Source organism: Podarcis tiliguerta, assembly GCF_965153285.1.
Source record: "Podarcis tiliguerta genome assembly, chromosome: 13".
In the NCBI taxonomy this organism is placed as follows: domain Eukaryota; kingdom Metazoa; phylum Chordata; class Lepidosauria; order Squamata; family Lacertidae; genus Podarcis; species Podarcis tiliguerta.
The window spans coordinates 43,845,264-43,917,352 of NC_139546.1; the positions used below are offsets into that span (position 1 = coordinate 43,845,264).

General features: G+C 41.6%; 2 protein-coding genes across 2 annotated transcripts; both read right to left on the reverse strand.

The window, feature by feature from the left end:
• Window positions 1-16,467: 16,467 nt before the first annotated feature.
• On the reverse strand, window positions 16,468-18,107 carry LOC310663108 (vomeronasal type-2 receptor 26-like). Its single transcript, XM_083410736.1, has 2 exons — window positions 17,986-18,107; window positions 16,468-17,412 (listed from the first exon to the last, which is right to left on the reverse strand). The coding sequence occupies exons 1-2, from the start codon at window positions 18,002-18,004 to the stop codon at window positions 16,511-16,513; spliced, it is 921 nt and encodes a 306-aa protein (XP_083266862.1). The 5' UTR covers window positions 18,005-18,107; the 3' UTR covers window positions 16,468-16,510.
• An 18,708-nt stretch (window positions 18,108-36,815) lies between these two features.
• Window positions 36,816-37,560, reverse strand: LOC310662266 (vomeronasal type-2 receptor 26-like; the record flags this gene model as incomplete). Its single annotated transcript, XM_083409045.1, has 1 exon — window positions 36,816-37,560. A coding segment is annotated over one exon (744 nt), but the record flags the coding sequence as incomplete, so codon positions are not given.
• Between the last annotated feature and the right edge of the window lie 34,529 nt (window positions 37,561-72,089).

Here is a 72,089-nt window from a genome sequence, read left to right on the forward strand (position 1 = left end):
ACTTGGTTCCATAATTTATGGCTGGTTCAAATGAACCATATGAAATCTGGAAAAAGCAAAAGCCAAATGTTTCCAAGTGGAAACGAGAACTCATGATATTCCAATTTATTTAAACACACCCCACACATATATAGAATATATGTTCAATCTATATCCCAAGTTTACCAAGTTTAGGGACAGCACCAAACCCAACTTACATAGAAAACAGGGATAATTTTGCTCAATGGTTCCTGGAGATATTTATTGTTGTTATTATGGCATCATCACAGCTTCATTCTTGTACATATTGATTGTCTCCAATTAGAGAGGAACATTTATCAAGGCTAAGTGGATCATTGAACAAAAGTCCAAGGTGGAGGTTGAGCAATAGAAATTGTTGATCATGCTCTTTTGCTTTGTAACCTTTATAGTGTTTGTAGAGAGAGGTTGCTTCTGCATCTGCTAAGAACTCTCTCAGAAAGATATCTTGGGAAATCCTGAAGATCTCTATTAGACTGCATATGTTATTATTCGCTGAGCACAATAAACCACATCATATAAAATATCAGTAAGATACAGACACACCATGCTAAACATTCCAGGAAAGATTAAAAGAACAAAAATGAAATCCAACAATGAAGTAGAACGGCACAATGCTGACACCACTATATAATGCTCTGAAATGACGGGTGAGAAGTGACAGAACAATAGCAAGAAAGCAGCCTTTTCAATTAGCCTCTGAAAGTGAACAATGTGGATTAACATCATACTTTGGGAAAGGACTATCTTGATTTTTAAGGGGAGGAACATTTTTAGTTAATGTGTTCTGAGTATGGTAATTTTTGCTTATGAACCAATGTCAATGTCATATATTGAGTAGCTCACAGGAAGCCAGTGCAGTGCCTGCAAGACTGATGTATATTAACCAGTCTAGGTGCCTCATATATATACCTGGCAGCTATACAGAAATCTCCTATTTTATCTATTAAACACAAATTGATCTTCTTATAAACATTGTTGGATATGGTTATTATGGCTCTTTTATTTTGTCCATTTCCCCACTCCATATTTATGAATCAGTAGATTCCTACTGCAAGGAAAGCATGAAAACTCTGTTTTCCAAAACCCATATTCTACCTGTGGAATCTTGAAAAGACCTAAGATGTTTGCCATGCACCTGGAGGTATCAGAGCTAAGTCCCCCAATGACTCCTATTACATTTTTCTGGATGCCACACCTGTAGTTGGGAACAAAGTGACGTGATTTAAAGATCAGGTCCAGAGTGTTCCTGTAGGTCATCTTTGAATCATAATAGCTATCATAGATGTGGAAGCCGAGAGAGACATTGGGCAACATCCTGGGATTCTCGTTGATCTCATCAACAGCAAACACCAAGGCCAGGATTTGCTGGTAGAACTTTGTCACTACCCTGCAATTGGAGTGACAGTGGGAAAATTAAACATAATCTAGATATGAGAGTTTCACCTCCTGCCTAAAACGAGAGGACAAAGCCAGAATAGTTTGTTTATTTATTTAGGCAATAAAATAATACTGTGTCATTTAAAAAGCTGTTGCACTTTTCTTCGATATCTTCAGCAACCCACGTTTGTTTCCACCAGCTTGAAAATTTGGGTATCGCCCAAGCCAAGGTGTTCCCACATCTGAAAATTTTAATGTCATAACACATTGTCACGACTCATTATTCCACCTGGTGTCGTCTGCAGTTGGGGGGTCTCTACCTGGGCACACAAAAGCTGTTGCATTTTTCTTCAATATCTTCAGCAACCCATGTTTCTTTTCACCACCTTGAAAATTTGAGTATCATCAACAAAGTTGAGTACAACACTTTTGGCTATATGTTTCTCCTGTGTTTTTATGCCATCTCTTTTCTCTTTCTCCTGCTCTCTTTTCTGTCTCTCTTTACAGAACTGGATTTTTTAAAAAGCTTAATGTTCATAGCCTATGTGCACAGAGATTTCTAATAAAATCTCTCCACGTTCAAAAAATATAAAGTGGAAGAGATTCCCCTCCCCCCAATCAATAAAAGTTATTTTCAGTCAGAAACAACTTATAAGCAATAGATAAAATAATATTAATTACCGGTTACTTACAGTGGGGTATTAGTGAAGACCTGGGAAGGGTGTTTCTTAAAGGATAATTTGGGCACTATGTAAAAGATATGAGATGCCATTGCACCAATGACCAGGTCACCTGGCTCATACCACTCGTGTGGAACATGAACAGGATTATTTGTTGTGCATTTAGCGCTTTGTCCTTGGGACACTATATTGGGGAGCAGGAGAAGCAGCAGGAGCAACATCCTGATTGCAAATACACTTGTGTGCATGGACTCCCCTGCTTCTCCCGACAGTATTATTCCTCTTCTCCACCTGATATGAACAAGACAAATTGGGTGGCAGCTGACTCTGTCAATTTAGCACTGTAAGGGACACGTATCCACCTTATCGTCAACTTGAACACTGTCACAACAGAATGCCTGGATGCCAAACAAAATGCAGTGATTTGATATGAAAGAGGGAAACTAATAAGTGATAAGTAACAAAGCCCAGCCTTGTTGTCTATGGAGCACAGAGGAGGTTATAATCATTTCAGGCTTGCTTGTTGATTCTTTTTTTCCACTGTGACATCTGGAGGACCAGCCAGGTGGATTGATTATTGTAATTTTAAAAATGATAGGGGAGAGAATCACCTGTGCAGTATTTTTGGATTCTATGGCTTATCAGCAGTAGGGGAACTGCTAAAATATTACTATTATTATTTTTTAAAATATGTTTTTCATTGATTTCCCAATATTGTTCCAATACCAGCCTCATTATAACAACACCAATTTTATTTAATTAATGCAATTATGAATGCCAATTATTCAAATGTCAAATTATATGATTTAATTAAACTGGCCCCATTGCATGCTAGATCTGATGGCTTTATTCTTTTACATTATTTCTGTGTTCTACTGTGATAATAATTTTCATTACATTCCTTGCAAATAAAATAATCCCTTATATAACAGCTACAGTCTTGAGTTTCTATTTGTGTTGGTATATATTAGGTAATTTATAAAGTTTTAAGTGAGGAACTCTAACTGTATCCCTTATTCTTTCCTGCATGTGACAATTTCCCCCCATGATGTTTTCCTTTCCATATATGGTGCTATATCCTTCATTCCTACAGCTGTTGATGGTTCCCATCATGCCCTGGGAGAAGTGGTTATCCCATTGTTTCCAAAAGTCACTGCAACATTTTGTCCTGTGATTCGGCTTCCAGTAAAAAAGCAGTGTTCACCATTTTTTCCAGCCTAGGAAGAATGATCTGAACCCCGACTGCAGATAGTTAATCCAAAAACCTCTATTGCCGCAGCTGGTAGACAGGAAGCCAGATCTGCCAATGTAATTATATTTGTCACATCACAAAATCATAGATGAACCTAAAAGGTCATCTTGTTCACTTCTTGCTATGGCAGAATATCTAGAGTTGAGCTGGCTCCATCCTTTCCCTGCTCCCTAATCTGGGAGATCCTTCATTGTCCCACTTATGTAACACTGATCAGACATGGTTTGCCATCACTCTAATTGAATTGTGGCAGCAATTCTGGAGAGCATTCAAGCCTTATTAAGATGTGGGGACCCTGGATAATAGACCTTAGAAACAACACATCTGTATTCTCTGAAGCCATTTGGGATGCTTGAGATATTCTCTGCCACAACTCTTTCAGTCTGGTTAGAAGTGTAGTTCAGAAGACTAAAACTCTTGTCCTATTAGAGATAGTAATATCCAATGTGTAGAGAGAGATAAAGATCGTAGAGCCTTCAGCTATTTCACAATGTATGTTCCTTCTGGTACCCTGTGCTGTCTTCAACATGAACTTGCAGATTACTTGAAATAATTGTTGAGACTTTTTATTAATAATCAAGCACTCATACATGTACAGCATCCATGAACTGAATGTAACCCTTTCTAAATTGAAAGTCTGACAGTTTTGCTATTAAGAATATATTTGATTCAAAGGTACAGTAATAAATGACAGGGATGTATAGAGTGTTAAGGGAGGGGTAGGAACTATAGTGGGGAACAAGTCATGCTCCTTCTGGTGTAGTTTGTCTACCTCTGATCCCCACCCTGCACTCAGCTCTCCCCTGTGGCTCCTAGAAGCTGTCAGCATGCAACAGCAGCCACACCCCAGGAAACAGATTAACTGGCAGCCTACACCAGGTGAGGGTAGCCAATGGATATCAAACCTTTAGTGAGTTAGGGAATTTCTCAGCATGCAAACACAGGATATAGCAGATTGAGTGGATGAGAACAAAAGAGGTCCAATGCTCAACAAGGTGGCTACTGAAAGGGCTGCAGAAGGAAATGAGGGGCAGATGGGTCTCGTAAACATAGGAAGGGAGCCCACCTAGGAGAAGGAAACTTTGAACTTAAACCAAAACTGCTTTACAGCTGTACTCATTCATGAAAAAGGCTTTGGGAGTAGAACCTGAGGAAAAATATGTACCCATTGCCTTTGGGAAACTTTAGCAGACAAAAAAGTTAAGAAGCAAACTCTACAAAGATCCAGAGTAGGGACCCGGAAATTTATACCTTCTAGCAAGTCCATGTAGCCTCAGATCCAACAGAACCACAAATTTTTCTGTCATTTATAACTTCCTTTGTGTTAGTTGCTCTCTGTTGTTCAGGTCAGGCCTCACCACAATAATGTAGCATTTAGGGGGGAAAATGCAACCCAGCAACCCAGCACCAGAAGCAAAGATGGAGAAGATCTCCACAGCTACCATGTATTTTCCTCTGGTGCTCAGGTAGGTTGGAATGAAGGAGAGCCAAACACTGCAGAAGACCAGCATGCTGAAGGTGATGAACTTGGCTTCGTTGAAAGTGTCAGGCAACTTCCTGGCTAGGAAGGCCACCGTGAAGCTGATAATGGCCAGGAAGCCCATGTAGCCCAAAACACAATAGAACATGGAGACTGACCCTTCATTACATAGAAATATGATTTCTTCCGTCATTGAGTGCATGTCCACATCTGGGAATGGGGGAGAGGTTGCCAGCCAGAAGACACAGATACCTACTTGGACAATGGAGCAGGAAAAGACAATGGAATAAGCCAGTTCTTTGCCTACCCATTTCCTCATATTGGATCCTGGTTTGGTAGCCATGAATGCCAAAACCACCAATATGGTTTTGGCTAAGATGCTGGAGAGGGCCACAGAGAAGACAATGCCAAAAGCAGTTTGCCGGAGAAGGCAAGTCAGCATATTAGGTTTTCCGAGAAACAACAAAGAAGAGAGGAAACACAAGAGGAGGGAGATAAGGAGACCATAGGTGAGGCTTCGGTTGTTGGCTTTGACTATGGCTGTATCACGATGCTTAATGAAGATGCCAAGCACCAAAATTGTGATCAGAGAGAATAGAAGCACAGAGGAAGTTGAAACAATGGCCAAGGTTTCATCAAAGGCTAGGAAATTTGGAGTCTTGGGAATGCATTGATCCTGGCCACTGTTTGAATATTGATCTGCTGGGCAACTGATACATGTTTCCATGTCTGAAAACAAACAAACAATGTGTGACAATTTCAAGTAACCATAACTAATCTTAAGAATTTTCTCATCATTAGTCCATCTAGCATAGCGTTTTCTATCTGAAAATGTTTCTGAACTTCCAGCCGAAATGCCTTCCCTCTTGATGCATCAACAGTAAATCTAATGTATGAAATCTGAATTTTTTACATGAAGGACATCTGTTTTTATTGCCCTCCTTACTTTTTCTTAGAAACACATATACTGCACAGCAAAAGGCGAAATACATTACAGCTGAAACCTTTGAAGCCCGGAAAGGTGAGTTTGATTTAATTTTCACCCTCTCATGAAACAACCTAAGTCTTAGAGGAGAAACCATCACTTCTATTCCACCCTAATTTTGTAGATGGTGAAGGTAAAATACATAGTTTTAAAATTTTTTCAAAATATTTTAAAGATAAAAATATTTTGATGTTGTCTATAAACAATGAGATCAGCACATCAATTTAATTTAAACCTTCCCCCCTTCAGCAGTTTAATAACCATGGAATTGCATTGTTTGGTATTGTCTTAAGATTATATTGTCCACCTTTCTCATTTGAGATCATTCCTTCTGGACATGGATCACAATCATAGCAGCAAAACTTCTTCCCCTCCTTCTTTTTCTTCCCGTATCCAGAATGGCAGATGTCATTACATATAGAAGGGGGTGGCACCTATCCAAAGAGGTAGGAAGAGATAAATGTTTTAGGGGATTCATCTAATCTCCAAGATCAGGTGATTTAACAGTAAATAGAAGGACTAATAGTGTGAAATATATCATCTATATGTGCACAGGTGTCACATACGGTGTGGTAAAGAGCTGCTCCTCTAAGCATTATACAAACTCAACAAGACTTCAATATTCATACCTAGACCATCCACCCTTTCAGCTGCACCAGAATTCAGTCTAATCTCATCTCACAACCTAACTGCATTTCTCTAAGGCTTATATTGTTGTGACTCAAGGAGATGGCAACTAAACGTACCCCATTACAGTGGTTCTGTTCCTACCTGCAGGGTCACTCTGAGAAACTAGTACAGTGGTGCCCCGCAAGACGAATGCCTCGCAAGACGGAAAACCCGCAAGACGAAAGCGTTTTCCGTCTGCAGAGGCGCTTTGCAAGACGAATTTCCCTATGGGCTTGCTTCGCAAGACGAAAAATGACGAAAAAAATTGAATTTTTTTTTTTGCTCCAAAACCCCTTATTCTGAATCGCTAAGCTGCTAAAAGCATTTTAGCAGCAAAACCGCTAATCTCCCAAGTGTTAAAAAGCCGTTTTTAGCCCTTTTTTAGCCAATAGCGCTAATAGCGCTACTCCGTCAATGGGCTTTTTTTCGCAAGACGAAAAAACAGCAAGACGAAAAGACTCCTGGAACAGATTCTTTTCGTCTTGCGAGGCACCACTGTACTAGGGAACCACTCCATGGCTTTTGGGCTTTGGTGTCCCATTAGGACACTATTTATACTATTTATTTATTTTTATACTATTTAAACAACTATTTGACTTTTAGAAGACATTTGAAGGCAGCCCTGTTTAGGGAAGTTTTTAATGTTTGATGTTTTATCAATTTATTATTATCATTATTAACATTTTGTTGGGAGCCGCCCAGAGTGGCTTGGGAAACCCAGCCTGATGGGCGGGCTACTACTACTACTACTACTAATTTATCATATGTATGAAACTCTTCAAAATAATATTCTAGGATCTGGCACATGGTGTCATCTGTATGCTGATGAATTGTAGCTCCATCTCTCCATTCCATTGGATAGCGAGGAGGTGGTGAAGTTGCTGGACAGGTGTCTGGAGACAGTAATGGATTGTATGGGGGCTGACTCTTTATCAGAAAGAAATGCTTTGGGTGGGTATTTCCTATGCCTGACCTCTTCTGGGAGTGGTTGCACTGTCTCTGAAGCCAGAAGTTCTTAAGTCTGGGAACACTCCTTGATTCTAACTCACTACTAGAGTCTTAAGTGGCTTCTGTGGCTAGAAGGGCTTGCACCCACCTTAGACCTATTCACCAGCTACAACTGCTCCTAGATGTAAAAAGGTAAAGGTAAAGATACCCCTGGCTGTACGGGCCAGTCGTGTCCGACTCTAGGGTTGTGCGCCCATCCCACTTAAGAGGCCGGGCGCCAGCGCTGTCCGGAGACACTTTCGAGTCACGTGGCCAGTGTGACAAAGCTGCATCTGGCGAGCCAGCGCAGCACACGGAAACGCTGTTTACCTTCCCGCCAGTAAGCGGTCCCTATTTATCTACTTGCACCCGGGGTTGCTTTCGAACTGCTATGTTGGCAGGCGCTGAGACTGAGCAACGGGAGTGCACCCCGCTGTGGGGATTCGAACCACTGACCTTTCGATCAGCAAGTCCTAGGCACTGAGGCTTTTACCCACAGTGCCACCCGCGTCCCCGCTCCTAGATGTACGGACCCTGAAATTAGCATCATACAAACTCAATCAGATTATAATGTTCATTCTCATTCCAAACAATGATATAGCTGGCTTAGTCTTCAGTCTAATGCCACTAACTGGAGATTTGCCTCAAGGAATCCACAAACAAGAATGTTGGCCAATGTTGGACTCTCTGATAGCCATTCTTCCTTCTTAGTGTGAGATGTCTTTTCTGCCTCTTGATTTTTTTGGTATTTTGGCTCATTCTTTAATTTACTGTTAGAACTCTCAGTATTTCTTACAGGACAACATTTTCTCCTAGATGGTTTATAGGCATAAAATAAAAATAAAGGGAATTTCAGTCTGACATGTAGTATCTTATCATGTACACAGTCGAACAGGCAGGGCCTCTGAAGCTGAAGGTGTAAACATAGAGTCACTCTTTCAAACGGAGTATCTCTCTATTAAAGGAGTATTCATTTTAAGCCAATATTTTCAGTAGTGAATACCAAAGTTATAATGTGTTAAGTTCTTTTGTTACATCCCATATTTTGGATAACCCCAAATTATGGAATTTCAGGGACTGTGCATTTATTTTCCATACCTTGGTGAAGCGTCTGTGCCATTTGATTCTATCTTCATTAATGGTGAGCGCTGTGCCTGGAGGGGCCTGAGGATCCAGCCTTCCCACTTTGACTCTGATGTATGATCTATTTGGGAAAGTGACCATGTTTGTAATATCAAAGCCAGCTGCTAACTCTCCATATTCATTTAATGTAATTTCATCGCCAGCACTGTTGTTGAATGAGATTCTCTGCAGGAATGAATGGAGCTAAGTGGAAGGAAAATCAAAAAGTCTATAAAGCATTCTAATAGTTTGATTAAGATTGTTGGATAGCATCCCTAGATGGAATCAAATCCTTTCCCTCTAGGAGTTACACACTTCAGTTCACAATGGAGAGCAATATTTCAGTTGCACATACAGGAGGAGTGGGAAATCATGAATCAGTCTCAATTCAACAGTCAAGAGGTTTCCATAAAGATATGTGAAGGACAGTTAAGCCTATAGATCTGTTTGCTTGGGATCAACCTTTGTCAAACCCCAAGAAATGGAAGGAATTTGAGAAGTCAAGCAAGAGATGAGATGGGAGCTCATGTTCTCAAAACATAGAAACATAATGTGAGAACGTCTGAGTGGACCTTTCATTAGTTTATAGAGTGGACTTGAGCATTGGGGTTAGGGACTGGCTGGATGCAGTGGATTGGTTACAGGCACCACCTGGGGACCCCCAAGGAACCCCCAGGGAAAGAAGGTTTAGAGCCAGGGGATTGGTGGTGGGATGACAAGGAGTGGTCAGTGGCAGAAGAGGGAGCAGAATAGGAGGAGGTGTCAGAAACTGAAAAAGCAACCGGGTTGAGGGAGCAGGAAGAGGCAGGCAGCAATCCAGGCTCAAAGGCAGAAGAGGAGGATGGAGAGGACAGTCTAGGGTCAGTGATCAAACAGTTGCCAGCATGTTCTGGGGAGCAAGTGGTGAGGCCTGGCTTGGCTTGAGGGCCCAGAAACCCCTGGCGGTGGGCAGACAGGGAAGGATGAGGAGTTGGGGAGGATGTGCCCAAGCAGCGGCAGCTCCCTGATTGACTGCTCTTCTGTTTTCTCCTGGACAGGATGAGGATCCTCACAGAAGCCAATGCCTGGGGTTGGGGTCCTGGTTGTGATCCCTCAGAATTATGCGTTCCTGGCCCCCAACCTTACACCACTGGGTATGGACAGGTAAGAGAGACAGGGACAATTGCGGAGGGATTTGGAGAGAAAACAGAGGGGTTTGCAGTGTGAGGAGGTGGTTGTCACAGCTTCATTGACGTATAATTGTTGGTACATTTTTGCTTTATTTCTTTACTGATCATTAAATGCCAACTCACATAATAAAGCAATGCAGTGAATACAATGAGGTAGTAGGAAAATATACCTGCCAAGGTTCTGCATATTGAGGAGAGAGTCGTCCACCAGCATCTCTCCTTTTGCGGATGGTTCCAGCCAAGTGCATGCTATTTAAGGCATGTGCCAAAGCATGAACAGCATTATAGATACTGTAGCTGTGGCCAGTCATGCTCATTTCAAAAAATGGTGCAGGGAGGCTCTCCAGCATTTCCTCTCCAGTACACATGTTATCACTGAATGTTGAGAGAGTGGAATTTGAAAGTGAACAACTGAATGCATCTTCCCAGAAACCTTGTATAAAACCATCTCTCTCTGTCCAATGAGGATATACACTCCGAAGAAAGTCTTTAAAGTTGTGAATCTCCTTGAAGTGAATTGCAAAGGATAGAGCACCATGGAAATTTCTTATATTAACGAATTTTTGAAGGCTATATAATATGAAATCAATTTGGGTAGTTATAATCCATACTGTTCCTTCACGTGACTTCTTTTGAGGAAATAGTAGCTGAGAAAACTCCATTGCGCTTAAAGCAACTGACAACCATATAATAAATCTACTTTCTCCACATACAAGAACGACATTGGCGCTGCTGGTTGTGAAACTTGGTAACAAAATCTTTATGTCCATCATTTCTACTAAGTTACTGTTATAATTCATATTGAATTTAAGTTTTTCTGTGAATGCTGAACAGATTCCTTTCTTGAAAAGCATTGGCTCAATTGTCTGTAAGAAACGTTCCCCAGCTTCATTAGCTGGAGTGATGAGCCCAACCCATTTCCATCTGAAATGCAGAAGTAACTGGATAATTCCCTGATACTGAAGGTCTTCATTGGGGACCATGCGGTAAAAGGAAGGGAACTTGATTCCGTAATTTGTGGCTGGTTCAAATGAACCATATGAAATCTGGAAAAAGCAAACGCCAAATGTTTCCAAGTGGAAACAAGAGATCATGATATCCCAAAATATTTGTATACACACACTCTGAATATTTATCCCAAATGTACCAAATTACATAGAAAAACATAGATAATTTTGCTCATGGTTTCTGTAGATATTTATTGTTATTATTATAGCATCATCCCAGCTTTATACTTGTATACACTGATTGTCTCCAAGTAGAGAGGAGCATTTATCATCGCTCATGTTAATATACTAAATGGAAGACTCAACAAAAGTCTAAAGTGGAGGTGGATCATGTACTTTTGCTCTGTAACCTTTATAGCGGTTGAAGAGAGAGCTTGATTCTGCATCCTCTAAGAACTCTCTCAGGAAGATTTCCTGGGAAATCTTTAAGAGCTCCAAAAGATTATATATGTTATTGTTTTCTGAGCACAATAAACCACATCATAAAAAATATCAGCAAAATGCAAAATAATGTACTAGCACTAGTTAAAACAACTACAGTGAAATACAACAATGAAGCAGAATAGCACAATGCTGACACCACTATATAACGCTCTGCAATGAGAGATGACAAATGCCAGAACAATAGCAAGAAAACAGTGTTTCCAATTAGCCTCTGCAAGTGAACAATGTTGATTAACATCATACTTTGGGAAAGGAATATCTTGATTCTTAAGGGGAGGAAATTTTTTAGTTAATGACTTCTGAGTAATTTTTGCTTATGAAAAAATGTCAACGTCTTATACTGAGTAGCTCACAGGAAGCCAGTGCAATGCTTTCAAGACTGATGTATATTAACCAGTCTAGGTGCCTCATGCACATATCTGCCAGCTATACAGAAATCTCCTGTTTTATCTATTAAACACAAATAGCATTTCTTATAAATATTGTTGGATATGCTTATTATGGCTCTTTTACTTTGTCTATTTCCCCACTCCATATTTATGAATCAGTAGATTCCTAATGCAAGGAAAGCATGACATCTCTGTTTTTCAAATCCATATTCTACCTGTGGCATCTTGAAAAGACCTAAGACGTTTGCCATGCACCAGGAGGTATCAGAGCTGAGTCCCCCAATGACTCCTATGACATTTTTCTGGATGCCACACCTGTAGTTGGGAACAAAGTGATGTGATTTAAAGAGCAGGTCCAGAGTGTTTCGGTAGGTCATCTTTGAATCATAATAGCTATCATAGATGTGGAAGCCGAGAGAGACATTGGGCAACATCCTGGGATTCTCGTTGATCTCATCAACAGCAAACACCAAGGCCAGGATTTGCTGGTAAAACTTTGTCAACACCCTGCAAATGAAGTGAGGTTTTGTTTGATGGCTAAATTAAACAGTGCACAGAATCTAGATAGGAGAGATTCACCTGCCTGCCTACAAAGAGAGGCTGAAGCCAGTAAAATTTATTTACTTATTTGGGCAATCTAGGAATACTGTGTAATTATAAAAGCTGTTGCACATTTCTTCATATCTTCAGCAACCCATGTTTTTTTCGCCACCTTGAAAATTTGGGTATCATAAAAAAAGTTGAGTACCATACTTCTTGGCTATATGCTTTTCCTATTATTATGCCATCTCTTTTCTCTTTCTCCTACTCTTTACATATTTGGTGTTTTTAAAAAGCTTATTGTTCATTTACAATATGCACATAGCCTATATGCACAGAGATTTCTAATAAAATCTCTCCACACGTTTAAAAAATAAAGTGCTAAACCTAACCCCCCCAATCAATCAAAGTTATTTTAAGATACAGCATATATGGAATAATTAAAATAATATTAATTAACAGTTACTTACATTGGGGCATCAATGAATTCCTGGGAAGGGTGTTTCTTGAAGGAAACCTTTTGGACTATGTAATAAATATGAGATGCCATTGCACCAATGACCAGGTCACCTGGCTCATACCACTCGTGCGGAACATGAACAGGATGATTAGTTGCGCATTTAGCACTTTGTCCTTGGGACACTATATTGGGGAGCAGCAGGAGCAGCAGGAGCAACATCCTGATGGCAAATTCCCTTGTGTGCATGGACTCCCCTGCTTCGCCCGACTTTATAATTCCTCTCCTCCACCTGATCTGAACAAGACAAATTGGGTGGCAGCCGACTCTGTCAATTTGGCACTGTAAGGGACAGGTATCCACCTTATTCTTAACTTGAACACTGTCACAACAGAATGCCTTGGATACCAAATAAGATGCAGTGGTTTGATATGAAAGAGGGAAACTGATAACTGATAAGTATCAGAGCCCTGCCTAGTTGTCTATGGAGCACAGAGGAGCTTATAATCATTTCAGGCTTGCTTGTTGATTCTTTTTCCCCACTGTGACAACTGAAGGTTCAGTCAGGTTGATTGATTATTGTAATTTTAGTAATGATAGGGATGAGAATCACTTGTGCAGTGTTTTTGGATTCTATGGCGCATCAGCAGTAGGGGAACTCCCAAAATATTACTACTATTATTTTTAAAATATATATTTTTATTGATTTAAAAATATTGTTCCAATAGCGACCTCATTATAACAATACCAATTTTATTTAATTAATACAATTATGAATGCCAATTATTCAAATGTCAAATTATATGATTTAATTAAACGTTTCCCCTTGTATGCTAAATTTGATGGCTTTCTTCTTCTTCATTATTTCCGTGTTCCACTATGTTAATATCTTCCATTGCATTCCATGCACATATAGTAATCTCTTATTTAACAGCTACAGTCTTGTGATTTCTATTTGTGTTGGTATATTAGATAATTTATAAAGTTCCAAGTGAGGAACTCTAAGTGTAATCCTTATTCTTTCCTGCGTGCTACAATTCCTCCCATGATATTTTCCTGTCCATATATGGTGCTGTATCTTTCATTCCTGTTGATGGTTCCCATCATGCCCTGGGAGAAGCAGTTATCCCACAGTTTCCAAAAATCACTGCATCCCATTGTCCTGTAGTTCGGCTTCCAGTAAAAACGCAGTGTTCACCATTTTTTCCAGCCTAGGAGGAATGCTCTGAATCCACACTGAAGATAGTGAATCTATTACTGCAGCTGGTGGACAGGAAGCCATATCTGCAATGTATTTATATTTGTAACATCACAAAATCATAGGCAAGGAATGAACCTACAAGGTCAGCAGGATATCTAGAGTTGAGCTGGTCCCATCCTTTCCCCGCTTCCTAATTTGTTAGTACTGGATTATCCATCACCCTCCCACCTATGTAACACTGATCAGACATGGTTTGCCATCATATTAACTGAATGGTGGCAGCAATTCTGGATAAAATCCTTGCCTTATCAAGAAGTGGGGGCACTGGATTATAGCATCCATAGACCAATGGGATATCAGATCCCCACAAGGCATGATGAAGAACCGCAACAACATGGAAAAGATGGATGTGCCAAGCTTGGCACCTCAGTTACCGCTCACGCCCATGTGCCTGCTCTCATTTTAATATATTGCTCCCACCACACCAACAACCTTTGACCCGAAGGCTTAAAAACAAAACCTAACTATCCCAGCATATTCTGTGGGGGATCTTTGTGAGGGGGATAACCAAAAAGCTGGAATCTCTTATTGTTTATTCTTTAAATAAACAATAAAGATTTATTTTTTAAAGCAAGGCAGTATAATATAAGTGGAGAAACTTAGATTACTTCAAGAATAATAATATGCTAGTTCACTTCAATTTGCTTTCAGAGGTTTGGTTCCTTACTAAGGTGGTACTTTCCTTCAGTTACCCACTCCTTTAACAAATGCAGCTCCTGAGGTACTTTCAGTAATAGTCTTAAGGGCTCACCCCCCTTCCTTCAGTGGGTTTTGGGACTCCTTTCTTTCCTCAGAAGAGTCTCTCCCCTACAGATTAGTTTGAGACCTAAGTAGACTCATCTCTTCCAGTTCCTACTTCTCCTGTCTCACACCCAGTCTCCCAGCAAGATTTGGTCCTATCCCTCCTGCAGAACACTACGCTCAGTTCTTCACTGTATGTTTTATTCCAGAAACAACTCTCCCTCCTCCACACTCCTATGCTATCTCCCTACCTAACTCCCAACCTCTACAGCCTCCCTCCTCAACCACCTCAACTCAACCCCCCTCTTAGCCGCACTCTGACTCCATTGCTCTGGAAATCCGCTCCTTTTCAACTCTCCCTCCTTGAACCACAGTGAATCAGAGTCTGCCGCTCTTTAACCATTTTCTGGCAGGAGAGAAAAGTAAAAAGAAATACTTGTGGAACCAACTTTGCCAGAACAATAGACACAACATATTACAAGGATTGGAAAAAACACCACAGACAGAATAACTGCCACACACAGGAAGAACAAGGATGTAGTTTGAGTGCCTCATTTGTAGTTCTATGAATCATTTAATGTGTCATCAGGAATAGAAGTTATTAATATTGCAGTTGTTGTATAAGGGATTATTAGAAATTAATAAGATTTTGGAATGCAGAAATAAAGGAAATCATCAAGCATGGGGGGGGGGCACCAAAATTATATGATTCGGTATTTGAGTGATTAGTATTAGTATTACAATTTCGTATTGTTTTAATGACGCTATTATTGGATAGTAATTGAAAATTAATAAAAAATATTATATATAAAAATTAAACAGATTTTAGAATCAACTTCAGAAACAATATATCTGTATTTTGTGAAGCCATTTGGCTTACTTGAGATATTATCTGCCACCACTCTTTCAAACTGGTTAGATGTATAATTCAGAAAAAAGGCTTGTCCTATTAGTGTTAGCAATATCCAATATGTTTTCCACCAGATATTGTTGCATATCTCTGCTACTTTTCCTTGTTAAAACTTTTAAAAAACAAGAGAAATGGCTGTTTTAAACTTCTCCTTCTTGTACTCCTCAGCTGCCTTGTGGGTGAGAGATAAAGAATGTAGAGCCGTCAACTATTTCACAGTGTTTTTTGTTTCTGGTACCCTGTGTTGTCTTCAAGATGAATTTGCAGATTACACGAAGTAATTGATAAGAGACTTTTTATTAACATTCATATATGTGCAACGTTCATAAACAGAACTTAACCATTTCTAAATTAAAAGGCCGACAGTTTTGCTATTAAGATTCCATTTGCTTTAAGTATACAGTAAGACATGACAGGGATGTAAAGAGTGTTAGGGAGGGGTAGTAACTCTAGCGGAGAACAAGTCGTGATCCTTCTGGTGCAGTTTGTCTACCTCTGATCCCCACCTTGCACTCAGTTCTCACCTGGGGCTCCTAGAAGTTGTCAGCTTGAAACAGCAGCCACATCCCATGAATCATATTCAAGTGGCTCCCTAAACTAGGTGAGGGCAGCCAATGGGCCTCAAATCCTCAGTGAGTTAGGGAATTTCTCTGCATGCAAAGACAGGATATAGCAGATGAGGGCAAAAGTGGGCCCAGTGCTCAAAAAGGTGGCTACTGAAGGTGCAGTAGAGGGAAATGAGGGGCAGATGGGTCTCGTAAACCTAGGAAGAGAGCCCACCAGAAGGAAACTTTGAACCTAAACCTCAAACTGAATTACAGCATTACTCATTTGTGAAAAAGGCTTAGGGAGTAGAATCTGAGGAAAAATCTGTTCCGATTGCCTTTGGGACATCTTTGGCAGACAAAAAAGTTTAAAAGCAAACTCTACACATATCTGGAGTCAGGGCCCCGAAAATGATACCAGAGAGCATGTCCATGTATTCTCAGACCCAACAGAACCACAAATTCCACTGTCATTTATACTTTTCTTTGTGTTAGCTGTTCTCTGTTGTTCAGGTCAGGTCTCACCACAATAATGTAGCATTTAGGGGTGAAAATGCAAGCCAGTAACCCAGCACCAGAAGCAAAGATGGAGAAGATCTCCACAGCCACCATGTATTTTCCTCTGGTGCTCAGGTAGGTTGGAATGAAGGAGAGCCAAACACTACAGAAGACCAGCATGCTGAAGGTGATGAACTTGGCTTCGTTGAAGCTGTCAGGCAATTTCCTGGCTAGGAAGGCCACCGTGAAGCTGATAGTGGCCAGGAAGCCCATGTAGCCCAAAACACAATAGAACATGGAGACTGACCCTTCATTACATAGAAATATGATTTCTTCCATCATTGAGTGCATGTCCACATCTGGGAATGGGGGAGAGGTTGCCAGCCAGAGGACACAGATTCCTACTTGGACAATGGAGCAGGAAAAGACAATGGAATAAGCCAGTTCTTTGCCTACCCATTTCCTCATATTGGATCCTGGTTTGGTAGCCATGAATGCCAAAACCACCAGTATGGTTTTGGCTAATATGCTGGAGAGGGCCACAGAGAAGACAATGCCAAAAGTAGTTTGTCGGAGAAGGCAAGTCTCCATATTAGGTTTTCCGATGAACAACAAAGAAGAGAGGAAACACAAGAGGAGGGCGATAAGGAGACCATAGGTGAGGCTTCGGTTGTTGGCTTTGACTATGGCTGTATTCCGATGCTTAATGAAGATGCCAAGCACTAGAATTGTGATCAGAGAGAACAGAAGCACAGAGGAAGTTGAAACAATGGCCAAGGTTTCATCAAAGGCTAGGAAGTTTGGAATCTTAGGAATGCATAGATCCTGGCCGCTGTTTGGATACTGATCTGCTGGGCAACTGACACATGTTTCCATGTCTGAAAATACATAAACAATGTGTGACAAATTGAAGTAACCGAAAGTATTCTTAAGAATTTCACATCACTATTCCATTTAGCATGCTGTTTTCTATGTCAGAATGTATACGATCTTCAAGCCCAAATGCTTTTGTACCAGGTGTATCAAAAATAAAACTTGTGAATCAATTCTGGAATTTTCTACTTGGGTGACATCTTTTTTTACTGTCCCCCTGCCACAGAAACAGCACAACAAAATGAGTAATACATTACATGTGAAATCTTTGGATCTCAGAAAAGCTAGTTTGACTAGTTAGACTTTCACCCTATTGTCAGACAACCTAATTCTTAGAGGAGAAAACACCACTTCTATTCCACCCCAATTTTGTAGACGTTGGATGTAAAATATATTAGCTTTCACTTAAAAAAGAAATCTTCAAGATGTTTTAAAGATTAAAATAATATTGCTGTTATCTATAAACAATGAGAAGAACACATCTGTTAATTTAAGCTTTCTCTTCTGCAGCAGTTTCATGTCAACAAAATTGCCAGGAGCCCAGAGGTACTGCATTATCTTAAGATGTCATCTCTAACCTTTCTCATTTGAAATCATTCCTTCTGGACATGGATCACAATCATAGCAGCAAAACTTCTTCCCCTCCTTCTTTTTCTTCCTGTAACCAGGATGGCAGTTGGCATTACAAAGAGAAAGCGGTGGCACCTATACAAAGAGATAGGAAGAGTTTAATATTATGATATTGTTTTGGAGAATTTATCAAATATCCTATATCAGATGATTTAATACTAAATAGGAGGACTAATAGCGTGAAATGATCCGTAGGTACACAAGTGGCACATACAGTGGGGTAAAAAGCTGCTGTTCTAAGCATCATACAAGCTTAAGAAGATGTCAGTATTATTGGCTATTTGCAGACTAGTTGCGCTGCAGAGAGCTTGCTGGGGAGACCACAGATTACAAGGAATGCAAAATAACTTTAGCTAGGTTTTAATAACAATAACAAAAACTCCTTTTACATTAATTATAATATATCAAGAAGTATGACCGAACCACCAACCCATCCAATAGGATACTGAGAGAGCTGGGTGCTGCTCTTTATATACTGTACCCAATTGGTGACACAGCTTAATTAACACAACTTAACAGCTGTGGGTTAGGGTCGCGGGTGGCGCTGTGGGTAAAGGCCTCAGCGCCTAGGGCTTGCCGATCGAAAGGTCGGCGGTTTGAATCCCCGCGGCGGGGTGCGCTCCCGTTGTTCGGTCCCAGCGCCTGCCAACCTAGCAGTTCGAAAGTACTCCCGGGTGCAAGTAGATAAATAGGGACCGCTTACTAGCGGGAAGGTAAACCGTGTTTCCGTGTGCGGCTCTGGCTTGCCAGAGCAGCGATGTCACGCTGGACACGTGACCCGGAAGTGTCTCCAGACAGCGCTGGCCCCCGGCCTCTTGAGTGAGATGGGCGCACAACCCTAGAGTCTGTCAAGACTGGCCCGTACGGGCAGGGGTACCTTTACCTTTTAACAGCTGTGGGTTAAACCACAGAGCCTAGGACTTGCTGATCAGAAGGTCGGCAGTTCGAATCCCTGTGAGTGGGTGAGCTCCCGTTGCTCAGTCCCTGATCCTGCCAACTTAGCAGTCCGAAAGCAAGTGCACGTAGATAAATAGGTACCGCTCTGGCTGGAAGGTAAACGGCGTTTCCGTGCGCTGCTCTGGTTTGCCAGAAGTGGCTTAGTCATGCTGGCTACATGACCCGGAAGCTGTACTCCGGCTCCCTGGGCCAATAAAGCGAGATGAGCACCGCAACCCCAGAGTCGGTCACGACTGGACCTGATGGTCAAGGGTCCCTTTACCTTTACCTTTTTAACAGCACCTGCTATAGTGCTTCACATCTGTAAAACTAGGTCATATTATTTGCTCTGGCCATTAAAGACATACACATCTTGTGGAACAATAATGAACTTTCAAATTTAAAGAGACCATTCAACAAATATTCCTGCCTGGATCATCCTACCTTACAGCTGTGCTAGAATTCGGTGTGATTTCACCCCTGGCTTGGCCTTTTGATGGAGTCACCACTTAATGGCATTTGCTTCAAGGAGTTCACATGGTGTTCTCTTGTGGTGGCACAAGGAATTAAAAGTAAGCCATTATAGTGGTTCTGCTCCTACCTGCACGGTCAGTACAAGAAACCAGCAATAGGAAATCATTCCATGGCTTTTGGGTTTTGGGTTGTGGTTTCCTGTTAGGCCACATCCTGTCTCAGAGAGAAATGCTTTGGGTTCCTACGCCTGACCTGTTCTGGGAGGAGTTGCATTCCGTTTGAAGCAAGAGGTCTGGGAGCACTCCTCTGTTCTAACTCATCACTAGTCTGAAGTGGTTTCAGGTTCTAGTGAATTTCAAAATGAATAATGTGTGAAGTGCATTTGTTACATCCCATTTCGTGGATAACCACAAATTCTGGATTTTCAGGGACTGTGCCATTATTTCCATACCTTAGTGAAGCGTCTGTGCCATTTGATTCTGTCTTCATTAATGGTGAGCTCTTTACCTTGAGGGGCCTGAGGATCCAACCTGCCCACTTTGACCCTGACATAGGAATTATTTGGGAAAGTGACCAAGTTGGTAATATCAAAGCCAGCTGCTAACTCTCCATATTCATTTAATGTAATTTCATCCCCAGCACTGTTGTTGAATGAGATTCTCTGCAGGAATGAGTGCAGCTAAGAGGAAGAGAATCAAAGTTAAACACTTCAGTTCACATTGGAGAGCATCCATATTGAAGTTGGACATAATGGAGGAGTAGGGAATCATGAATCAGTGCCAATTCAACATTCAACAGACTTGCATAAAGATATTATGGAGAGATGAGACCATAGACCTGCTTGCTTGAGACCAGCCTTTGTCAAGATCCAAGAAAGGGAAGGAATTTGAGAAGTCATGTAAGAGAAGAGATTGGAGCTTATGTTCTGGAAGGATAGGAATGCAACATGAGAACATCGGACTGGACCTTTCCATAGTTTATGGAGTGGATTTGAGCATGGTTGGATGTTGGATGCAGAGGAGTGGAAGGAAGCAGCAGCTTGGGATCCCCAAAGGGACACCCCAAGGAAAGGAGGCTCAGAGCCAGGGGATTGGTGGCGGGATGACAAGGAGTGGTCAGTGGCAGAAGAGGGAGCAGACTGGGAGGAGGAGGTGTCAGAAACAGAAGAGGCAACAGGGTTAAGGGAGCAGGAAGAGGCTGTGCCAGACTGAAATCCAGACTCAGAGGCAGAAGAGGGGAAGGGAGAAAAGCGTCTAGAGACAGTGATCACACAGTTGCTAGCCTCTTCTGGGGACCAACCAGTGAGGCTTCAGGCCCCAGAAACCTTGGTGATTGGCAAACAGGGAAAGATGAGGCATTGGGGACAGGGCTTTTCAGGACGTCCCCAGGTAGTGGAAGCTCCCTGATGGGCTGCTATTCTGTTTTATCTTGGATATGAGGATCCCTGCAAAAGCCACTGTCTGGGGTTGGGGTCCTGGTTGTGCTCCATCAGAATTATGCTCCCGGGGCCATAGGCCCCAGGCCCCCAACCTTGCACTACATGGTTACTTGACAGGTAAGAGAGATAGAGAGAATTGCTGAGGGATGTGGATAGAAAATGGAGGGGTTTTGCAGTGCGGAGAAGGTGGTAGGCACAGCTTCAGTTATGTGTGGTTTTTTCCTTATGAAAACCTGTGTCATCTAAAGTCTGTTTAGTATCATTATAGGAAATATTCTAATTCCCATTTTTGATACAATTACTAAAGGTTTATTTTTTAATTTGTAAAGTTTTATTCTTTTATTTCTTTACTGATAAGTAAATGCCTACTCACAAAATGTACCAATGCAGTGAATCCTTTTTAACAGGGAACAATACCTGCCAAGGATCTGCATAGCGAGGAGAGAGTTTTCCCTTAGCATCTATTCTGTTGCAGATGGCTCCAGCCAAGTGCATGCTATTTAAGGCATGTGCCAAAGCATAGACAGCATTATAAATAGTGTAGCTGTGGCCAGTCATGCTCATTTCAAAAAATGGTGCAGGTAGGCTCTCCAGCATCTCCTCCCCAGTGCACATGGTTGGTGAGAGAGTGGAATTTGAAAGTGAACAACTGAATGCATCTTCCCAGAAACCTTGTATAAAACCATCTGTCTCTGTCCAATGAGGATATACACTCCGAAGAAAGTCTTTAAAGTTGTGAATCTCCTTGGAGTGAATTGCAAAGGAGATAACACCATGGAACATTCGTATATTAACAGTAAATTTTTGAAGGCTATATAATATGATGTCAATTTGGGTAGTTGTAATCCATACTGTTCCTTCACGTGAATTCTTTTGAGGAAATAGTAGCTGAGATAACTCCATTGTGCTTAAAGCAGTTGACAACCATATACTAAATCTACTTTCTCCATATACAAGAACTACATTGGTTCTGCTGGTTGTGAAAATTGGTAACCAGATCCTTGAGTTATGCAGCATTTCCAGTTGGTTACTGTTATAAATTAGATTGAGTTCCACTCTTTCTGTGAATGCTGAACAGATTCCATTCTTGAAAAGCATTGGCTCAATTGTCTGTAAGAAACTTTCCCCAGCTTCATTAGCTGGAGTGATGAGCCCAACCCATTTCCATCTGAAATGCAGAAGTAACTGGATAATTCCCTGATACTGAAGGTCTTCATTGGGGACCATGCGGTAAAAGGAAGGGAACTTGGTTCCATCATTTATGGCTGGTTCAAATGAACCATATGAAATCTGGAAAAAGAAAAGCCAAAAGTTTCCAAGTGGACATAAGAAATCATGATATCCCAAAATATTTGTAGTCTATTGATATTTATTATTAATATTATGGCATCATCACAGCTTTATTCTTGTACATTTTGATTGTAACTAAGAATAGGGGAGCATTTATTATGGCTCATGTTTATTTACTAAGTGGATGATTAAGAAAACCTCCAAGGTGGAAGTGGAGTGATAGAAACTGTTGATTATATACTTTTGCTCTGTAACCTTTGTAATATTTGTAGGGTGCCGTTGATTCTCTATCTACTAAGTACTCTCTCAGGAAGTTTTCCTGGGAAATCCTGAAGAGCTCCATTAGATTGTACAGTGGTACCTCGGGTTAAGTACTTAATTCGCTCCAGAGGTCCGTTCTTAACCTGAAACATTTCTTAACCTAAAGTACCACTTTAGCTAATGGGGCCTCCCGCTGCCACCACGCAATTTCTGTTCTCATCCTGGGGCAAGCTTCTTAATCCGAAGCATTATTTCTGGGTTAGCGGAGTGTGTAACCTGGGGCAAACTTCTTAATCTGAAGCACTATTTCTGGGTTAGCGGAGTGTGTAACCTGAAGCATATGTAACCTGAGGCGAATGTAACCCGAGCTACCACTGTATATGCTATTCTTCTCTGAGCACTATAAACCAAATCATATAAAATATCAGTAAAATATAAAATACTGTACCAACACTATTTTAAACAACTAAAATGAAATACAAAAATGAAGCAGATTGCACAATGCGGACACCACTATATAACGCTCTGCAGTGACAAATTCCAGAATAATAGCAAGAAAACAGTGTTTTCAATTAGCCTCTGAAAGTGAACAATGTTGAGTAACATCATACTTTGGGAAAAGAATATCTAGATTCTTAAGGGGAGTAAAATTTTTAGTTAATGTGTTTTCAGCTATTTTTGCCTATGAATCCAATGCCAATGTCATATATTCAGTAGCTCACAGTCAGCCAGTGCAGCGCGTTCAGGATTGTTGTATATGAACCAGTCTAGGTGCCTCCTTTACAAACCTGGAGGTTTTGCAGCAATCTTCTATTACATCTATTAAACACAAATTGCCCTTATTACAAACCTTGTTGGATATGCATATTATGGCCCTTTTACTTTGTCTATTTCCCCACTCCATATTTATGAATCAGTAGATTCCTAATGCAAGGAAAGCATGACATCTCTGTTTTTCAAAATCCATATTCTACCTGTGGCATCTTGAAAAGACCTAAGATGTTTGCCATGCACCAGGAGGTATCAGAGCTGAGTCCCCCAATGACTCCTATGACATTTTTCTGGATGCCACACCTGTAGTTGGGAACAAAGTGACGTGATTTAAAGATCAGGTCCAGAGTGTTTCGGTAGGTCATCTTCGAATCATAATAGCTATCATAGATGTGGAAGCCGAGAGAGACATTGGGCAACATCCTGGGATTCTCGTTGATCTCATCAACAGCAAACACCAGGGCCAGGATTTGCTGGTAGAACTTTGTCAACACCCTGCAAATGAAGTGAGGTTTTGGTTGATGGGAAAATTAAACAGTGCACAGAGTCTAGATAGGAGAGATTCACCTGCCTCCCTATAAGGAGAGCCAGCAGATATAATGAATAAGTAAAATAATATTAATTAACGATTACTTACAGTGGGGCATCAATGAATTCCAGGGAAGGGTGTTTCTTGAAGGAAACCTTGCGGACTATGTAATAAATATGAGATGCCATTGCACCAATGACCAGGTCACCTGGCTCATACCACTCGTGTGGAACATGAACAGGATTATTTGCTGTGCATTGAGCACTTTGTCCTTGGGACACTATATTGGGGAGCAGCAGAAGCAGCAGAAGCAACATCCTGATGGCAAATTCCCTTGTGTGCATGGACTCCCCTGCTTCTCCCGACAGTATTATTCCTCTCCTCCACCTGATCTGAACCAGACAAATTGGGTGGCAGTTGATTCAGTCAATTTGGCACTGTAAGGAACACGTAGTCAGATTATTGTTAGCTTAAAGTTCGTCACAACAGAATGCCTTGCATACCAAATAAGATGCAGTGGTTTGATATGAAAGAGGGAAACTGATAACTGATAAGTAACAGAGCCCAGCCTAGTTGTCTATGGAGCACAGAAGAGCTTATAATCATTTCAGGCTTGCTTGTTGATTCTTTTTTTCCACTGTGACAACTGAAGGTTCAGTCAGGTGGGTTGATTATTGTAATTTTAGTAATGAAAGGGGAGAGAATCACTTGTGCAGTGTTTTTGGATTCTATGGCGCATCGGCATTAGGGGAACTGCCAAAATATTACTACTATTATTTTTAAAATATATATATTTATTGATTTTCCTATATTGTTCCAAAAGCGACCTCATTATAACAATACCAATTTTATCTAATTAATGCAACTATGAATGCCAATTATTAAAATGTCAAATTATATGATTTAAATAAACGTTTCCCCTTGCATGCTAGATTTGATGGCTTCATTCTTCTTCATTATTTCTGTGTTCCACTATGTTAAAAATTTCCATTGCATTCCACGGACATATAATAATCTCTTATATAACAGCTACAGTCTTGTGATTTCTATTTGTGTAGGTGTATTAGAAATTTGTTAGTAGTGTGGTATCAATCACTCTCCCACCTATGTAACACTGATCAGACATTGTTTGCCATCATATTAACTGAATGGTTGCAGCAATTCTGGATAGCATCCTTGCCTTATCAAGAAGTGGTGACACTGGATTATAGTATCAATAGACCAATGGGATATCAGATCCAAACTAGGCATGATGGAGAACAGCAACATCTTGGATGGCACCTCAGTCACCGCTCAAGCCCATGTGTCCGCTCTTACTTAAATATATTGCCCCCACCTCACCAAACAACCTTTGACCCGAAGCCTTAAAAACAAAACCTCACTATCCCAGGGGCATCTTTGTGAGGGGGATAACGAAGAAGTTGGAGTCTCAAGCAGGTGTTCTTTAAATAAACAGTAAAGATTTATTTTTAGAACAAGGTAGTATAATACAAGTGGAGAAACTTAGGTTACTTCAATAAGAATACACTAGTTCACTTCAATTCGCTTTATAGTTATTACAAAAATAGCATACATAGACTTTAGAATCAGCTTTAGAAACAAAACATCTGTATTCTTAAAAATGGGCTTACTTGAGATATTCTCTGCCGCCTCTCTTTCAAACTGGTTAGAAGTATAATTCAGAAAAAAAAGGTTTGTGCTATTAGTGTTAGTAATATCCAGTGTGTTTTCTTCCAGATATTGTTGCATATCTCTGCTCCTTTTCTTTCTTAAAACTATTTAAAAAACAAGGGAAATGGCTGTTTTAAACTTCTCCTTCTTCTATTCATCAGCTGCCTTGTGTGTGAGGGATAAAGAATGTAACTATTTCACAATGTTTTTTTGCTTCAGGTACCCTGTGTTGTCTTCAAGATGAATTTGCAGATTCCATGAAGTACAGTAATTGATAAGAGACTTTTTATTAACAATCATATATGTACAGCATTCATCAATTGAACTTAACAATATCTTAACTGAAAGTCTGACAGTTTTGCTATTAAAATTCCATTTGCATCAAATATATAGGAATAAATGACAGGGATGTTTGGAGTGTTAGGGAAGGGTAGTAATGCTAGCGGGGAACAAGTCATGCTTCTGGGGTAGTTTGTCTACCTCAGAACCCCACCCTGCACTCAGTTCTCAACTGTGGCTCCTAGAAATTGTCAGCTTGCAACAGTAGTCACACCCCATGAAAAATATTCAACTGGCTCTGAAAACCAGGAAAGGACAATCAATGCGCCCCCAATACTCAGTGAGTTAGGGTCCAATGCTCAAAAAGGTGGCTACTGAAGGTGCTGTAGAGAGAAATGAGGGGCAGATGGGACTCCTAAACCTCGGAAGGGAACGCACCTAGGAGAGCGAAACTTTCAACCTAAACCTCCACTGCATTAAAGCATTACTCATTTGTGAAAATGGCTTTGGGAGTAGAACCCAAGATGAATTTGCAGCTTCCATGAAGTACCTAAATACGGTGAGGGCAGCCAATGGCCCTCAAATCCTCAGTGAGTTAGGGAAATTTTCTGCATGCAAAGACAACATAGCAGATGAGAGCAAAAGTGGGCCCAACGCTTAAAAACGTGGCTACTGCAGGTGCTGTAGAGGGAAATGAGGGGCAAATGGGTCTCATAAACCTAGGAAGGGAGCCCACCTAGGAGAGGGAAACTTTGAACCTTCACCTTCATTGCTTTACAGCATTACTCATTTGTGAAAAAGGCTTAGGGAGTAGAACTTGAGGAAAAATCTGTACCCATTGCCATTGGGAAACTTTGGCAGACAAAAAAGTTAAGAAGCAAACTCTACAAAGATCCAGAGCAGGGACCTGGAAAGTGATACCAGCTAGCAAGTCCATTTATTTTAAGACCCAACAGAACCACAAATTCCACTGTCATTTATACCTTTCTTTGGGTTAGCTGCTCTTTGTTGTTCAGGTCAGGCCTCACCACAATAATGTAGCATTTAGGGGAAAAAATGCAAACCAGCAACCCAGCACCAGAAGCAAAGATGGAGAAGATCTCCACAGCCACCATGTATTTTCCTCTGGTGCTCAGGTAGGTTGGAATGAAGGAGAGCCAAACACTGCAGAAGACCAGCATGCTGAAGGTGATGAACTTGGCTTCGTTGAAAGTGTCAGGCAACTTCCTGGCTAGGAAGGCCACCGTGAAGCTGATAGTGGCCAGGAAGCCCATGTAGCCCAAAACACAATAGAACATGTAGACTGACCCTTCATTACAAAGAAATATCATTTCTTCAGTCATTGAGTGCATGTCCACATCTGGGAATGGGGGAGAGGTTGCCAGCCAGAGGACACAGATTCCTATTTGAACAATGGAGCAGGAAAAGACAATGGAATAAGCCAGTTCTTTGCCTACCCATTTCCTCATATTGGATCCTGGTTTGGTAGCCATGAATGCCAAAACCACCAATATGGTTTTGGCTAAGATGCTGGAGAGGGCCACAGAGAAGACAATGCCAAAAGCAGTTTGTCGGAGAAGGCAAGTCACCATATTAGGACTTCCAATAAACAACAAAGAAGAGAGGAAACACAAGAGGAGGGAAATAAGAAGACCATAGGTGAGGCTTCGGTTGTTGGCTTTGACTATGGCTGTATCGCGATGCTTAATGAAGATGCCAAGCACCAAAATTGTGATCAGAGAGAATAGAAGCACAGAGGAAGTTGAAACAATGGCCAAGGTTTCATCAAAGGCTAGGAAGTTTGGGATCTTAGGAACGCATAGATCCTGGCCGCTGTTTGGATACTGATCTGCTGGGCAACTGACACATGTTTCCATGTCTGAAAATACACAAACAATGTGTGGCAAATTGAAGTTACCTAAAGTATTCTTAAGAAGTTCACATCACTAGTCCATTTAGCATAGTGTTTTCTAAATCAGAATTTATAGGAGCTTCAATGTATAAGAGCTTGTACTAGGTGCATCAAAAATAAAAATTCTGGAATTTTCTACATGGGTGATATCTGTTTTTACTGTCTCCCCGCTTTTTCTTAGAGCCACATAAACAGTACAACAAAATGAGAAATGCAATGCAGCTGAATGAGACTTTCACCCCCTTGGTAAACAACCTAATTCTTAGAGGAGAAAACACCACTTCTATTCCACCCTAACTTTGTAAAAGTTGAAAGTAAAATATATGAGCTTCCACTTAAAAAAGAAATCTTCAAGATCTTTTAAAGATTAAAATATACTGACATTATCTATAAACATTTAGAAGAACACATCTGTTAATTTAAGCCTTCTCTCCTGCAGTAGTTTAATGTCAACAAAATTGCCAGGAGCCCAGAGGTTCTGCAGTATCTCAAGATGTCATCTCTAACCTTTCTCGTTTGAAATCATTCCTTCTGGACATGGATCACAATCATAGCAGCAAAACTTCTCTCCCTCCTTCTTTTTCTTCCCGTAACCAGGATGGCAGTTGGCATTACATAGAGAAAGCGGTGGCACCTATGCAAAGAGATAGGAAGAGTTTAATATTATGATATTGTTTTGGGGAATGTATCAAGTATCCAATATCAGGTGATTTAATAGTAAATAGGAGGACTAATAGCGTGAAATGATCCGTAGGTACACAAGTGGCACATACAGTGGGGTAAAAAGCTGCTGTTCTAAGAATCATACAAACTTAAGAAGATTCCTGGACCATCCAGCCTTACAGCTGTATTAGAATTCAGTGTGATTCAGTGTGATTTCACCCCTGGCTTGGCCTTTTGATGGAGTCACCACCTAATGGCATTTGCTTCAAGGAGTTCACATGGTGTTCCTTTGTGTGGCACAAGGAATTAAAGGTAAACCATTATAGTGGTTCTGCTCCTACCTGCAGGTTCATTACAAGAAACTAGCAATAGGAAATCATTCCATGACTTTTGGGTTTTGGTTTCCTGTTAGGCCACATCCTGTCTTAGAGAGAAATGCTTTGGGTTCCTATGCCTGACCTGTTCTGGGAGGAGTTGCATTCCGTTTGAAGCAAGATGTCTGGGAGCACTCCTCTATTCTAACTCATCACTACTCTGAAGTGGTTTCAGGTGCAACTGAATTTCAAAATTCATAATGTATGAAGTGCTTTTGTTACATCCCATTTTGTGGATAATTGCAAATTCAGGGTTTTCAGGGACTGTGCCATTATTTCCATACCTTAGTGAAGCGTCTGTGCCATTTGATTCTGTCTTCATTAATGGTGAGCTCTTTGCCCGGAGGGCCGTGAGGATCCAAACTTCCCACTTTGACCCTGATATAGGAATTATTTGGGAAAGTGACCAAGTTGGTAATATCAAAGCCAGCTGCTAACTCTCCATATTCATTTAATGTAATTTCATCCCCAGCGCTGTTGTTGAATGAGATTCTCTGCAGGAATGAGTGGAGCTAAGTGGAAAGAGAATCAAAGTTAAATGCTTCCGTGCACCGCGGAGAGCATCCATATTTTAGGTGCACATACAGGAGGAGTTAGGAAACCATGAATCAGTGCCAATTCAACATTCAACAGACTTGGATAAAGATATTATGGAGAGAAGGGGCCATAGACCTGCTTGCTTGAGACGTTTGTCAAAATCCAAGAAAGGGATGTAATTTCAGAAGTCATGTAAGAGAAGAGATGGGAGCTTATGTTCTCAAAGGAGAGCAATGCAACATGAGAACATCGGACTGGACCTTTCCATAGTTTATAGAATGGATTTGAGCATGGTTGGATATTGGGTGCAGAGGAGTGGTATGGAGCTGCCGCTGGGGAACCCCAAAGGGACACACCAAGGAAAGGAGGCTCAGAGCCAGGGGATTGGTGGTGGGATGACAAGGAGTGGTCAGGGGGCGAAGAGGGAGCTGACAGGGAGGAAGAGGTGTCAGAAACAGAAGAGGCAACAGGGTTAAGGGAGCAGGAAGAGGCTGTGCCAGACTGAAATCCACTCAGAGGCAGAAGAGGGAAAGGGAGAAAAGCTGGGTCTAGAGACAGTGATCAAACAATTGATAGCCTCTTCTGGCGACCTACCAGGGAGGCTTCAGGTCCCAGAAACCCCTGGCGGTGGGCAAAGAGGGAAAGATGAGGAGTTGGGGATGGGGCCTTCCAAGACGTGCCCAGGTAGTGGTAGCTCCTTGATGGGCTGCTCTTCTCTTTTCTCTTGTATATGAGGATCCCTGCAAAAGCCAGTGCCTGGGGTAGGGGTCCTGTTTGTACTCCCTCAGAATTAAGCGCCCGGGGCCTCCAACCTTACATCACTGGGTAACTCGAGAGACAGAAAGAATTGGGGAGGGATGTGGATAGAAAATGGAGGGGTTTTGCAGTGTGGAGAAGGTGGTTGGCACAGCTTCAGTTACATGTAGTTTTTTGTAGTCTGTTGCTTCTGAAAGCCTGTGTCATCTAAAGTCTGTTTAGTATCATTATAGGAAATATTCTAATTCCCATCTTTGATAAAATTACTAATGCCTACTCACAAAATGTACCAATGCAGTGGATGCTTTGTAAGAGGGAACAATACCTGCCAAGGATCTGCATACAGAGGAGAGAGTTTTCCCTTAGCACCTCTCCTGTTGCGGATGGCTCCAGCCAAGTGCATGCTATTTAAGGCACGTGCCAAAGCATGAACAGCATTATAGATACTGTAGCTGGGGCCAGTCATGCTCATTTCAAAAAATGGTGCAGGAAGGCTCTCCAGCATTTCCTCTCCAGTACACACAGTTTTTGAGAGAGTGGAATTTGAAAGTGAACAACTGAATGCATCTTCCCAGAAATCTTGGATAAAACCATCTGTCTCTGTCCAATGAGGATATACACTCCGAAGAAAGTCTTTAAAGTTGTGAATCTCCTTGGAGTGAATTGCAAAGGATATAGCACCATGGAACATTCGTATAGTAACATTAATTCTTTTTTGAAGGCTATATAATATGAAATCAATTTGGGTAGTTGTAATCCATACTTTTCCTCCACGGGACTTTTTTGGGGGAAATAGTAGCTGAGATACCTCCATTGTGAATAAAGCAGCTGACAACCATATACTAAATCTACTTTCTCCATATACAAGAACTGCATTAGCTTTGCTGGTTGTGAATGCTGGTAATAAAATCTTTATGTCCACCAATTCTAGTAAGTTAGCATTATAATGTACACTGGTTTTAACGCTTTCTGTGAATGCTGAACAGATTCCATTCTTGAAAAGCATTGGCTCAATTGTCTGTAAGAAACGTTCCCCAGCTTCATTAGCTGGAGTGATGAGCCCAACCCATTTCCATCTGAAATGCAGAAGTAACCGGATAATTCCCTGATACTGATGGTCTTCGTTGGGGACCATGCGGTAAAAGGAAGGGAACTTGGTTCCATCATTTATGGCTGGTTCAAATGAACCATATGAAATCTGGAAAAAGAAAAGCCAAACGTTTCCAAGTGGAAACAAGAAATCATGATATCCCAAAATATTTGTATTCTATTTATATTTATTATTAATATTATGGCATCATCACAGCTTCATTCTTGTACATTTTGATTGTAACTAAGAATAGGGGAGCATTTATTATGGCTCATGTTTATTTACTAAGTGGATGATTAAGAAAAACTCCAAGGTGGAAGTGGAGTGATAGAAACTGTTGATTATGTACTTTTGCTCTGTAACCTTTGTAATATTTGTAGGGTGCCGTTGATTCTCTATCTACTAAGTACTCTCTCAGGAACTTTTCCTGGGAAATCCTGAAGAGCTCCATTAGATTGTACAGTAGTACCTCGGGTTAAGTACTTAATTCGCTCCAGAGGTCCGTTTTTAACTTGAAACATTTCTTAGCCTAAAGTACCACTTTAGCTAATGGGGCCTCCCGCTGCCGCCACGCAATTTCTGTTCTCATCCTGGGGCAAGCTTCTTAATCTGAAGCATTATTTCTGGGTTAGCGGAGTGTGTAACCTGAAGCATATGTAACCTGAGGCGAATGTAACCCGAGGTACCACTGTATATGCTATTCTTCTCTGAGCACTATAAACCAAATCATATAAAATATCAGTAAAATATAAAATACTGTACCAACACTATTTAAAACAACTAAAATGAAATACAAAAATGAAGCAGATTGCACAATGCGGACACCACTATATAACGCTCTGCAGTGACAAATTCCAGAATAATAGCAAGAAAACAGTGTTTTCAATTAGCCTCTGAAAGTGAACAATGTTGAGTAACATCATACTTTGGGAAAAGAATATCTAGATTCTTAAGGGGAGTAAAATTTTTAGTTAATGTGTTCTCAGCTATTTTTGCCTATGAATCCAATGCCAAAATCATATATTGAGTAGCTCACAGGAAGCTAGTGCAGTGCGTTCAGGAGTGATGTATATGAACCAGTCTAGGTGCCTCTTTTACAAACCTGGCAGTTTTGCAGCAATCTTCTATTACATCTATTAAACACAAATTGCCCTTCCTACACAACTTGTTGGATATGCATATTATGGCCCTTTTACTTTGTCTATTTCCCCACTCCATATTTATGAATCAGTAGATTCCTAATGCAAGGAAAGCATGACATCTCTGTTTTTCAAAATCCATATTCTACCTGTGGCATCTTGAAAAGACCTAAGATGTTTGCCATGCACCAGGAGGTATCAGAGCTGAGTCCCCCAATGACTCCTATGACATTTTTCTGGATGCCACACCTGTAGTTGGGAACAAAGTGACGTGATTTAAAGATCAGGTCCAGAGTGTTTCGGTAGGTCATCTTTGAATCATAATAGCTATCATAGATGTGGAAGCCGAGAGAGACATTGGGCAACATCCTGGGATTCTCGTTGATCTCATCAACAGCAAACACCAGGGCCAGGATTTGCTGGTAGAACTTTGTCAACACCCTGCAAATGAAGTGAGGTTTTGGTTGATGGGAAAATTAAACACTGCACAGAGTCTAGATAGGAGAGTTTCACCTGCCTCCCTATAAGGAGAGCCAGCAGATATAATGAATAAGTAAAATAATATTAATTAACGATTACTTACAGTGGGGCATCAATGAATTCCAGGGAAGGGTGTTTCTTGAAGGAAACCTTGCGGACTATGTAATAAATATGAGATGCCATTGCACCAATGACCAGGTCACCTGGCTCATGCCACTCGTGTGGAACATGAACGGGATGATTTGTTGCGCATTTAGCACTTTGTCCTTGAGACACTATATTGGGGAGCAGCAGAAGCAGCAGAAGCAACATCCTGATGGCAAATACCCTTGTGTGCATGGACTCCCCTGCTTCTCCCGACAGTATTATTCCTCTCCTCCACCTGATCTGAACAAGACAAATTGGGTGGCAGTTGATTCAGTCAATTTGGCACTGTAAGGAACACGTATCCAGATTACTGTTAGCTTGAAGTTCGTCACAACAGAATGCCTTGGATACCAAACAAGATGCAGTGGTTTGATATGGAAAAGGGAAACTTATAACTGATAAGTATCAGAGCGTTGCCTAGTTGTCTATGGAGCACAGAAGAGCTTATAATCATTTCAGGCTTGCCTGTTGATTCTTTTTTTCGACTGTGACAACTGAAGGTTCAGTCAGGTGGATTGATTATTGTAATTTTAGTAATGATAGGGGAGAGAATCACTTGTGCAGTGTTTTTGGATTCTATGGCGCATCAGCAGTAGGGGAACTGCCAAAATATTACTACTACTGGCTTCCCCGACTGAAAACAGTCAAAACCTGTGCCAATTATTTGGCGAATATCACCAATCCCACCCTTCGGAGAGCCTTCACCATGGCCCGTTTTCAAACCATTCCTACGGCCTACCTGACAGGCAGATATGCAAAAATCCCAGCAGAGCAACGTATATGTCTTTGTCATATGAGAACCCAAGAGGATCTCACACATTACATGTTGTATTGTCCCATCTATTCGGCCTTCAGGGATGCGATGTTACAAACTATTCCCAAATCAATAGTCAACTCTGAGGACCAAGTAAAGTTTTTACTGGTGGACGCTGATCCACGGATTTCTCACGTGGTAGCGGTCTTTGTGGTGAAGGCTATGAAAACTAGGGTACGGTTCCTGGACGAAACGGTGAGGTCCCTCCCATTGTTTTCCTAACCTGTTGCTGTATCTTCTTTCCTGAATGGTGGGGGTTTTTGGGTAGTCTCCTTGCTGGGATAGCATGGCATGAATTTTAGCTTATTTTTATAATCTTATTGTTATCTTTTAATAATGTTTTATGGTATTTTGTGTAAAGGCATGGACCTCACAAATTTAATAATAAACAAACAAACAAACAAACTATTTTTTAAATATATATATTTTTTGATTTTCCTATATTGTTCCAAAAGCGACCTCATTATAACAATACCAATTTTATCTAATTTTATCTAATGAATGCCAATTATCTAATTTTATCTAATGAATGCCAATTATTAAAATGTCAAATTATATGATTTAAATAAACGTTTCCCCTTGCATCCTAGATTTGATGGCTTCATTCTTCTTCATTATTTCTGTGTTCCACTATGTTAAAAATTTCCATTGCATTCCACGGACATATAATAATCTCTTATATAACAGCTACAGTCTTGTGATTTCTATTTGTGTAGGTTTATTAGAAAACTTATAAAGTTTCAAGTGAGGAACTCTAAGTGTGATCTTTATTCTTTCCTGCGTGTGACAATTTCCCCCCATGATATTTTCCCATCCATACATGATGCTGTATCCTTCATTCCTGCAACTGTTGATGGTTCCCATCATGCCCTGGGAGAAGCAGTTATTCCACAGTTTCCAAAAATCATTGCATCGCTTTGTCCTGTGATTCAGCTTCCAGTAAAAAAGCTGTGTTCACCATTTTCCCCAGCCTAGGAGGAACGGTCTGAATCCTGACTGCAGATAGTGAATCCAAAAGCATATATTCCTGCAGCTGGTGGACAGGAAGCCAGATCTGCCAATGTATTTATATTTGTAACATCACAAAATCATAGGCAAGGAATGAACCTACAAGGTCAGCAGGATGGCTAGAGCTGAGCTGGCCCCATCCTTTCCCCGCTTCCTAATTTGTTAGTAGTGTGGTATCCATCACTCTCCCACCTATGTAACACTGATTAGACATTGTTTGCCATCATATTAACTGAATGGTGGCAACAATTCTGGATAGCATCCTTGCCTTATCAAGAAGTGATGACACTGGATTATATTATCGATAGACCAATGGGATAACAGATCCACACAAAGCATGATGGAGATCAGCAACAACTTGGATGGCACCTCAGTTACAGCTCAAGCCCATGTGTCCGCTCTCACTTAAATATATTGCCCCCACCTCACCAAACAACCTTTGACCCGAAGGCTTAAAAACAAAACCTCACTATCCCAGGGGCATCTTTGTGAGGGGGATAACCAATAAGTTGGAGTCTCAAGCAGGTGTTCTTTAAATAAACAGTAAAGATTTATTTTTAGAACAAGGTAGTATAATACAAGTGGAGAAACCTAGGTTACTTCAATAAGAATACACTAGTTCACTTCAATTTGCTTTATAGTTATTACAGAAATAGCATACATAGACTTTAGAATCAACTTTAGAAACAAAACATCTGTATTCTTAAAAATGGGCTTACTTGAGATATTCTCTGCCGCCTCTCTTTCAAACTGGTTAGAAGTATAATTCAGAAAAAAAAGGTTTGTCTTATTAGTGTTAGTAATATCCAGTGTGTTTTCTACCAGATATTCTTTTTTTTTTTATAAATAATTTTTATTCACTTTCCAATAAACATTTTTTCCAAATTTAACATTTGTTTTGACATAAACATCTTTTTTGACTTCCATCAGCCTATCTGAGAATTCTCCATACTCTCACTACGTCTCACATTTCTTACATTTATATTGCACATTATATCTCTTAATCTTAACCTTTCTTTTGATATTGTTGCATATCTCTGCTCCTTTTCTTTCTTAAAACTATTTAAAAAACAAGGGAAATGGCTGTTTTAAACTTATCCTTCTTCTATTCATCAGCTGCCTTGTGTGTGAGGGATAAAGAATGTAACTATTTCACAATGTTTTTTGTTTCTGGTACCCTGTGTTGTCTTCAAGATGAATTTGCAGATTCCATGAAGTACAGTAATTGATAAGAGACTTTTTATCAACAATCATATATGTACAACATTCATCAATTGAACTTAACAATAGCTTAACTGAAAGTCTGACAGTTTTGCTATTAAAATTCCATTTGCATCAAATATATAGTAATAAATGACAGGGATGTTTGGAGTGTTAGGGAAGGGTAGTAAAGCTAGCGGGGAACAAGTCGTGCTTCTGGGGTAGTTTGTCTACCTCTGATTCCCACCCTGCACTCAGTTCTCAAGTGTGGCTCCTAGAAATTGTCAGCTTGCAACAGTAGTCACACCCCATGAAAAATATTCAACTGGCTCTGAAAACCAGGAAAGGACAATCAATGCGCCCCAAATACTCAGTGAGTTAGGGTCCAATGCTCAAAAAGGTGGCTACTGAAGGTGCTGTAGAGAGAAATGAGGGGCAGATGGGACTCCTAAACCTCGGAAGGGAGCGCACCTAGGAGAGCGAAACTTTCAACCTAAACCTCCACTGCATTAAAGCATTACTCATTTGTGAAAATGGCTTTGGGAGTAGAACCCAAGATGAATTTGCAGCTTCCATGAAGTACCTAAATACGGTGAGGGCAGCCAATGGCCCTCAAATCCTCAGTGAGTTAGGGAAATTTTCTGCATGCAAAGACAACATAGCAGATGAGAGCAAAAGTGGGCCCAACGCTTAAAAACGTGGCTACTGCAGGTGCTGTAGAGGGAAATGAGGGGCAAATGGGTCTCGTAAACCTAGGAAGGGAGCCCACCTAGGAGAGGGAAACTTTGAACCTTCACCTTCATTGCTTTACAGCATTACTCATTTGTGAAAAAGGCTTAGGGAGTAGAACTTGAGGAAAAATCTGTACCCATTGCCATTGGGAAACTTTGGCAGACAAAAAAGTTAAGAAGGAAACTCTACAAAGATCCAGAGCAGGGACCCGGAAAGTGATACCAGCTAGCAAGTCCATTTATTTTAAGACCCAACAGAACCACAAATTCCACTGTCATTTATACCTTTCTTTGGGTTAGCTGCTCTTTGTTGTTCAGGTCTGGCCTCACCACAATAATGTAGCATTTAGGGGAAAAAATGCAAACCAGCAACCCAGCACCAGAAGCAAAGATGGAGAAGATCTCCACAGCCACCATGTATTTTCCTCTGGTGCTCAGGTAGGTTGGAATGAAGGAGAGCCAAACACTGCAAAAGACCAGCATGCTGAAGGTGATGAACTTGGCTTCGTTGAAAGTGTCAGGCAACTTCCTGGCTAAGAAGGCCACCGTGAAGCTGATAGTGGCCAGGAAGCCCATGTAGCCCAAAACACAATAGAACATGGAGACTGACCCTTCATTACATAGAAATATGATTTCCTCAGGCATTGCGTGCATGTCCACATCTGGGAATGGGGGAGAGGTTGCCAGCCAGAGGACACAGATTCCTACTTGAACAATGGAGCAGGAAAAAACAATGGAATAAGCCAGTTCTTTGCCTACCCATTTCCTCATATTGGATCCTGGTTTGGTAGCCATGAATGCCAAAACCACCAATATGGTTTTGGCTAAGATGCTGGAGAGGGCCACAGAGAAGACAATGCCAAAAGCAGTTTGTCGGAGAAGGCAAGTCACGATATTAGGTTTTCCGATAAACAGCAAAGAGGAGAGGAAACACAAGAGGAGGGAGATAAGGAGACCATAGGTGAGGCTTCGGTTGTTGGCTTTGACTATGGCTGTATCACGATGCTTAATGAAGATGCCAAGCACTAGAATTGTGATCAGAGAGAATAAAAGTGCAGAGGAAGTTGAAACAATGGCCAAGGTTTCATCAAAGGCTAGGACGTTTGGAATCTTAGGAATGCATAGATCCTGGCCGCTGTTTGGATACTGATCTGCTGGGCAACTGACACATGTTTCCATGTCTGAAAACAAAGAAACAATGCATGACAGTTTGAAGCATCCAAAACTATTTTTAAGAATTTCCTCGTCAATAATCCCTCTAGCACAGTGCTTTCCACCTAAAAATGTCCGAAAATACACAAACAATGTGTGACAGATTGAAGTAACCAAAAGTATTCTTAAGAAGTTCACATCACTAGTCCATTTAGCATAGTGTTTTCTACATCAGAATGTATAAGAGCTTCAATGTATAAGAGCTTGTACTAGGTGCATCAAAAATAAAAATTCTGGAATTTTCTACATGGGTGAAATCTGTTTTTACTGTCTCCCTGCTTTTTCTTAGAGCCACATAAACAGTACAAGAAAATGAGAAATGCAATGCAGCTGAATGAGACATTCACCCCCTTGGCAAACAACCTAATTCTTAGAGGAGAAAACACCACTTCTATTCAACCCTAATTTTGTAGAAGTTGAAAGTAAAATATATGAGCTTCCACTTAAAAAAGAAATCTTCAAGATCTTTTAAAGATTAAAATATACTGACATTATCTATAAACATTTAGAAGAACACATCTGTTAATTTAAGCCTTCTCTCCTGCAGCAGTTTAATGTCAACAAAATTGCCAGGAGCCCAGAGGTTCTGCAGTATCTCAAAATGTCATCTCTAACCTTTCTCATTTGAAATCATTCCTTCTGGACATGGATCACAATCATAGCAGCAAAACTTCTCCCCCTCCTTCTTTTTCTTCCCGTAACCAGGATGGCAGTTGGCATTACATAGAGAAAGTGGTGGCAGCTATCCAAAGAGATAGGAAGAATTTAATATTATGATACTGTTTTGTGGAATTTATCAAATATCCAATATCAGGTGATTTAATAGTAAATAGGAGGACTAATAGCGTGAAATGATCTGCAGGTACACAAGTGGCACATACAGTGGGGTAAAAACCTGCTGTTCTAAACATCATACAAGCTTAAGAAGATGTCAGTATTCATGTCTGTACCACCCATCCTTACAGCTGTGTTAGAATTCAGTGTGATTTCACCCCTGGCTTGGCCTTTTGATGGAGTCACCACTTAATGGCATTTGCTTCAAGGAGTTCACATGGTGCTCCTTTGTGGTGGCACAAGGAATTAAAGGTAAGCCATTATAGTGGTTCTGCTCCTGCACGGTCAGTATAATAATAATAATAATAATAATAAATTTTATTTATATCCCACCCTCCCCAGCCGAAGCCGGGCTCAGGGCGGCTAACAACAATAAAACAGTACAAACAACACTCTGAAATCATTCATTATAATATTAATTAATTTAAGCCACTGGCAACCATTGGGCCAGAGCTCTGCGAAGATTGCCGATGGAGGGAGTCAGGCTGTGCCCTGGCCAAAGGCCTGGTGGAACAGTTCTGTCTTGCAGGCCCTGCGGAAAGATGTCAAGTCCCGCAGGGCCCTGGTCTCTTGTGACAGAGTGTTCCACCAGATCGGAGCCACGGCCGAAAAAGCCCTGGCTCTAGTTGAGGCCAGTCTAACTTCTCTGTGGCCTGGGACCTTCAAGATGTTTTTATTTGAAGACTGTAAGTTTCTCTGTGGGGCATACCAGGAGAGGCTGTCCCGTAGGTACGAGGGTCCTAGGCCGTATACGGCTTTAAAGGTTAAAACCAGCACCTTAAACCTGATCCTTACTCCACCGGGAGCCAGTGCAGCTGGTATAGCACCGGGTGAATGTGATCTCGCAGCGAAGACCCTGTAAGGAGTCTCGCTGCAGCATTCTGCACCCGCTGGAGTTTCTGGGTCAGTCTCAAGGGCAGCCCCACGTAGAGCGAGTTACAATAATCCAGTCTGGAGGAGACCGTCGTGTGGATCACAGTGGCTAGGTCAGGGCGAGAGAGGTAAGGAGCCAATTGCTTAGCTTGGCGGAGATGGAAAAATGCCGCCTTTGTTGTAGCTGCAATCTGCGCCTCCATGGAAAGGGAGGTGTCGAAGATTACACCCAAACTCTTAACGGACGGTGCTGGCACTAATTGCACCCCCACAAGAGATGGGAGTTGCCCCCCCAATCCCATATCGTCCCGTCCCAGCCACAGGACCTCTGTCTTCGAAGGATTTAACTTCAACCGGCTCCCACGTAACCATCCAGCCACAGCTTCCAAACATCTGGTCAGTGTGTCTGGGGCCGAGTCAGGATGGCCATCCATCAACAGATAGAGTTGGGTGTCATCAGCATACTGATGGCAACCCAGCCCAAAACTCCGGACAAGCTGGGCGAGGGGGCGCATAAAGATGTTGAAAAGCATCGGGGAGAGTATCGCACCCTGAGGTACTCCACACACCAAGGAATGGCGCGATGACAATTCCCCCCTAAGCGCCACCCTCTGTCCCCGACCAGAGAGAAACGAGCGCAGCCATTGAAGGGCTGTGCCCTGGATCCCCATGTCGGCAAGGCGGTGGTCCAGAAGTTCGTGATCGACCATGTCAAAAGCTGCTGACAGATCTAGAAGAATCAGCAGCCCCGACCCACCTCGATCCAGCTGTCTACGAAGATCATCTGTTAGGGCAACCAGAGCTGTCTCGGTCCCATGACCAGCGCGGAAGCCGGACTGGAATGCGTCGAGAGCCGATGTTTCATCCAGAAACCCACCAAGCTGTTCAGCAACCGCTCTCTCAATCACCTTACCCAGGAACGGAAGATTCGAAACCGGGCGGTAATTGGATAGATCTAAAGGATCTAATGATGTTTTCTTTAAGAGCGGGCGCACCACTGCCTCCTTCAATTCTCCTGGGAATGTCCCCGTGCCAAGGGACAAATTGATGATATCCCCCAGGAGGGCCCGCACCTCGTCTGGACACGCTCTAATCAGCCAAGACGGGCACGGGTCGAGAGGACAGGTGGTGCCAAATTTAAATAACAATTTGACACACAGCTGTGAGGCATTTGCGAGCTTTTTTGCAGAGAAGGTCGTCTGGACATGCTCTAATCAGCCAAGACGGGCACGGGTCGAGAGAACAGGTGGTGGGCTTTCCAGCTCGGAGGAGTCTGTCCACATCGGCTGGGGATATCCGGTTGAAGTGGTCCAATACTGGGCCCGAGGACAGTCGAGGGGCCTCCAGTTCCTTTATTGTATCCAAATTGGCAGGGAGGTCATGGCGGAGCAACAAGACCTTCTCTGCAAAAAAGCTCGCAAATGCCTCACAGCTGTGTGTCAAATTGTTATTTAAATTTGGCTGTCCCTCAAGGGACGTTAAAGACCTGATTATCCTAAATAATTGCGCCAGGCGAGAGCTAGCGGATGCAATGGAGGCCGAGAAGTAAGACTTCTTAGCAGCCTTCACCGCCATCTCGTAGGTTTTCATAAAAGCCCTATAAGATGTTCTTGAGGCTCCGTCACGGGCACCCCGCCATACTCGCTCTAGCCGTCTGAGGTCCCGCTTCATTTTCCGGAGCTCCTCGGTAAACCAGGGAGCCCGGTTTCTGTGGGGTCGCAGAGGGCGCTTAGGTGCGATCTCATCGATGGCTGCCAGGAGCTGGATATTCCAGCCCTCAACAAGCTCAGTCAATGAGTCGCCAGGGGGAGCAAGGTCCCGCAAGGCTTGGCGGAATCTATCAGGGTCCATCAGCCTCTGCGGGCGAGCCCAAATCGGCTCGCCACCTAAGCAGGGTGGGGGTGGAAAGTCAATCCTGGCTTTCAGAGCGTAGTGATCAGACCATGGTACCTTCATCGAAGGAGACATGATCACATCTATACCTACGCCAAAGATCAAATCCAGCGTGTGGCCTGCTTGATGTGTGGGGCCCGAAACAAACTGGGAGAGCCCTAGTGTCGCCATGGAAGACGCCAGGTTCAGAGCCTGTGAGGAGGGAGTGGCATCAGCATGGATGTTGAAGTCCCCCAATACCAATAGGTTAGGGAACTCCAAGGCCCAGCCGGCCACTGCCTCCAATAGGCCTGACAGGGTGGCTGCTGGTGCGCTAGGTGGCCAGTACACCAGCCAGACAGCCAAGCTCTCCTCGGAGCCCCACACTAGGCCAACACATTCAATGTCGGGGATCGATGGCGATGGTAGAGCCCTGAAAGGACAATCTTCCCGGATTAATAATGCCACCCCTCCCCCCCGGCCCACAGTCCGCGACTGGTGGAGGACAGAGAAACCCGGGGGCGCCATCTCTCACAAGGTAACTGTTGCCCCTTCGCGCACCCAGGTCTCCGTCACACAAGCCAGGTCGACCCCCTGCGAGATAAAGAAATCTCGCAGGGTGGCGGTTTTGTTGCCTATAGACCTGGCATTGCACAACACCAGTGACGGAGGTGAGTAATCCTTGCTCACCCTACCCTCGTCCCTCGGGATGAGGCGCAGATTGGAAGGGGTACGAGCATATCCATATCTCGATCCCCTTCGCCTATAATATCTGCCCCCACCGCCATACCTCCCTCGCCCCTCCACGGTAGGAATCCCAAGCCTCATAGTAGCCTCCATTGATGGCAATTAATGTTATTCTTCTGCAGCCTAACACAATAAAACCTTAAAACAATAAATACAAAAAACAAAAACAGCCCAGAAACAATAAAACAATACACATAAAAACTGCCAAAATTACAGATTCATCAAAAACTAACAAATTCCCAAGCCCACCCAAACATCCATCCCACCCCCATATATAAAAAATCTAAAGGGAAAGGGAGATTTTAAAACATGTTAAAAAGAACTCTGGACCTTCCAGGTCCTCCTGGGCAGTAGCAGCATCAGAGGCAACAACTGTCCTTGTGAGGCCCCACCCTGGGCCAGATAGTAGGTGGCAGGAGCAGTCCTTGTGAGGCCGGTCAGGCCCCGCCCTAGGCCAGGTGGTAAGTGGCAGAAAGGAGCAGGGCCCTCAGGCAATCACTCAGGGAAGTCCTCCTGGGCAGCAGGCAGCAAGCAGCAAGCAGTCCTTATGAGTCCTTATGAGGCTTCAGGCCCCGCCCCAGGCCAGATGGTAGGTGGCAAGAGCAGGGCCCACAAACACTCACTCAGGAGAGTCCTCCTGGGCAGCAGGCAGCAAGCAGCAAGCAGTCCTTTTGAGGCTTCAGGCCCCGCCCCAGGCCAGATGGTAAGTGGCAAGAGCAGGGCCCACAAGCACTCACTCAGGAGAGTCCTCCTGGGCAGCAGGCAGCAAGCAGCAAGCAGTCCTTGTGAGGCTTCAGGCCCCGCCCCAGGCCAGATGGTAGGTGGCAAGAGCAGGGCCCTCAAGCACTCACTCAGGAGAGTAGGAAATCATTTCTTGACTTTTGGGTTGTGGTTTCCTGTTAGAGAAATGCTTTGGGTTCCTACGCCTGACCTGTTCTGGGAGGAGTTACATTCCGTTTGAAGCAAGAGGTCTGGGAGCACTCCTCTATCTGACTCATCACTAGTCTGAAGTGGTTTCAGGTGCTAGTGAATTTCAAAATGAATAATGTGTGAAGTTCTTTTGTTACATTCCACTTTCTGGATCACCTCAAATTCTGGGTTTTCAGGGACTGTGCCATTATTTCCATACCTTAGTGAAGCGTCTGTGCCATTTGATTCTGTCTTCATTAATGGTGAGCTCTTTACCTGGAGGGGCCTGAGGATCCAAACTTCCCACTTTGACCCTGATATAGGAATTATTTGGGAAAGTGACCAAGTTGGTAATATCAAAGCCAGCTGCTAACTCTCCATATTCATTTAATGTAATTTCATCTCCAGCACTGTTGTTGAATGAGATTCTTTGCAGGAATGAGTGGAGCTAAGTGGAAAGAGAATCGAAGTTAAACACTTCAGTTAACAACGAAGAGCATCCATATTCTAGCTGCACGTACAGGAGGATTAGGAAATCATGAATCAGTGCCATTTCAACATTCAACAGACTTGCATCAAGATATTATGGAGAGATGAGACCATAGACCTGCTTGCTTGAGACCAGCCTTTGTCAAGATCCAAGAAAGGGATAAAATTTGAGAAGTCATGTAAGAGAGGAGATGGGAGCTTAGGTCCTCAAAGGACAGGAATGCAACATGAGAACATTGGACTGGACCTTTCCATAGTTTATAGAGTGGATTTGAGCACGGTTGGATGTTGGGTGCAGAGGAGTGGTAGGGAGCAGCAGCTTGGGAACCCCAAAGGGACACCCCAAGGAAAGGAGGCTCAGAGCCAGGGGATTAGGGGTGGGATGACAAGGAGTGGTCAGTGGGAGAAGAGGGAGCAGACTGGGAGGAGGAGGTGTCAGAAACAGAAGAGGCAACAGGGTTAAGGGAGCAGGAAGAGGCTGTGCCAGACTGAAATCTAGACTCAGAGGCAGAAGAGGGGAAGGGAGAAAAGCAGCGTCTAGAGACAGTGATCACACAGTTGCTAGCCTCTTCTGGGGACCAACCAGTGAGGCTTCAGGCCCCAGAAACCTTGGTGATTGGCAAACAGGGAAAGATGAGGAGTTGGGGATGGGGCTGTCCAGGACGTCCCCAGGTAGTGGCAGCTCCCTGATGGGCTGCTCTTCTGTTTTCTCTTGGATATGAGGATCCCTGCAAAAGCCAGTGCCTGGGGTTGGGGTCCTGGTTGTGCTCCCTCAGAATTATGCTCCCGGGGCCATGGGCCCCAGGCCCCCAACCTTGCACTACATGGTTACTTGACAGGTAAGAGAGATAGAGAGAATTGGTGAGGGATGTGGATAGAAAATGGAGGGGTTTAGCAGTGTGGAGAAGGTGGTTGGCACAGCTTCATTTATGTGTAGTTTTTTCCTTATGAAAGCCAGTGTCATCTAAAGTCTGTTTAGTATCATTATAGGAAATATTTCTAATTCCCATTTTTGATACAATTTCAAAAGGTTTATTTTTTAATTTCTTAAATTTTTTTCTTTTATTTCTTTACTGATAATTAAATGCCGACTCAGATAATGTACCAATGCAGTGAATGCTTTGTAAGAGGGAACAATACCTGCCAAGGATCTGCATACCGAGGAGAGAGTTTTCCCTTAGCACCTCTTCTCTTGCGGATGGTTCCAGCCCAGTGCATGCTATTTAAGGCATGTGCCAAAGCACAGACAGCATTATAAATAGTGTAGCTGTGGCCAGTCATGCTCATTTCAAAATATGGTGCAGGGAGACTCTCCAGCATCTCCTCTCCAGTACATATGGTTGGTGAGACACTGGAATTTGAAAGTGAACAACTGAATGCATCTTCCCAGAAATCTTGAATAAAACCATCTGCGTCTGTCCAATGAGGATATATACGCCGAAGAAAGTCTTTAAAGTTGTGAATCTCCTTGGAGTGAATTGCAAAGGATATAGCACCATGGAACATTAGTATATTAACATTAAATTTTTTTTGAAGGCTATATAATATGAAATCAATTTGGCTAGTTGTAATCCATACTTTTCCTTCACGTGACTTTTTTTGAGGAAATAGTTGCTGAGTTAACTGCATTATGAATAAAAAAGCTGACAACCATATACTAAATCTACTTTCTCCATATAGAAGAATTGCATTAGCTTTGCTGGTTGTGAAAGTTGTAAACAAAATCCTTGAGTCCTCTGACATTTCTAGTTGGTTACTGTTATAATTCATATTGAATTTAAGTCTTTCTGTAAATGCCGAACAGATTCCATTCTTGAAAAGCATTGGCTCAATTGTCTGTAAGAAACGTTCCCCAGCTTCATTGTCTGTAGTGATGAGCCCAACCCATTTCCATTTGAAATGCAGAAGTAACTGGATAATTCCCTGATACTGAAGGTCTTCATTGGGGACCATGCGGTAAAAGGAAGGGAACTTGGTTCCATAATTTATGGCTGGTTCAAATGAACCATATGAAATCTGGAAAAAGCAAAAGCCAAACATTTCCAAGTGGAAACAAGAAAATATGATATTCCAGTTTATTCAAATATAAACTCGTGCACGCGCACACACTTAAATATTGAATATATATTGAATCTATATCCCAAGTTTACAAAGTTTAGAGACAGCACCAACCCCAGATTATATTGGAAAACACAGATATGCTTGCTTAATGTTTTCTGTTGATATTTATTATTATTATGGCATCATTACAGCTTCATTCTTGTATATATTGATTGTATCCAAGAATAGGGGAGCATTTGGGAGAGGAGCTTTCGGCTAGCTGAGATGGAGGATTGCTGAATTCCATCACTGCCGTACGTTCCGGAATCAGAGGCTGAGAAGGGAGGAATCAGGCTCCCTACATTCCCCAGGCTGGGTAGTGGCAGCTCATCCGCAGATTGCCCAAAACCTGGCCCCAAATTCAGAAGGAGGGGCTGGGGATGGCTGGGTTGAAAGCCTGGAACCTTTCTTGGCAACTCTCCAAAATGGCCTCCATTTAGCAGCAAACTTCCAATTATTAAGATGAAAAATTGGATTTAGGTTTTGGACATGATCTGAGCAAAGGGGGAGAAACTACTCTGCTTATTAATTCAGCCACTGAGGTGCTAAAAAGGATTTGAATGGAAGAAGTATTGACATCTATGTAGACTTGGTATGTTGGAACTGAAAGGGGGGGGGGTTTCCAGCCTCCTTCGTTATTATATTTCGTTTTGCTATGTTATGTGGCAAAATCCTCCTCTGAAAGAACCAACTGCCTGATTATTTATAGCAAGCGAGACTGGAGAGGTGGTGTATTTGGTGATATAATATCATTCTAATAGTCATTAACTGTGTGGAAATAATAATTATTCAAAAGTGGAAAACCAAGTTCAAAGTATTCGGCTGCAGATATATTTGGAAGAAGATAAAGAGTTTCCCAACTTTGATTTGGAGAATGACTGGAGAGATGCCAAAAACACTTAGGAAGTTTGCCTAGAATTAGAATCGGAATGATGCAGCTCCAATTAAACGAGCGGCCATGACCAAAAGTAGATCAGCTTGTCAGATTAAATGCAGAGCCTTAGGGGGATAGGTGCCATTTAATATCTTACGTAATATTTGCATTCCCAGTTTTATATGGCAAAACCTTCCCTGGACAGGTTAACCATTTGAAGGACACCTGGTCTTAAAAGCATTGGGCAGATGCCTTGCTTTGATTTTATCTGGACTGACTTGGCTGCTGCCCGAGGTGAGAAGCTTTTTGGACTGGCTTGGCGGAAACATCATTTTGTGAAGAGACATCGTGAACATACAGAGAGAACATAAATTCCACAGAATATATAGTTTTGTTTTATCTCGCTTGTTTGATAAACTCAGAGGCTGTGAAAAGTAATTAGGATTAACATTGGAATGATTTATGGGAACTATCATGAAAATTATGAAAGCAGCAGAAGTATGAGATGATCAGTACAACCTGCCCCCCCCGGCCTGAGAACATGGGAAGATACCTCCAATTTTTTTTATATAATTTGGCATGATGTTTGGACTGTTTGATGGTTCAATAATATGTATAATTTGGAATATTTAATATGATTTTATTGGATTGTTAAAGTGGAAAATTTAATAAATATTATTTTTTAAAAAAAGAAGAATAGGGGAGCATTTATAATGGCTCATGTTAATATACTAAGTGGATGATTAAGCAAAACTCCAAGGTGGAAGTGGAGTGATAGAAATTGTTGACCATGTACTTTTGATCTGTAACCTTTGTAATGATTGTAGGGTGCCATTGATTCTCTATCTACTAAGAACTCTCTCAGGAAGATTTCCTGGGAAATTCTGAAGATCTCCATTAGATTGTATATTCTATTCTTCTCTGAACACTATAAACCAAATCATATAAAATATCAGTAAAGTATAAAATACTGTACCAGCACTATTTAAAACAACTAAAATGAAATACTGCAATGTAGCAGAATAGCACAATGCTGCCACCACTATATAACGCTCTGCAATGAGAGATGACAAATGCCAGAACAATAGCAAGAAAACAGTGTTTCCAATTAGCCTCTGAAAGTGAACAATGTTGATTGACATCATACTTTGGGAAAGGACTACCTTGATTTTTAAGGTGAAGAATATTTTTAGTTAATGTGTTCTCAGCTATTTTTGCCCATGTCATATATTGAGTAGCTCACAGGAAGCTAGTGCAGCGTATTCAGGATTGATGAATATGAACCAGTCTAGGTGTCTCATTTACAAACCTGGCAGTTTTGCAGCAATCTTCTATTACATCTATTAAACACAAATTGCCCTTCTTACACACCTTGTTGGATATGCATATTATGGCCCTTTTACTTTGTCTATTTCTCCACTCCATATTTATGAATCAGTAGATTCCTAATGCAAGGAAAGCATGAAATGTATGTTTTTCAAAACCCATATTCTACCTGTGGAATCTTGAAAAGACCTAAGACGTTTGCCATGCACCAGGAGGTATCAGAGCTGAGTCCCCCAATGACTCCTATGACATTTTTCTGGATGCCACACCTGTAGTTGGGAACAAAGTGACGTGATTTAAAGAGCAGGTCCAGAGTGTTTTGGTAGGTCATCTTTGAATCATAATAGCTATCATAGATGTGGAAGCCGAGAGAGACATTGGGCAACATCCTGGGATTCTCGTTGATTTCATCAACAGCAAAGACCAAGGCCAGGATTTGCTGGTAGAACTTTGTCAACACCCTGCAAATGAAGTGAGGTTTTGTTTGATGGGAAAATTAAGCAGTGCACAGAATCTAGACAGGAGAGATTCACCTGCTTGCCTACAAGGAGAGGATGAAGCCAGCAAAGTTTATTTACTTATTTGGCAATCTAAGAGAACTGTGTAATTAGAAAAGCTGTTGCATATTTCTTTATATCTTCAGCAACCCGTGTTTGTTTTCACCACCTTGAAAATTTAGGTATCATAAAAAAAGTTCACTACCATACTACTTGGCTATATGCTTTCCTATTTTTTCATGCCATCTCTTTTCTCTTTCTCTTTAAACAATTAGACTCAAAAAAGCTTATTGTTCATTGACAATATGCAGATAGCCTATATGCACAGATATTTCTAATAAACCCTCTCCACGCATTTAAAAAATAAAGTTCTAAAGCAATCCCCCCTTCATATCAATCAAAGTTATTTTCAGTCAGTTATAGCATATATAATTAAAATAATATTAATTAACGGTTACTTACAGTGGGGCATCAATGAAGTCCTGGGAAGGGTGATTCTTGAAGGAAACCTTGCGGACTATGTAATAAATATGAGATGCCATTGCACCAATGACCAGGTCACCTGGCTCATACCACTCGTGTGGAACATGAACAGGATTATTTGTTGTGCATTGAGCACTTTGTCCTTGGGACACTATATTGGGGAGCAGCAGAAGCAGCATTAGCAACATCCTGATGGCAAATTCCCTTGTGTGCATGGACTCCTCTGCTTCTCTCGACAGCCTTATTCCTCTCCTCCACCTGATGTGAACAAGACAAATTGGGTGGCAGCTGACTCTGTCAATTTGGTATTTTAAGGGAAATGTAGCCACCGTACTGTTAACTTGAACACTGTCACAACGGAATCCCTTGGCCGCCAAACAAGATGCAGTGGTTTGATATGAAAAAGGGAAACTTATAACTGATAAGTATCAGAGCGTTGCCTAGTTGTCTATGGAGCACAGAGGAGCTTATAATCATTTCAGGCTTCGCATTGATTCTTTTTTCCCACTGTGACAACTGAAGGTTCAGTCAGGTGGATTGATTATTGTAATTTTAGTAATGATAGGGGAGAGAATCACTTGTGCAGTGTTTTTCGATTCTATGGCGCATCAGCAGTAGGGGAACTGCCAAAATATTACTACTATTATTTTCTAAATATATATTTTTATTGATTTTCCTATATTGTTCCAAAAGCGACCTCATTATAACAATACCAATTTTATCTAATTAATGCAACTATGAATGCCAATTATTAAAATGTCAAATTATATGATTTAAATAAACGTTTCCCCTTGCATGCTAGATTTGATGGCTTCATTCTTCTTCATGATTTCTGTGTTCCACTATGTTAATAATTTCCATTGCATTGCATGGACATATAATAATCTCTTATATAACAGCTACAGTCTTGTGATTTCTATTTGTGTTGGTATATTAGGTAATTTATAAAGTTTCAAGTGAGGAACTCTAAGTGTGATCTTTATTCTTTCCTGCGGTGACAATTTCCCCCCATGATGTTTTCCTGTCCATATATGATGCTGTATCCTTCATTCCTGCAACTGTTGATGGTTCCCATCATGCCCTGGGAGAAGCGGTTATTCCACAGTTTCCAAAAATCATTGCATTGCTTTGTCCTGTGATTCAGCTTCCAGAAAAAAAGCTGTGTTCACCATTTCCCCCAGCCTTGGAGGAACGGTCTGAATCCTGACTGCAGATAGTGAATCCAAAAGCATATATTCCTGCAGCTGGTGGACAGGAAGCCAGATCTGCCAATGTATTTATATTTGTAACATCACAAAATCATAGGCAAGGAATGAACCTACAAGGTCAACAGGATGGCTAGAGTTGAGCTGGCCCCATCCTTTCCCCGCTTCCTAAATTGTTAGTACTGTGGTATCCATCACTCTCCCACCTATGTAACACTGATCAGACATGGTTTGCCATCATATCAACTGAATGGTCGCAGCAATTCTGGATAGCATCCTTGCCTTATCAAGAAGTGGTGACACTGGATTATAGTATCAATAGACCAATCAGATCCACACAAAGCATGATGGAGAACAGCAACAACTTGGATGGCACCTCAGTTACCGCTCAAGCCCATGTGTCCGCTCTCACTTAAATATATTGCCCCCACCTCACCAAACAACCTTTGACCCGAAGGCTTAAAAACAAAACCTCACTATCCCAGGGGCATCTTTGTGAGGGGGATAACCAAGAAGTTGGAGTCTCAAGCAGGTGTCCTTTAAATAAACAATAAAGATTTATTTTTAGAATAAGGTAGTATAAGACAAGTGGAGAAACTTAGGTTACTTCAATAAGAATACACTAGTTCACTTCAATTCGCTTTGTAGTTTGTTTCCTTTCTAAGTTGGTACTTTCCTTCATTTACCCACCCCTTTAACATATGCAGCTCCTGAGGTGCTTTCAGTAAAGGTCTTAAGGGCTCACCACCTCCCCCCTTCCTTCACTGGGATTTGGGAGTCTCTTCTTTACTCAGAAGAGTCTCTCCCCTCCAGATTAGTTTGAGACCTAAGTAGACTCATCTCTTTCAGCTCCTCCTTCTCTTGTCTCACCCACAGTCTCCCAGCAAGATTCATTCCTATTACTCCTGCAGGACAATACACTCAGTCCTTCACTGTACACACAGAGTGGATGTTTTATTCCAGAACCAACTTTCCCTCCTCCACGCTCTTTATTTTTCAACCTGACTCCTATCCTATATCCCTACCTAACCCACAACCTCCCTCCTCAACCACCTCCACTGAACCTCTCCCTCTTAACCACACTCTAACTCCATCTCCCTCGAAATCTGCTCCTTTTAAACTCTCCGTCCTGGAACCACAGCCAATCAGAGGCTGCCGTTCTTTAAGCATTTGCTGGCAGGAGAAAAAAGTAAAAAGAAATACTTGTGGAAGCAACTTTTCCGTCACAATAGACACAACATTTTACAAGGACTAGAAGAAATACCATGGACAAAATAATTGCCACACACTGGAAGAACAAGGCTGTAGTTTGAGTGCCTCATTTTTAGTTCTATGAATCATTTAATGTGCCAACATGAATAGAAGTTATTAATATTGCAGTTGTATAAGGGATTACTATTTTGACCGAAATATAATAGAAATTAATAAGATTTTGGAATGTAGAAATAAAGGAAATCATCTAGCATGTGGGGGGGGGGCACCTAAATTATATGATTCGGTATTTGAGTGATTAGCATTAGTATTACAATTTGGTATTGTTTTAATAACGCTATTATTGGATGGTAATTGAAAATTAATAAAAAATATTATGACAGAAATAGCATACATAGACTTTAGAATCAACTTTAGAAACAACACATCTGTATTCTTACAGATGGGCAAACTTGAGATATTCTCTGCCGCCTCTCTTTCAAACTGGTTAGAAGTATAATTCAGGAAAAAAAGGCTTGCCCTATTATTGTTAGTAATATCCAGTGTGTTTTCCTCCAGATATTGTTGCATATCTCTGCTACTTTTCTTTCTTAAAACTATTTAAAAAACAAGGGAAATGGCTGTTTTAAACTACTTCTTCTATTCCTCAGCTGCCTTGTGTGTGAGGGATAAAGAATGTAACTATTTCACAATGTTTTTTGTTTCTGGTACCCTGTGTTGTCTTCAAGATCAATTTGCAGATTCCATGAAGTAATTGGTAAGAGACTTTTTATTAACATTCATATATGTACAACATTCATCAATTGAACTTAACCATATCTTAACTGAAAGTCTGACAGTTTTGCTATTAAAATTCCATTTGCATCAAATATATAGTAATAAATGACAGGGATGTTTGGAGTGTTAGGGAAGGGTAGTAACGCTAGCAGGGAACAAGTCGTGCTCCTTCTGGGGTAGTTTGTCTTCCTCTGATTCCCACCCTGCACTCAGTTCTCAAGTGTGGCTCCTAGAAATTGTCAGCTTGCAACAGTAGTCACACCCCATGAAAAATATTCAACTGGCTCTGAAAACCAGGAGAGGACAGTCAATGGGCCCCAAATCCTCAGTGAGTTAGGGTCCAATGCTCAAAAAGGTGGCTACTGAAGGTGCTGTAGAGAGAAATGAGGGGCAGATGGGACTCCTAAACCTAGGAAGGGAGCCCACCTAGGAGAGGGAAACGTTCAACCTAAACCTCCACGGCATTACTGCATTACTCAATTGTGAAAATGGCTTTGGGAGTAGAACCCAAGATGAATTTGCAGCTTCCATGAAGTACCTAAATCAGGTGAGGGCAGCCAAGGGCCCTCAAATCCTCAGTGAGTTAGGGAAATTTTCTGCATGGAAAGACAACATAGCAGATGAGAGCAAAAGTGGGCCCAATGCTCAACAAGGTGGCTACTGCAGCTGCTGTAGAGGGAAATGAGGGGCAGATGGGTCTCGTAAACCTAGGAAGGGAGCCGACCTAGGAGATGGAAACTTTGAACCTGAACCTTCATTGCTTTACAGCATTACTCATTTGTGAAAATGGCTTTGGAAGTAGAACCTGAGGAAAAATCTGCACACGTTGCCTTTGGGAAACTTTGGCAGACAAAAAAGTTAAGAAACAAACTCTACAAAGATCCAGAGCAGGGACTCGGAAAGTGATACCCTCTAGCAAGTCCATTTATTTTAAGACCCAACAGAACCACAAATTCCGTTGTCATTTATACCTTTCTTTGTGTTAGCTGCTCTTTGTTGTTCAGGTCAGGTCTCACCACAATAATGTAGCATTTAGGGGTGAAAATACAAGCCAGTAACCCAGCACCAGAAGCAAAGATGGAGAAGATCTCCACAGCCACCATGTATTTTCCTCTGGTGCTCAGATAGGTTGGAATGAAGGAGAGCCAAACGCTGCAGAAGACCAGCATGCTGAAGGTGATGAACTTGGCTTCGTTGAAAGTGTCAGGCAACTTCCTGGCTAGGAAGGCCACCGTGAAGCTGATAGTGGCCAGGAAGCCCATGTAGCCCAAAACACAATAGAACATGGAGACTGACCCTTCATTACATAGAAATATGATTTCTTCAGGCATTGAGTGCATGTCCACATCTGGGAATGGGGAAGAGGTTGCCAGCCAGAGGACACAGATTCCTACTTGAACAATGGAGCAGGAAAAGACAATGGAATAAGCCAGTTCTTTGCCTACCCATTTCCTCATATTGGATCCTGGTTTGGTAGCCATGAATGCCAAAACCACCAATATGGTTTTGGCTAAGATGCTGGAGAGGGCCACAGAGAAGACAATGCCAAAAGCAGTTTGTCGGAGAAGGCAAGTCACCATATTCGGTTTTCCGATAAACAACAAAGAAGAGAGGAAACACAAGAGGAGGGAAATAAGGAGACCATAGGTGAGGCTTCTGTTGTTGGCTTTGACTATGGCTGTATTGCGATGCTTAATGAAGACGCCAAGCACCAAAATTGTGATCAGAGAGAATAGAAGCGCAGAGGAAGTTGAAACAATGGCCAAGGTTTCATCGAAGGCTAGGAAGTTTGGAATCTTAGGAATGCAAAGATATTGGCCGCTGTTTGGATACTGATCTGCTGGGCAACTGACACATGTTTCCATGTCTGAAAATACACAAACAATGTCTGACAATTTGAAGTAACCTAAAGTATTCTTAAGAAGTTCACATCACTAGTCCATTTAGCATAGTGTTTTCTACGTCAGAATGTATAAGAGCTTCAAGCCCCAATGCTTTTGTACTAGGTGTATTAAAAATAAAACTCGTGTATCAACTCTGGAATTTCCTACATGGGTGAAATCTGTTTTTACTGTCTCCCTGCTTTTTCTTAGAGCCACCACAAAATGAGAAATGCAATGCAACTGAATGAGACTTTCACCCCCTTGGCAAACAACCTAATTCTTAGAGGAGAAAACACCCCTTCTATTCCACCCTAATTTTGTAGAAGTTGAAAGTAAAATATATGAGCTTCCACTTAAAAAAGAAATCTTCAAGATGTTTTAAAGATTAAAATATACTGACATTATCTATAAACATTTAGAAGAACACATCTGTTAATTTAAGCCTTCTCTTCTGCAGCAGTTTCATGTCAACAAAATTGCCAGGAGCCCAGAGGTTCTGCATTATCTAAAGATGTCATCTCTAACCTTTTTCATTTGAAATCATTCCTTCTGGACATGGATCACAATCATAGCAGCAAAACTTCTCTCCCTCCTTCTTTTTCTTCCCGTAACCAGGAAGGCAGTTGGCATTACATAGAGAAAGCGGTGGCACCTATGCAAAGAGATAGGAAGAGTTTAATATTATGATACTGTTTTGAGGAATTTATCAAATATCCAATATCAGGTGATTTAATAGTAAATAGGAGGACTAATAGCGTGAAATGATCCGTAGGTACACAAGTGGCACATACAGTGGGTTAAAAACCTGCTGTTCTAAACATCATACAAGCTTAAGAAGATGTTAGTATTCATGCCTGGACCACCCATCCTTACAGCTGTGTTAGAATTCAGTGTGATGTCACCCCTGGCTTGGCCTTTTGATGGAGTCACCACCTAACGGCATTTGCTTCAAGGAGTTCACAAGGTGCTCCTTTGTGGTGGCACAAGGAATTAAAGGTAAACCATTATAGTGGTTCTGCTCTTACCTGCAGGGTCAGTACAAGAAACTAGGAGTAGGAAATCATTCAATGACTTTTGCGTTGTGGTTTCCTGTTAGGCCACATCGTGTCTCAGAGAGAAATGCTTTGGGTTCCTATGCCTGACCTGTTCTGGGAGGAGTTGCATTCCGTTTGAAGCAAGAGGTCTGGGAGCACTCCTCGATTCTAACTCATCACTAGTTTGAAGTGGTTTCAGGTGCTAGTGAATTTCAAAATGAATAATGTGTGAAGTTCTTTTGTTACATTCCACTTTGTGGATAACCACAAATTCTGGGTTTTCAGGGACTGTGCCATTATTTCCATACCTTAGTGAAGCGTCTGTGCCATTTGATTCTGTCTTCATTAATGGTGAGCTCTTTGCCCGGAGGGGCCTGAGGATCCAAACTTCCCACTTTGACCCTGACATAGGAATTATTTGGGAAAGTGACCAAGTTGGTAATATCAAAGCCAGCTGCTAACTCTCCATATTCATTTAATGTAATTTCATCTCCAGCACTGTTGTTGAATGAGATTCTCTGGAGGAATGAGTGGAGCTAAGTGGAAAGAGAATCAAAGTTAAACACTTCAGTTCACAATGGCGAGCATCCGTATTTTAGTTGCAGATACAGGAGGAGTAGGAAATCATGAATCAGTGCCAATTCAACATTCAACAGACTTGCATAAAGATATTATGGAGAGATGAGACCATAGACCTGCTTGCTTGAGACCAGCCTTTGTCACAATCCAAGAAAGGGAAGGAATTTGAGAAGTCATGTAAGAGAAGAGATGGGAGCTTATGTTCTGGAAGGATAGAAATGCAACATGAGAACATAAGACTGGACCTTTCCATAGTTTATAGAGTGGATTTGACCATGGTTGGATGTTGGATGCAGAGGAGTAGAAGGAAGCAGCAGCTGGGGAACCCCCACGGAACACCCCAAGGAAAGGAGGCTCAGAGCCAGGGGATTGCTGGTGGGATGACAAGGAGTGGTCAGTGGGAGAAGAGGGAGCAGACTGGGAGGAGGAGGTGTCAGAAACAGAAGAGGCAACAGGGTTAAGGGAGCAGGAAGAGGCTGTGCCAGACTGAAATCCTGACTTAGAGGTAGAAGAGGAGAAAGGATAAAAGCAGTGTCATTGATCAAACAGTTGCCAGTGTCTTCTGGGGACCTGCCAGTGAGGCCAGAAACCCCTGGTGATAGGCAGACAGGGAAAGATGAGGAGTTGGGGAGAAGGCCTTCCAGGAGATGCCCAGGTAGTGGCAGCTCCCTGATGGGCTGCTCTTCTGTTTTCTCTTGGATATGAGGATCCCTGCAATAGCCAGTGCCTGGGGTTGGGGTCCTGGTTGTTCTCCCTCAGAATTATGCATCCGGGGCCTATGGGCCCCAGGCCCTCAACCTTACACCGCTGGACAGGTAAGAGAGACAGAGAGAATTGGGGAGGGATATGGGGAGAAAACAGAGGGGTTTGCAGTGTGAAGGAGGTATTTGGTGTAGCTGCAGTTACCTGTAGTTGTTCGTAGTCTGTTGCTTCTGAAAGTCTCTGTAATCTTTATAGTATCATTATAGGAAATACTCTAATTTCCATCTTTCATACAATAAATTTACTTAAGGTTTATTTTTAATTTCTTAAGTTTTATTCTCTTATTTCTTTCCTGATGATTAAATGCTGACTCAGATAATGTACCAATGCAGTGAATGCTTTGTAACAGAGAACAATACCTGCCAAGGATCTGCATACTGAGGAGAGAGTTTTCCCTTAGCACCTCTTCTGTTGCAGATGACTCCAGCCAAGTGCATGCTATTTAAGGCATGTGCCAAAGCATAGACAGCATTATAAACACTGTAGCTGTGGCCAGTCATGCTCATTTCAAAAAATGGTGCAGGGAGGCTCTCCAGCATTTCCTCTCCAGTACACATGGTTGATGAGAGAGTGGAATTTGAAAGTGAACAACTGAATGCATCTTCCCAGAAATCTTGTATAAAGCCATTTGTGTCTGTCCAATGAGGATATACACTCCGAAGAAAGTCTTTAAAGTTGTTAATCTCCTTGGAGTGAATTGCAAAGGATATAGCACCATGGAACATTCGTATATGAAAATTTAATTTTTTTTGAAGGCTATATAATATGAAATCAATTTGGGTAGTTGTAATCCATACTTTTCCTTCATGTGACTTCTTTAGAGAAAATACTAGCTGAGTTAACTCCATCACGATTAAAGCATTTGCCAACCATAGAATAAATCTACTTTCTCCATATAGAAGAATTGCATTAGCTTTGCTGGTTGCGAATGTTGGTAATAAAATTTTTATGTCCACCATTTCTAGGAAGTTACTATAATAATACATATTGAGTTCCACTCTTTCTGTGAATGCTGAACAGATTCCATTCTTGAAAAGCATTGGCTCAATGTTCTGCAAGAAACGTTCTCCAGCTTCATTAATTGGAGTCATGACCCCAACCCATTTCCATCTGAAATGCAGAAGTAACTGGATAATTCCCTGATACTGAAGGTCTTCATTGGGGACCATGCGGTAAAAGGAAGGGAACTTGGTTCCATAATTTATGGCTGGTTCAAATGAACCATATGAAATCTGGAAAAAGCAAAAGCCAAACATTTCCAAGTGGAAACAAGAAATCATGATATTCGAATTTATTTAGATATAAACACATGCACGCACACACACTAAAATATTGAATATATATTGAATCTATATCCCAAGTTTACCAAGTATAGGGAGAGCACCAACCCCAGCTTATATAGGAAAACCCAGATAACCTTGCTTAATGTTTTCTGTTGATATTTATTATTATTATGGCATCATTACAGCTTCATTCTTGTACGTATTGATTGTATCCAAGAATAGGGGAGTATTTGGGAGAGGAGCTTTCGGCTAGCTGAAATGGAGGATTGCTGAATCCCATCACCGCTGTACGTTCTGGAATCAGAGGCTGAGATGGGAGTAATCAGACTCCCTACACTCCTTAGGCTGGGGAGTGGCAGCTCATCTGCAGATCGCCCAACACCTGGCCCCAAATTCAGAAGGAGGGGCTGGGGGCACTGGATGGAAAGCCCAGAATATTTCTTGGCAACTCTTCAAAGTCACCACCATTTAGCAGCATGCTTTCAGTTCTTAAGACGAAAAATTGGGTTTAAGTTTTGGACATGATCTGAGCAAAGGGGAAGAAACTACTCTGCCAATTAATTCAGTCACTGAGGTGCTAAAAAGTATTTGAATGGAAGAAGGATTAACATCTATGTAGACTTCGTTGATGTGCAGCATAAATTAATAATGCAGAGTTTTTAAAGAATAAAAGCTTTACTGAGTTAAAATAAACTTCTTCATAAACAACACAGTTCCAAACAGTTTGACTGAGATTACATACAGACTCTGTTCACAGCTAATGCAGACTGACTCACATCTTACAGAGAACACAAAGTGAAACTGGCTACTAAGTCACATGTCAGTATGACTCAACAGTTAGCAGTTAGGCCTGAATAACTTTAGCTATTGTGCAGTCCCAGCACTTCCCAGCCTGCTTTGCTGTTTCTGCTCTCATGTGTCTTTGTCACATGACACTCCCCCAAAGACCTAGAGAGGAGAAGTATAAGCATGAAAAATTATCTTATTCATATACTTTGTCCACAAGATTCAGCTTTGCAATCAATTCTACATGTTGCACCCTAGGGAACGCTTTTGTAAATAAATCAGACAAATTATCCTGTGATTGACAATAAGCCAACTTAATCACATTACGTTGTATATAGTCTTTAACATTGAAAAATTTGATCTCCACATGTTTTGCACGTGCTGAAGTGTTCCCTGAATTAGCCATTGCGATACAAGCTTGATTATCCTCATAGATTGTCACAGGCTGTTGCACTTCATATCCCAAATCATTTAATACCTGGGTGTACCATGTGACTTCGTTACACACTTCAAATAATGCAGAAATTCTGCTTCACATGTAGATGTGGCAACAAAACCTTGCTTTTTGGATTTCCAACCAATTAGTGAATTTCTAAACATGACCACTAGACCGCTGATTGATTTTCTCGTGGATGGACAATTTGCGAAGTCACTATCCACAAACACCTGCAAATCACTTGAGTTAGATGCAGATAACTTTATACACTTATTCTGTGTACCCTTCAGACCTCAGTATTTGCTTCAGAGCAGCCCAAACATGCATACTAGGCTTAGTTACTTTTCTGCTTAGAATACCTACACAAAATGAAATATCAGGCCTTGACCATTGGCTCAGGTACAGAAGAGATCCTATTACTGATTGGTATAAATCTGTTTGATCAAACAAAACATCACTTTCAATCTTTCGAAAATCTACAGTCATAGGAGTTTGCACAGCATTACAATCCTGCATTTCTAGCTGTTCAAGCAGACCTTTAATCGTTTGCTCTTGGCATATTAAGAAACTTCCATCTGCTTCTCTGCCTATTTGGACCCCTAAATAGTGACTTATTGGTCCTAGGTCTTTCAGTTTGAAATGTTTTTCCAACTGATTTGCTATCTTTCAAATTTTACCTGTGGAACCACCTGCCACCATCAAGTCATCTACAAAGATCAAAACCAATATGTAATTGTCGCCTGATCCTCTTGTATACAAGCAAGGGTCAGCAATGCTCCTTTTAAATCCAAGATTTAAGAGTTGTGTGTTTATACAATCGTTCCAGCATTTAGCACTTTGCCGAAGACCATAAACAGCTTTGTCTAGTTTCCACACCAAATCATTCCCCTCCTCAAACCCTGGGGGTTGTCGCATGTATATCACCTGGTCCAGAGGAGCATTTAGATATGCAAAAGTAATATCATAATGACTTACTTCCAATTTCTCGTCAGCTGCAACAGACAAAAGAAGCCTCACTGATTTTGCCTTGGCAGTGGGTGCAAAAAGCTCATCATAGTGAATTCCTGGCTTTTGTGCAAAACCTTTTGCTACCAGTCTGCCTTTAAAACGTGTGTCACCAGACACCTGAGTCTTCCTTGTAAAGACCCACCTGCTAGAAATTAACTTTTCACCTGGTGGCAATTTGGCTAGTGTGTAAACCTTATTTTCTTTGAATGATCCCAACTCTTCTTTCATGGCGTCAAACCACTGGGTTTGTTCCTTAGAAGGTAGTTTAAGAACTTGAGCAAAGTCCTGTGGCTCTGTACAATTAACATGACACACTTTTGTTGCGCCAAAAGTCAATTTATCAGGGGGAATACCCTTGGTAGTACGTGTGGACCTCCTAGGAATAACCACTGGGCTTTCCTTCTCTTGTTGCTCCTCCAGTTCATAGAATCATAGAGTTGGAAGAGACCACAAGGGCCATCGAGTCCAACCCCCTGCCAAGCAGGAAACACCATCAGAGCACTCCTGACATATGGTTGTCAAGCCTCTGCTTAAAGACCTCCAAAGAAGGAGACTCCACCACACTCCTTGGCAGCAAATTCCACTGTCGAACAGCTCTTACTGTCAGGAAGTTCTTCCTAATGTTTAGGTGGAATCTTCTTTCTTATAGTTTGGATCCATTGCTCCGTGTCCGCTTCTCTGGAGCAGCTGAAAACAACCTTTCTCCCTCCTCTATGTGACATCCTTTTATATGTTTGAACATGGCTATCATATCCCCCCTTAACCTCCTCTTCTTCAGGCTAAACATGCCCAGCTCCCTTAGCCGTTCCTCATAAGGCATCGTTTCCAGGCCTTTGACCATTTTGGTTGCCCTCCTCTGGACACGTTCCAATTTGTCAGTGTCCTTCTTGAACTGTGGTGCCCAGAACTGGACACAGTACTCCAGGTGAGGTCTGACCAGAGCAGAATACAGTGGCACTATAACTTCCCTTGATCTAGATGCTATACTCCTATTGATGCAGCCCAGAATTGCATTGGCTTTTTTAGCTGCCGCGTCACACTGTTGGCTCATGTCAAGTTTGTGGTCAACCAAGACTCCTAGATCCTTTTCACATGTACTGCTCTCAAGCCAGGTGTCACCCATCTTGTATTTGTGCCTCTCATTTTTTTTGCCCAAGTGCAATACTTTACATTTCTCCCTGTTAAAATTCATCTTGTTTGTTTTGGCCCAGTTCTCTAATCTGTCAAGGTCGTTTTGAAGTGTGATCCTGTCCTCTGGGGTGTTAGCCACCCCTCCCAGTTTGGTGTCATCTGCAAATTTGATCAGGATGCCCTTGAGTCCATCATCCAAGTCGTTGATAAAGATGTTGAATAAGACCGGGCCCAAGACAGAACCCTGTGGCACCCCACTAGTCACTCTTCTCCAGGATGAAGAGGAACCATTGATGAGCACCCTTTGGGTCCGGTCAGTCAGCCAGTTACAAATCCACTGAGTGGTAGCATAGTCAAGACCGCATTTTACCAGCTTCTTTACAAGAATATCATGGGGCACCTTGTCAAATGCCTTGCTGAAATCAAGGTAGGCTACATCCACTGCGTTCCCTTCATCTACCAGGCTTGTAATTCTGTCAAAAAAACGAGATCAGGTTAGTCTGACATGACTTATTTTTCAGAAATCCATGCTGACTATTGGTGATCACAGCATTCCTTTCTAGGTGCTCACAGATTGTTTGCTTGATGATCTGCTCCAGAATCTTCCCTGGTATTGATGTCAGACTGACTGGGCGGTAATTATTTGGGTCCTCTCTTTTCCCCTTTTTGAAAATAGGGACAACATTTGCCCTCCTCCAGTCTGCTGGGACTTCGCCTGTTCTCCAGGAATTCTCAAAGATGATTGCCAGTGGTTCTGAGATCACATCTGCCAGTTCTTTTAATACTCTTGGATGCAACTCATCTGGCCCTGGAGACTTGAATACATCTAAACTAGCCAAGTATTCTTGTACTATCTCCTTAGTTATTCTGGGCTGTGTTTTCTCTACTGAATCATTTGCTCCAAATTCTTCAGGTCGGGCATTGTTTTCTTTATCAGAGAAGACTGAGGCAAAGAAGGCATTGAGGAGTTCAGCCCTTTCTGTGTCCCCTGTTTGCATTTCACCATCTTCTCCTCTGAGTGACCCCACTGTTTCTTTGTTCTTCCTTTTGCTACGAACATACCCATAAAAGCCTTTTTTGTTGCTTTTAACCTCTCTAGCAAGCCTGAGTTCATTCTGTGCTTTAGCTTTTCTGACTGTGCTGGCTATTTGTTTGAATTCCTCTTTGGTGGTTTCCCCCCTTTTCCATTTTTTGTACACATCCTTTTTTAATCTTAACTCAGTTAAAAGTTCTTTAGATAGCGACCCTGGCTTCTTTAGGCACCTTCCATGTTTCCGTCTCATTGGTATTGCCTGAAGTTGTGCTTTTACTATCTCCCTCTTAACAAACTCCCAGCCATCATGAACTCCCTTTCCTTTTAGTATTACTGTCCATGGGATCTCACCCAGCACTTCCCTAAGTTTTATGAAGTCGGCTTTCTTAAAGTCAAGAAATTGAGTCCTAGTATGCTTGGCTGCTCCTTTCCGTTGTATAGTAAACTTCAGAAGAGCATGATCACTTGCGCCTAATGATCCTTCCACTTCTACCCCATTAACCAGGTCATCGACATTGGTTAGGACCAGATCTAAAATGGCTGTTCCTCTTGTTGCTTCTCCCACTTTCTGGACAATGAAGTTGTCTGCAAGGCCAGTGAGGAATCTGTTTGACCTTATGCTCTTGGCTGAGTTTGACATCCAACAAATATCTGGGTAATTGAAGTCCCCCATTACTACTATCTCCCTTCCTTTTGCATGCTTGGCCATCTGTTCCAGGAAGGCATCATCTATGTCCTCCGTTTGGCTTGGGGATCTATAGTAAACTCCCACAATGAGGTCACTGTTATTCTTCTCTCCCTTTATTTTGACCCAAATGCTCTCACATTTATGCTCTCCCTTTATTTTGACCCAAATATCTCACAACAAAACAACATTTTGTTGTTCCTCTGATTCACTGCTTGTGGCACTTTGCAAAGTATCAGTGTCTGAGGGCAATTTCCCCCCACTTTCCAGCCTTTCCTCAGCAGCTGGACTCCTGAGAGGCTCCTGTGGCTGTACTGAGAGAGGAATTAAAATACTAGGATTGGCTTGAACCTGTTCCCACCTATCCTGGTCAGCAAATCCAGCATTTTGTGAAATGACTACTCTGCCACGTCCCAAAGCAAAACGATAAAGCCTGCTAGAATAGCCCTGATAGCCAATGAAACGTAGCTTTCTGGTTTTAGGCTCACCTTTGCATCTCAGAGACTTAGGGATATGAACAAAAGCCCAACTCCCCCACACATGTAAACCTGCGTAATCGGATTCCTTCCCAAAAAGAGAATATCACTTGTGGCAGTAGTGAAAGTACGGTTCACTAAAAAAATGGCAGTCAAGAGAGCGTCTCTCCAGAGCTTTGCATCATTTTGCAATCCAGCATCAGTTAACAAGCTGTCCTTATTGTTGTTAGCCGCCCTGAGCCCGGCTTCGGCTGGGGAGGGCGGGATATAAATAAAATTATTATTATTATTATTATTATTATTATTACTTTACAATTTGTATGACACCCACACATCTCTCTGCAATTCCATTTTGCCAGGGACTATTTGGACATGTGAGATGATGCGTTATTCCATGGCGTTTAAGCCATGCCTGGAAATGATTACTTAAATATTCGCCTCCTTGGTCGGTTTGGAGTTGAATAATTGGCCTTTGAAAACATATTTCTGCCCATGCCTTCCAGGACTTAAAAGCATCATCAGCACATTCTGATTTGTTTCTCAATAGATATAGCCATGAATACCTTGTTTTAACATCCACAATAATTAGGCCATATCTAGATCCTCCCTCACTCTCTGGAAAAGGACCAATTAAGTCAGAATGAACAAGTTTCAAAGCATGTGTAGAAATTCTATCACTTCTACTTGGTATTGGCTGCAACTTTGGTTTTGCTTGCTTGCAAATAGCACAATCAAGGTATGTGCTACACTGGTTAGCATTTAAATCTTTACATATTTTTCGCATGTTCTCTAGATATTTGAAACTTGCATGCCCCATTTTTCTGTGCAAAGCATGGATGCAGTTTTTATGTGGGCAATTAGAATTTCGCTGACATAGTTCAGTTATTAACACATCATTTTTTCCAGCTTTAGGTCTCTCTGTGACCCCATCACTTGGCGGAGAATGCTGTAAAGGGTACAAGCCATCCACCATTTTTGTAGAAGCAATTACCTTGCCCTGCTTCTTAATAAAACATTCATCACCCTCAAAAATAAATTCAAAACCAACATAGATAAGGCATGAAATTGACCATAAAGAAAATTCTAGTACTTCAACAAATGATACACCCCGCAATTCTGCATCTAGGCATGGCAAATAACACATACCTATAGCAAGGAGAGACAAGAAGGCCTTCTTAAACGAGCAATGTAAAGAAATAGAGGAAAACAATAGAATGGGAAAACCAGAGATCTGTTCAAGAAAATTGGAGATATGAAAGGAACATTTCGTACAAAGATTACCATAATAAAAGACAAAAGTGGAAAGGACAGAAGCAGAAGACATCAAGAAGAGGTGGCAAGAATACACAGAGGAACTATACCAGAAAGAAATGGATGGCCAGACATCCTGGAGAGTGAAGTCAAATGGGCCTTAGAAAGCACTGCTAATAACAAGGCCAGTGGAAGTGATGATATTGCAGCTGAACTATTTAAAATTTTAAACGATGATGCTGTTAAGGTGCTACACTCAATATGCCAGCAAATTTGGAAAACTCAGCAGTGGCCAGAGGATTGGAGAAGATCAGTCTACATCCCAATTCCAAAGAAGGGCAGCACCAAAGAATGCTCTAACTACCGCACAATTGCACTCATTTCACACGCTAGCAAGGTTATGCTTAAAATTCTACAAGGCAGGCTTAAGCAGTATGTGGACCGAGAACTCCCAGAAGTGCAAGCTGGATTTCGAAGGGGCAGAGGAACCAGAGACCAAATTGAAAACATGCGCTGAATTATGGAGAAAGCTAGAGAGTTTCAGAAAGACATCTACTTCTGCTTCATTGACTATGCAAAAGCCTTTGACTGTGTCGACCACAGAAAACTATGGCAAGTTCTTAAAGAAATGGGAGTGCCTGATCACCTCATCTGTCTCCTGAGAAATCTCTATGTGGGACAAGAAGCTACAGTTAGAACTGGATATGGAACAACTGATTGGTTCAAAATTGGAAAAGGAGTACAACAAGGCTGCATATTGTCTCCCTGCTTATTTAACTTATATGCCGAATTCATCATGCGAAAGGCTGGGCTGGATGAATCCCAAGCTGGAATTAAGATTGCCGGAAGAAATATCAACAACCTCAGATATGCAGATGACACAACCTTGATGGCAGAAAGTGAGGAGGAATTAAAGAACCTTTTAATGAGGGTGAAAGAGGAGAGCACAAAATATGGTCTGAAGCTCAACATCAAAAAAACGAAGATCATGGCCACTGGTCCCATCACCTCCTGGCAAATAGAAGGGAAAGAAATGGAGGCAGTTAGAGATTTTACTTCCTTAGGCTCCATGATCACTGCAGATGGTGACAGCAGTCACGAAATTAAGAGACGCCTGCTCCTTGGAAGAAAGGCGATGGCAAACCTAGACAGTATCTTTAAAAGCAGAGACATCACCTTGCCAACAAAGGTCCATATAGTTAAAGCCATGGTTTTTCCAGTCATGATGTATGGAAGTGAGAGCTGGACCATAAAGAATGCTGATCGCCGAAGAATTGATGCTTTTTGAATTATGGTGCTGGAGGAGACTCTTGAGAGTCCCATGGACTGCAGGAAGATCAAACGTATCCATTCTTAAGGAAATCAGCCCTGAGTGCTCACTGGAAGGACATATCCTGAAGCTGAGACTCCAATACTTTGGCCACCTCATGAGAAGAGAAGATTCCCTGGAAAAGACTCTGATGTTGGGAAAGATGGAGGGCACAAGGAGAATGGGACGACAGAGGACGAGATGGTTGGACGGTGTTTTTGAAGCTACAAACATGAGTCTGACCAAACTGCGGGAGGCAGAGGAAGACAGAAGTGCCTGGCGTGCTCTGGTCCATGGGGTCACGAAGAGTCGGACACAACTAAACGACTAAATAACAAATACCTGATATTGGGAAAGACAAATGCTGTCCTTGCCTTTTGGCAATTTGCTGAGTGTTGTAAAGCAGTCAGGGCTGTTCATTATGATTCTGGCAGAGCCAGAGTCCAAAATGTAGCTGTCTGGAAAAATTTTCTTTTCTTTTCTTGCGGTGGCCAAGACGAAATGCATCTGCTTTTCTGTCTCATGTGGATCGCTCGCTTTTCCTGGGTTTTTCATGTGCCTGAGCTTGCCACACCGATAGCATTTCTTTGCCAACATGGCACGATCAGTGGAGCGTTCTTCGGTCCCATCGCCTTCTGAGAATCTTGGTTTCTGGTTAGCAGGGCGACTCAAACTCTTCCGGTCTGCCTTCTCACTCAGCTTTTCCACGTGCTGTTCAGATCCCTCCTGTAGACGGGTTGTTACATACGCCATCGATAAATCTTCTTGCCTCATGCTTTCAAGAGAGGTTATCACAATATTAAAGCTTGGTGGGAGACTGGATAGCAGGATATAGAATTGATCCAGGTCTGGAAATCTTTTACCTCTCCTTTGCAACTGGAGGAATAGCATGCGCAAAGTCTGGCGGTGTGTAGTTAAACATCCACCTTCAGGTAGCACAGTTCTATACAGTCTCCTAGTTAATTCAGTTACTGAACAAGCACTGTCAGACAGGTGTATCTGACGTAGACAATCCCAATATTCTTTGGCAGAGTCCAAATGTGCAATGTGCAGGACCTGTGGTTTCTCTAGAGCCAACAAAATGTGCGCTCTGGCTCTATCATCTTCTTCACGTTCCTGCTCAGAGGGTTGTGGATTCAAACCAGTTTCCACACAGTGCCAAAGTCTATCATGTTTTAGAACCAGTTCAAGCTTAAGAGCCCAAGTCAGTTAGTTCTTACCATTCAGACGTTCCATCTGGGCAGTGTTGCCAAGATTAATAAACTGCGCAGGTTGCTGAGCTGACATGACTTCTGCTCCTTGCTGCACCAGGTCTGCTTCTTCGGTAAGCGGCCTCACCACTGGACCTTCAGTCCCTTCGAGGTCCTCACCAACAACACCCTGATTTTCCAGCTTTAGCAATTCGTCATCCATAAAACATTGGGTCCCATAACCTGACACATGACATTCGTATGTTGGAACTGAAAGTGGGGGGGGGGGGTTGAGCCTCCTTTGTTATTATATTTCATTTTGCTATGTTATATGGCAAAATCCTCCTCTGAAAAAACCAACTGCCTGATTATTTATAGCAAGCGAGACTGGACAGGTGTTTTATTTGGTGATATAATATGATTCCAATAGTCATTAACTGTGTGGAAATAACAATTATTCAAAAGTGGAAAACCAAGTTCAAAGTATTCGGCTGCAGATATATTTGGAAGGGGATAAACACTTTCCCAACTTTGATTTGGAGAATGACTAGAGAGACGCCAAACAAATTTAGGAAGTTTGCCTAGAATTAGAATCGGAATGACGCAGCTCCAATTAACTGAGCGGCCATGACCGAAAGTAGATCAGCTTGTAAAATTAAATGCGGTGCCTTTTAATATCTTACGTAATATTTGCATTCCCAGTTTTATATGGCAAAACCTTCCCTGGACAGGTTAACCATTTGAAGGACACCTGGTCTTAAAAGCATTGGGCAGATGCCTTGCTTTGATTTTATCTGGACTGACTTGGCTGCTGCCTGAGGTGAGAAGATTTTTGGACTGGCTTGGCGGAAACATCATTTTGTGAAGAGACATCGTGAACATACAGAGGGAACCACACAGAATATATAGTTTTGTTTAATCTCGCTTGTTCAGAGGCTGTGAAATGTAATGAGGATTAACATTAGAATAATTTATGGGAACTATCATGAAAATTATGAAAGCAGTAGAAGTATGAGATGATCAGAACCACCCCCGACCTCAGAACATGGGAAGATACCTCCATTTTTTAAATATATAATTTGGCATAATATTTGGACTGTTTGATTGTTGAATAATACGTATAATCTGGAATATTTAATATCATTGGTTAAGATTGTTAAAGTGGAAAATTTAATAAATATTTTTTTTTAAAAAAAGACGGGGAGTATTTATCATGGCTCATGTTAATATACTAAGTGGATGATGAAGCAAAACTCCAAGGTGGAAGTAGAGAGATAGAAATTGTTGATCATGTACTTTTGATCTGTAACCTTTGTAATTATTGTAGGGAGCAGTTGATTCTCTATCTACTAAGAACTCTCTCGGGAAGATTTCCTGGGAAATTCTGAAGATCTCCATTAGATTGTGAATACTATTCATCTCTGGGCACTATAACCCAAATCATATAAAATATCAATAAAATACTGTACCAGCACTATTTAAATCAACTAAAATGAAATACAACAATGCAGCAGAATAGCACAATGCTGACACCACTATATAAGGCTCTGAAGTGACAGATGACAAATGCCAGAACAATAGCAAGAAAACAGTGTTTCCAATTAGCCTCTGAAAGTGAACAATGTTGATTAACACCATACTTTGGGAAAGGCCTGTCTTGATTTTTAAGAGGAGGAACATTCTTCTCAGTTATTTTTGCCTATGAAGCCAATGTCAATGGCATATATTCAGTAGCTCACAGGCAGCCAGGGCAGTGCATTCAGGATTGATGTATATGAACCAGTCTAGGTGCCTCCTTTACAAACCTGGCAGCTTTACAGAAATATCCTATTATATCTATTACACACAAATTACCCTTCTTATAAACATTGTTGGATATGTTTATTATGGATCTTTTACTTTGTCCATTTCCCCACTTCATATTTATGAATCAGTAGATTCCTACTGCAAGGAAAGCATGACATCTCTGTTTTTCAAATACATATTCTACCTGTGGAATCTGGAAAAGACCTAAGACGTTTGCCATGCACCAGGAGGTATCAGAGCTGAGTCCCCCAATGACTCCTATGACATTTTTCTGGATGCCACACCTGTAGTTGGGAACAAAGTGACGTGATTTAAAGAGCAGGTCCAGAGTGTTTCGGTAGGTCATCTTTGAATCATAATAGCTATCATAGATGTGGAAGCCGAGAGAGACATTGGGCAACATCCTGGGATTCTCGTTGATCTCATCGACAGCAAACACCAACGCCAGGATTTGCTGGTAAAACTTTGTCACCACCCTGCAAATGAAGTGAGGTTTTGTTTGATGGGAAAATTAAACAGTGCACAGAATCTAGATAGGAGAGATTCACCTGCCTGCTTATAAAGAGACGATGAAGCCAGCAAAGTTTATTTACTTATTTGGGCAATCTAAGAATACTGTGTAATTTTAAAAGCTGTTGCATATTTCTTCATATCTTCAGCAACCCGTGTTTGTTTTTGCCATCTTGAAAATTTGGGTATCATCAAAAAAGTTAAGTACCATACTTCTTGGCTATATGCTTTTCCTATTTTTTATGCCATCTTTTTTCTCTTTTTTCTCTTTCTCTCTTACCACAATTAGACTCAAAAGAGCTTATTGTTCATTGACAACATGCACATAGCCAATATGTACAGAGATTTCTAATAAAATCTCTCCACACATTTAAAAAATAAAGTTCTAAAGAAATCCCCCCTTCAAATCAATCAAAGTTATTTTCTGTCCGATATAGCATATAAGGAAAAATTAAAATAATATTAATTAACGGTTACTTGCATTGGGGCGTCAATGAAGTCCCGGGAAGGGTGTTTCTTGAAGGATAATTCGGGGACCATGTAATAAATATGAGATGCCATTGCACCAATGACCAGGTCACCTGGCTCATACCACTCGTGTGGAACATGAACAGGATGATTTGCTGTGCATTGAGCACTTTGTCCTTGGGACACTATATTGGGGAGCATCAGAAGCAGCAGGAGCAACATCCTGATGGCAAATTCCCTTGTCTACATGGACTCCCCTGCTTCTCTCAACAGTCTTATTACTCTCCTCCACCTGATCTGAATAAGAAAAATTGGGTGGCAGCTGACTCTGTCAATTTGGTTCTTTAAGGGACATGTATCCACCTTATTGTTAGCTTGAACATTGTCACAACGGAATGCCTTGGATGCCAAATAAGATGCAGTGGTTTGATATGAAAGAGGGAAACAGATAACTGATAAGCAACAGAGCCCAGCCTAGTCATCTATGGAGCACAGAGGAGCTTATAATCATTTCAGGCTTGCTTGTTGATTCTTTTTTTCCACTGTGGCATTTGGAGGTTCAGTCAGGTGGATTGATTATTGTAATTTGAGTAATTATAGGAGAGAGAATCACTTGTGCAGTGTTTTTGGATTCTATGGCGCATCAGCAGTAGGGGAACTGCCAATATATTACTACTATTATTTTCTAAATATATATTTTTATTGATTTATTGATTTTTATTGGTTTTTCCAATAGCAACCTCAATATAACAATACCAATTTTTTCTAATTAATGCAATTATGAATGCCAATTATTCAAATGCCAATTATATGATTTAATTAAACGTTTCCCCTTGTATGCTAAATTTGATGGCTTTCTTCTTCTTCATTATTTCCGTGTTCCACTATGTTAATAACTTCCATTGCATTCTATCCACATATAGCAATCTGTTAGAGCTACAGCTACAGTCTTGTGATTTCTATTTGTGTTGGTATATTAGGTAATTTATAAAGTTTCAAGTGAGGCACTCTAATTGTAATCCTTATTCTTTCCTGAGTGTGACAATTCCCCCCCCCCCCCCATGATGTTTTCCCATCCATATATGGTGCTGTATCCTTCATTCCTGCAACTGTTGATGGTTCCCATAATGCTCTGGGAGAAGCGGTTATCCCACTTTTTACAAAAATCACTGCATCACTTTGTCCTGTGATTCGGCTTCCAGTAAAAAATCTGTGTTCACCATTTTCCCCAGCCTAGGAGGAGCGCTCTGAATCCAGACTGCAGATAGTGAATCCAAAGGCATCTATTACTGCAGCTGCTAGACAGGAGGCCAATCTGCCAATGTAATTATATTTGTAACAGCACAAAATCATAGGCAAGGAATGAACCTACAAGGTCAGCAGGATATCTAGAGTTGAGCTGGCCCCATCCTTTCCCCGCTTCCTAATTTGTTAGTACTGGGGTATCCATCACTCTCCCACCTATGTAACACTGATCAGACATGGTTGGCCATCACATTAACTGAATGGTCGCAGCAATTCTGGATAGAATCCTTGCCTTACCAAGGCGTGGGGACACTGGATTATAGTATCAATAGACCAATGGGATATCAGATCCAAACTAGGCATGATGGAGAACAGCAACAGCATGGAAAAGATAGATGTGACAAACTTGTCACCTCAGTTTCCGCTCATGCCGATGTGTCCGCTCTCAGTTAAATATATTGCCCCCACCTCACTGAACAACCTTTTACCTGAAGGCTTAAAAACAAAACCTAACTGTCACCGAATAATAATAATAATAATAATAATAATAATAATAATTTATATTCCGCCCTCCCAAGCCCAAGCCAGGCTCAGGGCAGCTAACAACAATAAAAATAATAGAACATTCTAAAATCATTTCATTATAAAATTAATTCAGATCAAATTAATGGGAACCATTGAGCTAGAGTTCTGTGAAGATTGCCAAACGAGGGTGTCTGGCTGTGCCCTGGCCAAAGGCCTGGTGGAACAGCTCTGTCTTGCAGGCCATGCAGAAAGATGTGAAGTCCTGCAGGGCCCTAATCTCTTGTGACAGAGCGTTCCACCAGATCGGAGCCACAGCTGAAAAAGCCCTGGCTCTGGTTGAGCCCAGCCTAACCTCTCTGTAGCCTGGGACCTTCAAGATGTTTTTATTTGAAGACTGTAGGTTCCTCTGTGGGACATACCAGGAGGGGCGGTCCCGTAGGTACGGTCCTAGACCGTATAGGGATTTAAAGGTTAAAACCAGCACCTTAAACCTGATCCTGTACTCCTCCGGGAGCCAGTGAAGTGCAGAGCAGCTGGAATATCCTGTGGGGGATCTTTGTTAGGGGGATAACCAATAAATTGGGAGTCTCAAGCAAGTGTTCTTTAAATAAACAATAAAGATTTATTTTTAGAACAAGGTAGTATAATATAAGTGGAGAAACCTAGGTTACTTCAATAATCATACTTCAGTTCAATTCGCTTTCAGAGGTTTTGGCTTTATAGTTCAGTTCCTTTCTAAGGC